This window comes from Euprymna scolopes, chromosome 30, assembly GCF_053919585.1.
Source record: "Euprymna scolopes isolate OS-2025 chromosome 30, ASM5391958v1, whole genome shotgun sequence".
NCBI classification, from domain to species: domain Eukaryota; kingdom Metazoa; phylum Mollusca; class Cephalopoda; order Sepiida; family Sepiolidae; genus Euprymna; species Euprymna scolopes.
This window is the reverse complement of record NC_136511.1, coordinates 27,097,892-27,169,980: the sequence shown is the minus strand read 5'-3', so window position 1 is coordinate 27,169,980 and position 72,089 is coordinate 27,097,892.

The following is a 72,089-nucleotide window of genomic DNA, read 5'->3' as shown; positions in this document are numbered from 1 at the left end:
ACAGCTGTTCAAAATGTTTGTCTACAACTGTTTCGATACGTCCACTTCAATCGTTTCCTGTTCGAACTGTTGCATAACTCTTACAATATACACAATATACGATCAATTACATTATAAGAGGTATAAACATACACATGTAAACATGAATACACAGCTAAAATATAAAACCTAACCATTCAACATATACCTCATTATGGAACATATTCATATACACTCACAACGCAACAATTTTGCTAAGGTTGCTTCAAATAAGCTAGGCTCTCTCCACCGTGCAACAAAATTACCCACATGTTACAACATTCCGCATCTTAATATAGCCAACATTCAACCATGCATCGAATATATATGCGATATCTGTGCTAGTACATCTACCACTAGTCGTCACCTCTTATAGAGTATAAAAAACTCTCCAAGCAAAGAGGCTCCGTACTGTAAACCAAAACCCACTCTTCGCCGCAACGTTGCGTCCCTTTTCCTGTTTTACAACTATTTTAATTACATCGGCTCTGACAGAGTATTAGCACTTATATCCTGTCGACGAAAACACTCTCTTCTAAACCGACACACAAAAAAAATGACCACTTAACTACAAAGACTTTTAGCCCGCTTTTTTAAAAATGGTTCTTTCTTGGGCTAATAAAATTTGGAATTTTATCGCACTCTCCTGCTAGTATGAAACTTCTGGGATGCAAAAGTTCATACAGAATGTTAATAGGCATCGCACTACACTCCTTCCCACAATCTGGAAATCTCGATTTTCTATCTCATTATCACTCACATAGATAGTAGTTGTCGTGCCGCGGTCCTTTCGTAAATTGATTTCTCATAGTAGGATGCGGTATTATCGTGATTGTTGGATAGCTGGTGGTTGATATATTATCTGTATATTCATGTACGTGCACCTGCATGTATATATATATATATATATATATATATATATATATGTATATATATATATATATATATATATATATATATATAACGGTTATATATATATGTATATTTCAAATAAACCGCCCGGAGACTTCTTGAATCTGCGCTTATAGCAATTCCAAGCACAATTAAACAACGTGGAGGTTTCTATAACATAGCGCCATAAATAAGTAAACTGTTATTAAAAGAACATTATTTAACTTTGGACACAGGTAAACTTTCTCACACCATTCAAACACCCCCTGTAATAATTAACACATAATCTCAATCAATAAATTACATAAAAATACTTATTTTATTTCTGTTACAAACTTATATTTGAATTTCAACAGATATATCTTTTTCCCAATAAGAATATAAACTTGCGTTCATAGTTTTAAAATTAAATTAACGACTATATGACGTCACTAAAATGTCCTTCTCTTTAACAGCGCCAGCCCCCCTTCCTTTTTGAATTTCCAACATCAATTTTCCGTTTCTCTGAAATAGAACTGCGTCACACTGTGCACGTGAAACATTTTCAAATATTTTGTACTGGTATATTTTTTGGTTTCTTAATCTCATTCATCAAGAGGAAGTCTCGAAATAAAGACGAAACGTTGGTGAACACATAATAGGGTTTGTTCCTTTCTATTTTCTCTATTTTGTCGGAATACTATTTCCATTATTTTTATCATATATATATATATATATATATATATATATATATGTATATTCATATAATATTTGAACTCATTCCCCTTTTCTTGTACCCATTTGTGTATTATTCTTGAGATTTTCGCCTATTCGATTTCTTTGGACCATCTTCCACTTACGCGATTTCCTTGGATTTTACTTGTGGAAATTAAAATTTAACCAATTTTTAGGGGTTTTGGATTTTGGATTTTACCTTTATTGGATATGGTACCCTTCAGCAGACAATCGATTCCCCTGAAATCACCCTTTTCTTCACCATATTCCCTCTTTATTCACCATATTCACTATTTGTTACCAAGTAAGCTCAATGACTTAATTGTAATGTCATTAAATACCTTTGCAAGACAAATCCGATCCCGCATTTAGCTAAATCCTTTCCTCTGATTAAAAGAATATTATTTCTTCGAAACTCCGCGGATTACGGGCTATCCACTTATTTTATGCTTCCTTTTTTTTAAAATTAACTATGTTTTTAACTCTTTTTTAAAGAGTTTTTAAGAGGTTTTATTAAATTTTTCTTTTATATATATATATATATATATATATATATATATGAATAAATATATATATATACATATATATATACATATAAATACATACATATGCATATATACATATATATATATATACACACACGCAACCCCCACACATATATATAGTCCATCATCCAGTGGATTATCTAGTGTGTGTATTTTACATTCCTGCAATAGTTCTAACATAAATGATTGACATGGACGTATCTAAACATGTGTAGAAAAATATTTTGTTTCAACAGTTGTAAAAAAACACAATATAAACCTGGTTTTTTATATAAAACAGTTATTCTTCCGATTCCGCCCGGCATATTCAGCGGTCATTACTGCTCTTAAAGTTTGTTTAGATGTTTTAAATACCCTATATAAGAATTAAACAAACGCCACAGAAAATCCGTTTTAAAGATCTCTTGTGAGTATTTGTGTGTGGTTTATCTTAATGCTAGCTTGTTTAGTGGAGATATGGAAGTACGCTTAAAGGAATTTCAGCGTGACGCATTTAAGTTTTCTAGCATCGGCGGTGTTCCGGTTGAGTGTCGAAGTAATCTTGTCGCAGTTTGATTTGGAAAACTTTGGATTTATATTTAGTGTTTTATAGGCTCTGTTTATTTAGGCATATTGAATTTGAAACGACTTTTATTGGTAGGAAGTACCTTCTGTTCACACTTATTGCGTTTGGTAGTATATCAGACTCGAAATAAACGGATAAATTAAACACTATAGCAATTAAATAGACTGAATCGAATTTCGGTATAGAAAATCTGACGTATTTCCATATGGAAATCCAACGTCAAAAATGCAATTGTAAAGAAAGAGAACAGCATAATCGGCCAAACGATCAAAGAAATATTAATAAATCGCTTATTATACTTATTCGTCTCGCACATCGATTTCTATTCTAACTCATGTTCAGTGGAAATAAAGCCATACGATTAAAGAAATGTCAGTATGACGCATTTCGTTCTTCTCGCATTGGCATTGTTCGTGTTCAGATTCCGAGCAAGAGCTGATGTGATTCTCTACCTATATAAGAGCCAGGTACGTCCAAGGATAAAGTATTTTTTCCACATCTAGGAAAGAGATGCTAGAAAGAGCTTATTCTGCGTTCTAAATAGACTTCGTAGCCCGTAAAGGATGCTTTTTTCTCTACCTGCAGCGTCTTTCTTACAAAAGAGACGTTGCGAGCATGTCTCTGCTTTATCGTCATTTTCCTGGCAAGTGCTTGTCTGAGTTATAATCTATGCTCCCCGATCGCCAAACATTCACGATAAAAACTCGCTTCGCTGAAAACACTATCAATATTTTTCCAACTCTTTATCTAAACCTAAACGTAGAGTCCATGAACAGAGATTCTTTATTAGAACTGCCCACCTGTGGAACTGTCTTCCGTTTGTTTGCTTTCCAGATGATTACAATATGGTCGTATTCAAGTCCAACGCAAAAAAAGTTGTTGATGAGCCATCCTCTTATGTAATCTAATTACCAAATTTACACTATGATCATGCCTCATTGACTACTGTAAACTCTTTTACCTATATCCTCGGGTGGCGTCTAGGTCTTTATACATGGTGAGATTTATGTAAAAAAAAAAACGCGTCGACGTATCACCTGGAAGAACTCAGAATTTCTGTTCACTAAGGCAGTGTTAATAGACGTGTTTAATTTTACACCGGATTATTACTTTTTGAGTTTATAACAAGTTTTATTGATTGGAAAATATGTTGAATCCACATGTTTCTGTGAAAACGTAGTTCTTTTGTAAGTGGCGAGTCTAAATAAAAAGGATTAATAAAAAGGGTAGCAATTAAAGTAAGTTTCCTTGTATAATACGCCTGAAAAATAGTTCGAAATAGAAATCCGACACTATAAATTATATGAAAACGGAGAAGTGAAAACGAGAAGAACGAATAAGTCAAACAATCAGTGTAACCTTCTAATTTACCTGGTGTGCAGAGGTTGCTCAAGTGGTAGTAACGCTGACTACTACATTAGCGTTAGTTTTGAATGTCGATCTTAAAGTGTTTAGCTCTACTAATGAGCAAATGATACGCAAAACAATTGTCTTCAAATAACACACACTTACGCACACACATACACGCACGCATGCACACGCGCGTACACACGCACATACACACACACACACACACACACACACACACACACACACATATATATATATATATATATATATATATTGATCGGTAGCCCAAATACTGGGAACTAATTGTGCATGTATTTAGGTGAACGAATTCATCTATGTATATATATCTCTCTAATATAAAGCTGAACGTCTGTGTGTGTGTGTGTGTGTGTGTGTGTGTGTGTGTGTGTGTGTCTGGTCACAAATAGGCTCCTATATGGTTGACTATTATAGAAAACTGATTACATATAATTTTAGAAGATGTATCGAGACACAGCAATGGGTATGTTTGATCTGGCATAATGATGACTCATTAAAATTGTGGGGTCGGTGTACGCGCCTGGTCCACAAAGTATGGAAAAAATAAATAAATAAAAAAATAAAACCTTTACAAGTGTTTTTGATATAGGAAAACCACAGCACTTGTATATTAAAAGAAAACACAGATTCTGTATTATAGAATTAAAATGTTTAAAAAATCACTTTTCCTAATAGAAAAAATAATATGAACCAAATGCAATCCAAAGCACATAAAAGGTATAAGATAGAAATATGTTTATTAAAGTCACACATTATAAAGATGCTCTGCGATAAATATCAAGAGTCGATAATATATAACATAAAATAGTGTAATATAAAACAAATACCATGAGAGTTCGAAAAGTAATGGCTATTTTTAATCATTATGAATGGATCGGAGAAGATTGGTCACTGACTTGTTAAAATAATTTAACTTATCGAATCATGATCCAAAATTTACATCTCTCTGCTGCAAATATTAATGCTGAGATACGCTAAGTTAGCGGCATTTGTCGTAGATGTACGCCAAAGAGTCACTTTAATGATAACACTCACTTTTGCTCAAATGCCGTCTATTGCTGGAAAAGTGCGTTGAAAATTGTGGTGACTTTCTAAAGAAAATTTTGGAGCACAGCTTATCGCTCGTTTTAATGTATTACTTCCGTCTTAGTAGCTGTTCAACGTTTTCAGATAAAATATAGGACGTTTCTAAATTTTGGAGATGAGTACCCGTGGCACAGTTGTTAGAGTGCAGCGAACAATCAATTGTAAAAGTGATATTCTCCTGAAGGTTGAAGGTTCAATCCTCAGTGTGGGCGACTGAAATATACATTTCCGAATTCCTTAGGACCTCTATCCAGACATGGCTGAGGGAACAAGAGTACGCTACCCCCCGTGAAATAAATAAAGTGTTCCGCTCGAAATTCCGTCCAAATTCCCGAGTTCGAGAGAAACATTCCCGAGTTCAACAAGATACATCTGAAGAAGGTCTGAGGTTATATGGACCGAAACGTTGCGAAAATTACACTTAAGATGAGAACAGTAGTCCGATGAATAATAGTACATATAAAATATAAGAGTCGTCATATTTGGAACGACTTTCGTATGACAAGGCTCTGCATTCGTATCTCGTCACGCTTAATCACCTAGAGAACGCCAGAGAATGAGTTGGCCGAAGCGTGGTGAAACAATGACAACTATGAAGCCGAGAATAAAATACCGCTTATAGATTTAATAAACCAATTAGAACTGACAAATCAATCGATTTTTATATGACGTTTAAAGCGAAAACAACAGCGCCTACTTGTAATGTTCAAAATAATAATATATACAAAAAATAAAAAAAAAAAAACATCAGGTAGAAAGTTATTTATTGTAAAAAATAATTTAATGTTATAATTTATTATATAAAAATAATCCGTGTGCCCATGCCCAAGCATCGTTTATTTCCAGAAAAAAAGTTTTTTGAGAATAGTAGTGAGTATGAAGAAAAAAGGGCACTCGTTTAAATTGTACCACTCGCGTTCTTATAGTTTTTCAATATATTAAGTTCAAAGAACGAGGCTTTGTGTTTGGAACGACATTCTGATGGCAAAGTCCATACAAATGCATAGTTTAACATTAGTAAAAAGTCCAATGCAAATTGTAGATACTATGTCGAAAAAGAAATGTGCGGGGTTGTTTTTTAATTGAACCTCGTAGGACAGTCGCGCTCCGGGCGCCCAAGCACAGACTTTGTTTATCGTTGATAAATGTACATGTATAGGTTGACTTTATTCGAAAAAAAAATCGGAGCACAAAATGTCGCTCGTTTTAATGTTACACTTACGCCTTTTGTAGCTGTTCACTTTTGTGGGTAAAAAATTCGAAATTAGGAGACTTTATTTGGGGAACGACTAAAGCACGCTCCGTTACCCAAAAGTAAATTATCTAATTATAGGTGCAATGATATAGTTTTCTGTTAACCTGTTATCAAAACATGTAAGACCTTGTAGAACTGGACCTGAAGATATCAACACAGTCGCAAGTTGACGTATTGTTTGTCACGTGTTCCGGTGTGCTGGACATATCGTTTCAGCTGGAAAGAAGACGCGGAGAAGAGGGCGATTACGCGTCTCAAAATAAGCACAGGAGAAACCCACATGCAGATATCCACTACCACTCCTCAGCGTTATGAGACCTTGCAAGTTGAATGAAATATGATAGAAAATCTAAGACACCTTGGCCATGTTCTTGCAGGGTTCTCCGATTATTAAAATCTTCAACTCCCCAAGATGTACGGGATCCTTCAGAGGGTTGACAGAAAAAAGGTTTGTCGAATACATCTTTGACATACATATATGGGGGTCGTTCGAAAAAGGGAATACAACATATGTCTGTATAGTGCCGTTCGAATAAGGCTATGTAATTACGTAAAAATCATGGTGCGGTTCGAATGAAATAATACAACGTACGCAGAAGGCAACATAGTATACGTTAATCTGGGTGCCGTTCCAATGATGTAATACAACATATGTCTGTTTAGTGGCGTTTAAAAAAGTAACGCAATATGCATTATTTGGGTGCTATTCGAATGAGGTAATTAAAATATATGTCTGTTTACTGCCGTCATAATTAGGCAAAGCAATATACGTTAATATGGGTGTCGTTCGAATTAAGTAATCTATATACATAAAGCGAAAATGTATGTATGTATTATGTTTGTGTATATGTTTGGATGTCTGCTAAAAACTTTCGAAGGACGCGACGAAAATTCACAAACTCGGTATCACATCGACGCTCCATCGTTTGCTCGAAAAATATCGAAAAATTGGGCAAAAACGTTAACTTTTTCGCCCGGAAATCGACAATTTTCGACAGGGGGGTCAACAAAAACGGTCCTCTCGTGACAATGACCGATTCTACGCATGCGTCAAATGACGTCGTGACCTGATTTACTTTAAATAATTGGAAAACCGAACAAATTACGTAAGTATCGTCTTAGCTCAGTTGCTTAAGGCCTTGGTTCATTATCTAAACATTTTGGGTTCGAATCGTGGTGTGAGATGTTTTTTTTTCGATTTTTTAAATTTTAATATCGAAACAGGCTTATTTAAGCCATATTTTACATGTTCGTTTTTATTGTTTTCATCGTTCGTTTGCATTACGTTAGTTTTTTTGCGTTTTGTCCCCGCTTAGTGCTAACGTTGTTTTCTTTTTTTACTTCGCTTATAATAAACAAAACTACGTCCGCGCACCTGTCAATTTAGTTCTTAAATAAATTCAAACATCTTTCACTAGCTAATTCTGGCTGGCCGATTTTATTTTCAAACTTCGCCCCAGGGCTTCGGGTTCGATCCCCCCGGGTTCTTTTTATTAAACACCACACACACCTCCAAACACCCAGGCATGGCCGCGTACCCCCCGCTAGTACAACACATTTCTATTTAGTGCTGTTTGAATAAGGTATTGTAATATACGTTATCTCGATTCCGTTCGAATGAGGTAATAAAACATATTTCTGTTTAGTGGCATTCGGATAAGTGAATTTAAATGAGTAAAACTGTGGTGTCTAACTCACTTCCTTTTATGGGTAAACGCATGGATATTTAGTTGCCGCATTCTCGGTAGCAATAGGTGGGGATGGGAGTTTCTAATCGATAGATATTCATAATAAAATTAAAGGGGATGGGGTGGACACTTCTGCCTTATGTTCTGTTTTCTTGTGACAATTATTATTATTATTATTATTATTATTATTATTATTATTATTATTATTATTATTATTATTATTAATTGATTCGAGCGACGGCGGGTCGCTAGCTCAATTATAATTATTAGAAAAATAACCAATCAAATTGGGGAAAAATGATTGACATATAATAATATCGTAAAAGGAATGTGAAAATAGAAAACATGAAAACATTGTTTGTGGTTTACATACACATACAACTAGATTGGGGGCTACTTCAGTTGTTGGTCTGAGACATAATTAGACACGTTATTAAATGTAGATTTGGTGAGATTCTAGGCAGTTGTTAGCTGGATATCAGAGAGAATGGGCATCTCAAAAAGGAGCGGCGTCATTTCAGAGAGGCAAAATGGAAAAAATGTGGAATCTCTGAAGATCCGACCGGATCATGATAATAAATGTTCGTAAATAAATCAGACCGGTGTTGTGTTATTTATATTTGTTAAAAGAAATGTTTGTCTACAACTGTTTTGATACGTCCACGTCAATCGTTTCCTACTAGAACTGTTGCATTAATGTTAAAATATACACACTAGACGATGAAGAGAACGATAGGATGTATATACATACATACATTTTCACGTATACAGAAAAATACAAAACGCCATCATTAACAGACACATTACACCACAGACCCCTTCTTAGAACCACATACCGTAACAATATGTCTGTTTATTCCAAGTCGAATAGAGTAAGTTTATATACTTAAAATTTGGGTGCGGTTCGAATCAGACAATAAAACATGTGCCTGTTTAGTGCGGGACGAATAAGGTAACGTAATATACGTTGAACGGGGTGCCTTTGGAATACAAGATATATCTGTTTACTTTCATTCGAATAAGGTAACATTATATACGTTCATCCGGATGCCGCTCGAATGAGGTAATAAAAAACATGTCTGTTTGATACCAACTAGATAGATTATGTAGAATAATACAATTTGAAACACAGACGGTCGCTCGTATTAATTGCATCACTCCTGTTCTTTAACTGTTCAAATTTTGAGTAAATAAATAGGGCCTTTACATGATTCCCTAGTAGAAATACATTGAGACTGGTGTTAAATATAAAGAAAAATATATTCTACATAAAAAGGTTGTTCGTTTTAATGGTACAAATTTCGTCTTCATAACTGTTTTACAGTTTGCCTTAAAATAGGGAATTTTTCATTTGGGATAACTCTTGTATAACAAAGCACTCTCCAGGCACACATTCCCAGCCATCGTTCATCGCTAGCAAGAGTGCATTGTGAATGGTGGTGACTATGTAGCAAAATAATTTCTGTAGCACAGAGGGTCGTTAGTTTTAACGCTGTTACTCCCGTCTTTGTAGTCTTATAGCTGTTTTAATTTTTATTTTATTAGGAACCTTTGCTTGTTGAACAGCGTTCGTAATTACTACAGAATACGTAATATAACTATTGCGTTGGTTTAAACAAGCACTTGTGGCATTATATAAATCTGGTAAAACTATTGGATTAAAACTTTTTAAATGATTTATGATATTTCTGATTCATAGTTTATTAGACTCACATCGAGTAAATAATGCCAGTAGCAAAAATCTTAAGTGCGTTTAGAAGTTTGGTGTGCGGCTCGTTGAAGATGTGAAAAAATTGTTTCTACTTAATATGACTGGAACCGTACATACTGCCAAAATGGGAAGCGTCGGAAGTCATTGGGTGCGAAACTACGCTTTAGGACAAATGTAAAAAGAAATGAACAGTTTTCGTGAACTTTTATTCTATATCTAACAACACAGCCTTTTTGGAATCTGCAGCAGATATAACAAAACATTCTTAACAAATTTTGGAAAATGCAAAAGTACAGAATAAAATATTTAATAAAATACATACTATTATCATTATTGAAACTTGCTGACAAATACAGAAAGAGAACGATTGCTTTCTTTTTGAGAAACCAGGAATATACTTCTCAAAAAATAAGCAGCACATGGTGTCAGATCATATTTGAGTGCTGATATTAAAGTATAGCCGTGCTTTACCATCCGAGGAGTATTTAAGTTTCTCAAATTTATTATATTATTAAAATACCTACATTATTTTTTGACAAGATCCTTAAGCTAGAGAAGGTTTTCAGACACCTATTATTTACATAAGGGGGATTTGTTGAATAGTCTATACGTTTACCTTGTATTTCATTCAATTGATTATTCTTATTATAAATCTTCCTAATGTCTGTCTGTGTGCGACGCAGTTTATCTTAGCCTACAGACTACCCACTCAGGCAAGTAAAGCACCGAAATAAGGCTTATGATCCAGCGGATGTTTTATTGATTTACTGAATATTTCCGGTATTCACCGGAAGTTATTTGCTTCCTTATTTAGTTCGATCTACTATCTGTCTGTCTATGTGTATGACGCGGTTTATCTCAGCCTTCAGGCAACCCACCCAGGCAAATAAGGTACCGAAATGAAGCTTATAACTCAGCAGATGTTTTAGCGATATTTATATCCATGTTTGGTGCAAGGAAATGCAAAAAAAAAATGCAAAATGCAAAAGAAATAATGATTTACTAAACAATGTTTTATTTACTGAATATTTTTCCGGTACCAGGACTCAAGTTTGCCCAGCTGGGCTAACCTGGGTTCTTGTAAATTAAAATTAGTACAAAAACGACCCATCTTTAATGTAAGCATTGAATCTTTACGAACACTTCTGACTCCTGACTTTGAGTCGGTTATTATATATTTTTTAATTGTTGATATTATTTTAATCTTTGAGATGAGGTCCGTGCCCCAGTGGATACAGTCATTGAATCGCTACGGTTCTAGGTGAGCATTTTCTGAAAATACCGGTTTCGATCGTTCTAAAAAATGCCAGAGGATTATTTGGCCAAAAGTAGTAAGAGACAACAACTATGGAATACAGTTATTACGAAGAGTAAGTTACAAAACTCTACATTCGTATCCCGCCACTGCCAATCACCTGGAGAATGCCAGACCATGAGTTGTTCGAAACGTGCTGAAACAATAACAACTATGAAAATGAAAATGACAGTTCGCAAATAGAATAAAAAACGAATTAGAGCTGACAAATAAATCAGTTTTTAAAATTTCATTTTAAGCAAAAACAACAGTACTTGATATCTCGAAAATAGTAATATATCCAAAAATTACGAAGAAATCATTGAGTATAAAAATATTTATAGTAAAAAAATATATTTTACGGAAAATTGGGGAAATTGCATTTTTTTATATGTTATAAAATAGACGAAAAAAAGTTCATACACAGGGGGCATAACTCGAAACGCATAATAGCTTATACTGTAAATTGCTGTGTACTACTTACAATTGGATTGCAGATAACATTATGTAAGTGTAATTTAGAGGTTATATCGTAATTAATCTTGGCAAATATTCGACACATAGTTGCCTTTTTGGGGACATCAGGCAATAATTACGAGGCGTGTGCAATACGTAATGCCCCTGACCCACTTCCCATAGGAGTAGAGCAACGAACCTTTACACAGTTATACGTCTTTCTCTACATAGGAACCACCCAGAGTTGTGCATTTCTCCCATCGTTTGATGCAGCTCTGGAGACCGTCTTTGTAGAACAACCAAGGTTAGTCCTCCAACCACGACCTGACTTCAGAAATCAAGGCTGCATAGTCTGTGAAACGCTTTCCTTTCAAAAACAACTTAATGGCTGGGAAGAGGTGAAACTCAGAGGGTGCAAGGTCAGAAGAGTAGGGAGGATGGGGAGGATTTCATAAACACACGCCCGTGCTTCTGATCTGTTGGCATGCGCGTTGTGGAACGGAGCGTTGTCTTGCAGGAGGAGGGTAATACTTGCCCCCTCTTGATTTTGATAGCTCCCCTTAATTTCCTCAAAAGTGAAGCATCTGTAGTTGTGGTACCTATTGCCAGGAAATCTGTCATCACAACTCGGTCCTGATGCCAGAAGACTGTGAGCATGACCTTGCCAGCGGAGGGCTGCTCGCTAGCCTACTTTGAGGGCGGTGAGTCTAAGAGCTTCCAATACTTTGACTGGGCTTTGGTCTTTGAATCATAGTGATTGACCCAGGTTTAATCCTGTGTAATCAGACTTTTGAAAAAATTTGACTCATCTTCCTGGCAGATCTCCAAATTCATCCTCGAGCACTCGACGCGTTCCCGCTTCTGGAATTGTGTGGGCAACCTGGGAATCCATCTGGCAGACACCGCATGCATATGTAAAATGGCATGAATGATAGTTTCCACAGATCCCGTACTAATCTTGACATCTGGAGCTATTTGGCGAATAGTAATGCGCCGACATTCCAAAATAGTAGCCTCAACTTGACGGACAGATTCTTCGTCAATGGCATAAGGGGGGCGACCAGGTCTTGGAGCTGTTTTCACAGACTTCCAACCATTTTTGTATTCACGATGTCAGCGTTTTACAAGATCATATGATGGGGCATTATGGCCATAAGTGTCTTTCATTTAATCAACAGTCTCCTGTGGTGTGCGTCCTTTCAAATTCAAAACCGGATCACTGCTCGGCATTAAACGGGATCCATTTCACACCTGACGCAGTTAAAACACCTGTAAAACAGAAACCACACATTGTTCAGAGCAGTAATTTACCACCTCACCCGTATAGATATAAATCATTGCACATGCAAAATTCCAGGAGAATCAAAGAAATGGTAATGTGCCAGGAGCACTATTTATTGCACTCCTCTTGCAAGTTCTATAACTCGAAAGGACCGTAATAACTTTATAGATGAAAAGCAGAGAGGTAAATTGTCTGTAAACTCTTTGACTGCCTAAAACGCCTATCGATTGGTTTGTTGATAAAGCGTACAATCTGTTCTGGAATCTAAATTAAATGCAAATAAAATTTGATCAACGACTTTTCATGTCATAAATATTCAAAAGTCTTTGTTTTATCGTTAAATATTGTTAAGATCAAAGCAGGAGTGTTTCTCTGACACACAACTGCTTTGCCACTTCCTATATTTGGGCTATGAACTTAATTTTAGACTTTAAGAACTCTGGATATTATATTTAACATAATCCTACGGATAACATCCCGGATCAAGTTCAGAATTTCCTGAACTGGGATCAAAAAGATTGTTGCCAATTCATAATTAAATTTTCGTTGATAAGACAGCAATAGATTGAATTTTTGGACAAATACGATTAGATTCATGAAAATCTATCAATGCTGTTGCTATTATTACAAGTAATTAAGATAGAAATCTAAATACTACAACTGTAACAAACCAAAACCACTTTCGAACCATTACCTAATCAAATCAACGTTACGACAATAATTATAATCGAGATATTTATATATATACATACATACATATATATATATATATATATATATATATATATATATATATATATATACAGATGTGTATTAGTGGAGGTTGCACTATTATTTTAATGGATGTTATATATTATATATAACTTGATAACTTGCATTTAAGTCTTACATTCTATATCTTTTACAATATAATCGAATTTAGCGAGTAATACATATATATAATCAATTCGTTTTAACATTTAATCCAGGTTTCATTGATACTCCTCTTTTAGTACTCTGGTTATTTATACTCCTTATACTATTACTACAAATATAATATCAATTATATTAATAACAATATAAAAATAAGGATGCCCGTAGTAGTAATAATAAAGAATATATTACTGAGACTGAAATTAATATTAACAAAAAATTATGTAGATAAAAATAAGGATGATAATAAATAAATGTAAAAAAGATAATGAAAAAGTAATGAAAATAATAAAATAATAATAATGATAATAATAATGATAAGAAGATAAAGATATGAATAATGATAATTATAAATGTAATAAAATAAAAATTAATATAAGGTGATTACTGGTAATAATGTAACAATAATTATTAAGATAATATTAACAATTTTAATAATAAAAAGATAAATTATAATAAGTTTATTTCTGTTGTTTATTTAATTTTTAGAAAGAAATTAAACGTTATATTTAATATCAAGCAGTACCAAGTGTTACATGATAAGGGCTGTCCCCTGTTCATGTAAGTATAAAAATAGAGAGATTAGTTAAAATGGAAATAAGAGAAAGCAGAAATCGAACCCTGGACATAAGTTTTAAAGAACAATAGGTTTAAATGGAATGTCCAGTAAATTGTTAATTCGGATGAAATAAATAATAAATAAACTATTCAATTGTTAAAAGAATGTGGATAATAAAATATGAGTTAAATAAATTAGATATGTAGGTTAAATTCCTTTGTGGAAACAAACAAGGAAAATAGGTTATTGGGAAATCAATGTCGAAAACGTGCAAAGTCGTGCATGTTGAGACACGTGAATTTTGCTCACGTGGCCGGGATGCATGGAGTTCTCAATATAGCAGGTGGGAGTTAGTTGGTCGGGGGAGGGTCGGAGAGAGTCGGAGAGAGAGAGAGTGTGGACAGAGTCAGAGACAGTCAGTGAGAAAACTCAGAGACAGGCGGACGTCTGAAGCGAGACGTCACTTCAGAAACTAAGATGTGAAACTTTGAGTTCTTAATGAGGAAGTCGACCGGTCGTCAGAAAATAAATTCACCATGTGTTTTGGATAAAGCTTATCTTTGTGTTGTGATTTCTACAAAAAGGTAAATTGTATTGTTATTATATGTCTGTGTATAAAATTTCATTACAACAACATCTCTCTCTCTAAGATACAACATCATATGTAATAAGACAAAAACTCTCACTAAGACACATATCATTACTAATAAGAACTCACGTAACATACGCGCACAAGTGGTATAGTCTAATACTAATAATAACTATATAACAAATTCAATTTGGTGTTCGTGAACCTTTTGCATCAGCGATGCAGAAACCGAACCTGGGGTCGATACCACGAAAAAAAAAAGAAAAAAAAAGAAACACAACGTTTTGAAGGGGTCCAACATAATTAAAAAAAATAAATAAATAATACCACGGAAAAAGAAAAAAATCACACGATCACAGAATTGGAAAAATAAAAAGAAACACAATGTTTTAAAAGGGTCCAACATAATTAAAAAAAATAATAATAAATAAATAATACCACGGAAAAAGAAAAAAAATTACACGATCATAGAAATGCGAAGAAAAAAAAATGAAAAAAAAAATTTGAACATACACGCACACAGAGAACAAAAGATACAAGAAATATTAAAAAGAAAAAGAAGAAAAGGCCGATATGCCGTAAAAAGAAATTCGTAGTAATGAAAAAAAATAGTAAACAAGTCACCAAACGTAATTCATTGATAAATGAATTGGCCTGTTAAAAAAAAAAACACACACACACACACATACACGCGAATGCAGAGATTGTGTAATCTATTATTGTTTTGAAATTTGTAGAAGTGCATTAGAAAATGTGTGTCAATATGAAATCGTTTGGACGAATTGTTGAATTTAATCTGTCAATCAAAACAGGAATTTCAAAGGTCGCATGTACTCTCTATGAAACGGCGTGTAAATTGTTTTGAAATGCATTTTGTGTTCATAGTGAACTTTTCGGCTTTTGCGTGTTCATTTATTTTGTTTTTGAAAAAAAAAAAAGGGACAATTGTTTTGGACAGACTGTTGAATTGTTCTTTGTTACAGATGATTTTTTTTTTTTTTTGTTAAAAAAAAAAAGTTATAACTGTTGCAAAATGTTTAAATGTATTAAGGTATTTTTTTTTTTAAATGTTTTTATGATGTTGAACAAATATTGTAAATTGTCTTATGTAATGTTATGATTTTCACAGCAAGAATTCAAAGTTATCCGTAAATATACATTAGATTAAAATGATCTAGTAGAAAATAAGTTAAGACGTATGGTTGGCTTACAGATTCAGTTAGAATTTTAGAAGGGGGACAAGAATTAAAATTACGTAAAAGGGCATTTGGAGAGATTTTAGATGTGATACGCCGTGAGAAAGATGTTTTGTTTTAGCATTTGGTTTTGTTGTTTTTTTTAGAGATCCTAAAATTTTTTCTCCAAGAAAAGTGACTTGGTAGGGATTGATAAGCACAAGAAGTGCCCCTATACGAAAAATTTGGGAACCTGGTTAATTAAGTGCTTAAAATAAGCTAGTTGCACGTAACGACTCCAAGCAAAGTAGTAAGTCTTGGCTTAGTTAATAAACAGGCGTTGGAAAGAATACGAAAATTCTTAAGGGGACCAGTAAACCGATGAGAGGTAGTCCCGAGGCAATCACATATAGCTTAATGAAGTAAGAGGCAGGCAAAAATATGCCGTAGATTACGTAAGAAAGATATAACCTTGTATTTTTTTTAGAGACGCATGAATGTGGGATATATCTGCTGGATCTTGGAGGCTCTGGTGAGAGGAAAGAAAAATCACAAAAAAAACGGGCAATTAGATAGAATTTAGGCGCAATTAAGTTGTTGGTCGCAGGAAACGTGTTAGTTAGTTAGGGGTGATATTTCTAAATCCTCGTCGAAGTTTCAAGAATCCAAGCAAGGAAATCCGAGTGAATCCGTATGAGAGAAAAAAAAGGTATATCTTAAACTTCTGAAGCCAACCACAAAGATTTAAGTATATGAGCTTTGGTATGTCCCGTATGAGATAGTTATAGAATAAAAAACAAAGCCATACTTGATAAGACTAACCATGCGGAAAGAGAGATCAGAGCACTCTTGAGACGAAGGAAGTCGTCCATTTCGAGAAAGGTGAAAACCTCTAGTCTGCGGCATATGGGTGGCTGGAAAATAGCTGATGTGGATTATAGGAATACCCTACACCCAAAAAGTAAATGCCACAAAGATCAGAAAGGTTCTGATCTTATAAAAATAAATAAATAATTGTGAAATCGGCCGTGAAGGGCTGACTAAAAGAGCTTTTTTTTTGTGTGTTTTTTAGCCTGATCTTTCTAGCCGTGTGGTTGTGTAGATGTAAAAATAAAAAAAAAATGTACTAAAGTTAAAAATGCATACATTTTTTTTGTGAAATATGGAAGGGAGGGATGTTACATGATAAGGGCTGTCCCCTGTTCATGTAAGTATAAAAATAGAGAGATTAGTTAAAATGGAAATAAGAGAAAGCAGAAATCGAACCCTGGACATAAGTTTTAAAGAACAATAGGTTTAAATGGAATGTCCAGTAAATTGTTAATTCGGATGAAATAAATAATAAATAAACTATTCAATTGTTAAAAGAATGTGGATAATAAAATATGAGTTAAATAAATTAGATATGTAGGTTAAATTCCTTTGTGGAAACAAACAAGGAAAATAGGTTATTGGGAAATCAATGTCGAAAACGTGCAAAGTCGTGCATGTTGAGACACGTGAATTTTGCTCACGTGGCCGGGATGCATGGAGTTCTCAATATAGCAGGTGGGAGTTAGTTGGTCGGGGGAGAGTCGGAGAGAGTCGGAGAGAGAGAGAGAGTGGAGAGAGTCAGAGACAGTCAGTGAGAAAACTCAGAGACAGGCGGACGTCTGAAGCGAGACGTCACTTCAGAAACTAAGATGTGAAACTTTGAGTTCTTAATGAGGAAGTCGACCGGTCGTCAGAAAATAAATTCACCATGTGTTTTGGATAAAGCTTATCTTTGTGTTGTGATTTCTACAAAAAGGTAAATTGTATTGTTATTATATGTCTGTGTATAAAATGTCATTACAACAACATCTCTCTCTCTAAGATACAACATCATATGTAATAAGACAAGAACTCTCACTAAGACACATATCATTACTAATAAGAACTCTCACAAGAAAAAGCATCACTTATAATAGTCTCTCTCTAAGACTCTTTAATGAAACAACTATATAACACAAGTATCTCTGCTTGCCGAAATATAAAAAAATAAGAGTATAGACGTATTAGGAATAGCAACAGCTTTCAGGTGAAAACATTATGATAAAAAAATTAAGTTTGTAAAAATTAGCTTCAACTTTAAAAAAAACTAAAAATCTGTTGGAAATTTTTAAACACTGAAAAACAATCCATAAAAAACGCTCCTCCGTTATCTAACTGGTATCACTATTTCCTCTAGCTGATAAATCAAGCAAGTGAAGCATTCATGGTCCCGCGTTAGTTCACTGTGTACGAGGCATACAAAATTGACTAAGTTCAGAATTTAAACTCTCTTCCATTAACTCCAAAAGTACTCAGCGAACGTAAAATCCTGGAGATAATTAACAAACAGAGAAGTTTTAGGCTTAACATCTATAAATTTGAGTTCTGCACCATGCAAAAAAGGAAATGACTGTCTATCATTATCCCCCCTATTTAGCCCAAAAAGTCCCCAAGGGTTTAGCATATTTATTTAAATTTGAGTTCAGCAGCATGCAAAACTGCTAAAAAGACATACACAGCAAATTTTGGAAAAATATGGTAAAATAGTCGCAAACCGGAGTCCCTGGGCACACTCAAGAGTTATCGCGAAGTATAGAGCACAATAGAGAAATCAGTTAGTTACAACTTTTCAGAAAGTTTTATAAAACTCCAAGGCATCAGTTTTTCTTAAATCCACAAAAATTGTCGATTTTTGCAATTTTCAGGTGTAAAGCATCCCTAGGCGGACAACCGGGGGTTCCCCAGAAAATTGGATCGGTTACTTTTTTACTCATATCATGTTTAATGTTTCTGCAACATTTCCAATAATTCCAAGGCGTAGTTTTTTTTTAGAAAAGTGGGAAGAGAAGAACGGAAGGACGGACAAGGGTGAATTTACAGGTCCACCATCCTTTTGTCGGGGGATAAAAAATTAGTTTATATTTCATTACGGTAATATCCTTTCCCGTGGAGAGAGTTGCTTGGTTGAAGAACGACCTGGGAACGGAACCAGCTACCCGGGGGAATAAACAATACAATAAAACATTAGCAGAAATGTATATATATATATATATATATATATATATATATATATATATATATATATATATATATATATATATATATATACTAGCATGGATATCTAGCGTTGCCAGGGTCGACATGAAGTTCAGTTTGGCCACACCTGCTATACAAAAAATATTGAGGAGTTTTTTATTATTATATGACGAATCGATCGTTACCCAACAAAAATTAAAAAAAAAAATAAAGAGTCGAATGAAAATACGAAAATGTAATCGCTCTTACTCTCGAAAAAACAAGTACGTGACCAACTGTCCACCAAATATTTCTGCAGAAGCGATACGAAGAGAAGTTATTCTCCGGATATTGAGTACCGTTTTATGACTATATTGCAGTTTAAGCGAATTTCTTTTATGCTACTCCAGTCTAGAAAGATTGTCTTTACGGTCTGTTGCAACGAAAACAAACTTTTAATAATTCATTTTCAAAAATACAAAAGTAAAACTTGTGTTTACCGAATGTTTATATTATAAAAATGATGTTAAAAGAAAAAAAATAGTTACGATGTCAATAAATGTGCAGAAACAAAACTTGAAAAAACGTAAATTTAAGTTTTTATGTTTTTGTCTTTAATAAAGAAGCGTACTTGAATTGAATTGTTTGTTTATTTTTAAATAAAAATTCACTGGACCACAACGTTTATTGCGAAATCACGGAAATTATTTTTATTCAATCTAATTCCAAAAATACTGCTTTAAAGTTTTAGTTTTAATATCCGACGAAAAAGAAAACAAAAAGAACAACGTTCGTGGACAAGGGAAATGACTAAAACCGATTCATAAAAAAAATCGATGTCGGTAAAATTAAATTAAATTAAATATGTTATCAATATAAATCAAATTTTAAAAAATAAACTTAAACTAGAACACTTAAAATAATTCTCTCACTATAAACAATAACTAATACACCGCTAATTAATAAAGTTGAGTTTCCTTAATGTAATATGCAAATGATGTCACTTCTTAAATCTTATATTTTGTGATAATCATAGTATATATAGTTAAGAATAATATGATAAAATAATGGATTTTGTATATATCAATCAAAGTATGAACAAACAAACAAACGGACGGAATACGAATATATATATATACATATATATATATATGTATATGTATACCGCTGAAGATAGCAACATTACATCTGGACAGGACAAAATAGGTGACCATTTGAACTTCTAGGTGTTATATGTGCTTTCCGCTTATATCGGCTTTGTTCTCATTCATCCTGAACTTCTCTTTACAACTTAACCCAAACAGTGCTGATTGATGATTGCGCAACCCTTCCCTAATAATTGCACGTGCAGCTGTCCCTACAGGGCTTATTCTTTGTCTTTCAAGACTTAACGTAGGTATCGATATATATGTATATATATATATATATATATATATATATATATATATATATATATATATATATGCATTATGTACTAAAATATAATTTAATATATGCTGGTGTCGTATCCATTATTATCAAGTCGATGTTCTATTTATTTATTTTACTCGATATATATATATATATATATATATATATATTAATACAAGTGTAAAACATTGTAATTGATTTACTCTGAGAGATTTTACTAATAAATGTTTTTGTAACCAAAAATCTGACCTACGATGAAACTATTTGGGCCGAATAAAATCGAGATAAAAACTGGACATTAACTTATGAGACAATTAATCTAAGGATAATACCGAATCTGATTGCATTCCAGAAAGAATTGGGATTTTTTAACAATTCCATGAGGAGCGTTTACGAAGGCTGTGTAGGTTTATAATAGACTAGCAACGCTGGAAAAAAGTTGGGATCCTTCTATCGATCAAGTAGATATCAAACTGCTGGTTCAATTTTTCTTTCTATATAAGAGCCAGGTACGTCAAAAGATGAAATATTGTTGCTACCTCTGGATAGGAGCTGTAAGAAATATTTTATTCTGCCTTGAGAGAGTTAAAAGAAAAATCGTAGCCTCGTAGGCGATGCCCTATTTATCCTCCTTGAATCCTCTTTCTTACAGAAAAGATGTTCCGAACCTGTCTCTGCTTTATCGTTGTTTTCACGGCAAGTGCTCGTCTTAGCTCCAATCTATGTTCTCCACTCGCTATACTTTTACGAAAAACACACTTCTAGTTAATTTCACTCATTCTTTATCTGTGCCTAAAACTAAACGTAGATTCCATGGAAAGATCTTTTTTTTAGAACGGTACACTTGTGAACTCTCTTCCGTTTCCCTGCTTTCCAGCCGACTACACTCTGGTCGTCTTCAAGTCCAAAGTAAACAAGTTCTTGATGAGTCGTTTCCCTTAAGTAATCCAATTTCCCAAATTTACACTATTAACGATTACTATGATATTTTCCCTTGATTACTGTACAATGTTTAACCCTCATCTTCGAGTGGTCCATGGCCCTTGATAAGTCGTGACTCCTATGCAAAAAAGCAGGGCGCTAGGATGTGACCGTTCGTTAAATACACTTAGATATATTTTAATTATTTCAAAAGTTGAAAGATTTGAAAAGCTAAAAAAAAAAAAAAACATGATTTGGGTGGTATTAGCTGGAATCGAACACAAAACATTCACCGTTCCGGCCGTGTTCCCTAGTATTTCTGCTGATCCAACAGACAGATATAATTTTTTAAATTAAACCACTTTAGCTAGAATTAGTTTTGTGTATACGCAAACTAATACAACTATGTTCACAATAAAAATTAACATTTTAATATCAGCTTAGCGAAATCTGTACGCGTTATTCATCAATCCAAACGGTTATTTTACCCGTTATAGATCACCTTTGGTGTATGATTTCTTTTATTGTTTATTTCAGTTTTATACAACCATTGATTTAAGAGTATAGCGGTTACATATTTAACCACACAGACATACATATATTCACTATTTGGTATATGATAGGCTCTCCGATCGATTCTGACCTATAAATTCTGCCACTACAACTAAGTTGTTCGGAAAAAAACACAATCAATTTATGTGAAGGCTTTTTGCAGAACAAACCACACGTTTTTGTAAAACTGCTTATCTTCATCGGTGCAATAACTTGCGCAAGACAAGGTATGCAGTAGATTTCAGGTTTTGACATTTACTTATCCTAGATGGATGTATTTACAAAAATTGAAGGTGCAACTTTCTTAGTAACTGAAAAGCGCCCCCAGATAGCAACCTACATTTTTTACATACAGTCTCTGACCTTCGCAAATGTTCAACTATTTCGTATTGGCCAGGCTCATTGTTGCTCAACTTCATTGATCTGGCGAAAACAGGTGTTTACGTGGCATAAACCTAACTCTAACATAAATGACGCCATCAAAGTATACTATAAAAACAAAAAACAAACTAACTACAAAACAGATGAAAAATAATAACACACCTAATTAAAAGATCCACCAGATCCACCAACCGAAACAAAAAGATCAAATCAATAATATCTTATACTAAATTTAAAATTTCTAAGTTAATAATTAAAAACAATAACAATACTAGAACTAAATTAAGCAAAACTAATGCACTGTGTGGATTTATTTGCCCCTTCGAAGAATGTCTCCGAATCCACTCTAAAAACTCAAACAACGCATACATAGGCCACATAAAAACAACACTTTCCTGACGACTGACGTATCATTTAGCTGACAATAGCGCCTTTAAATAACACCTAACATCCGACTATTAGAACTATCTTAACTAAAAAATAGTTAATTTGCTATGTTAACCACTGCACACGACGACTAAAATTACTAGAAGCCATACTTATATAAAAAAAAAAACTACAGACCTTTAAAACCGGATTTCCTTCAAAACCAAGACAAATATACTTACAGTATTTAAGAACTAACTTGAAAGTAAATAATAAACACTAAAACAGGAAACTTTTTAACTAAAAATAAAATAAAATAAAAATAATTCACCCTACCACTCCTGCACCCAGTTTTATAGCCAATTAAAAAAAATTATAACACCAAGCCTCAAAGAAAAAGAAAAGGAAAAGAACACTACAACAATTGCTCCTGGCGATATCGGATGCTCATATAGAAAGCGCTTGAAAAAATGTGGCTGAAAAACAACCTTTGGGCGCCCTTCCTTATGACATGCCTGCCGAAATGAAAAATACCACTCGGCAAATGGAAAAGATTCCCAGAAATATCGGAAAAAGGAATAACGCTGTCGTGTTCAATCAGATGTGTTTAAATATATATTGTGTTCTATCACCCGTTCTCTATCGCTCTTTCGCTATAACTATAACGTTCTCCCTCACTTACGTTGTTTTTAGTGTTCTTTCTATTAGTTGACGATCGCTGTTCTGGCAACCAAGCAACGAGAAATAAGAATATACAGGAAAACAAAACAAATGCTATCTACAGAAACGGTTGAGAAGTTATTTCCCCAAGTCATAACGAGAAACATCCATTGGCATTATTGGACATTATGCGTCTCTCCTTCTATTGCTTCTACCCGCCTCTCCTCTCCATCTTATGTGCCCTCTCTGGTCTCTTACCGACAGTTGAGAAATGTAGAATTTTAGGACTTATCTTGTCAATGACATTTCGACATTGAGATTTCCGACGTAACTTTCGTTAATTAACCGTGCAGCTTCCACGGGGCATGCCATTTGCGTACCGTTCAGACTGATTGTCTAGACATCCTAACCTTCTAGGAATCGATATTTACACAGAAAGCTTAGGTTTCCTAGTGTATTGCCATAGCTATATTGTATGGCGATCGATATACGAAAACAGCTGAAGTGATTGAAAGTTGGTATGATTATGAATAATTTGAACAAATAACACATGAATACTGTTTATACAGGAATAATTACTGACCTATACTAGAATTAATTATCGAACAGAATGATTTTGCACTATTTTTTATGATCAAGTTATAATTATACCAATGTTTTTGTCTAGAGTCTTTATTTTAAACTTTTAAACTATTATTAAAACATATATGATATTTTATGTGGAGAAAAATATTAAAGTTTCCACTTAAGCTTAAGAAAATATAAAACTAAAGGGGATCTAAATGAATAGTTGTCTAATGACAGTAGATCAAATTTAAGGGGAATGAAATATTTCAATCTTTAATCAAGTATTTTATTTTATATTATGCTATTTTTATCTTTAACTATAATTCATTAATTCACGCATTGTACTTATTGATTACATTTCCTCCGAGTTAGCAGTTTTAGAAATTTTACGAAACATTCTCTACGCTGATCATCTTCATTAAATTACAGGAATTTAGGGATCTAAGCAAGCCCGCCTAAAGGAGGGACACTCTTGCAATTACAAAAAATGTCTGAGTATCCCCGTCGGCATTCGCCGGTCAGTGTACCTCAGGCTACAAGCAATAAACTTGCCCAACTGAAAAGGCCTGGAAGGGTGGACCTCCTGAGTAATACCTAGGCGGTGTACCTGTGTCCGACAGGTACAGGGCCGGTTCTCGGCCCCGCATATATGGAGCTAGTGTCGGGAATGGATCCTTGACGAGTACTCTACCCAGTCTTCAAGAAGACGAAGCCGCTAGGAAACTCATGCCATCACGAACGAGCCATAATAGGGTGTACTTCCTAAAAGTTGGGAGATTCTATTTATAAACACTTCCGATGAGAACTGACGAATCAAATTAATTCACGGTCTGTTATAAACAAATCAGAAACCAGGATTGCTCCATATAAATATAATCTTTTTAGCATTCCAGCACATATTTTTTTAGTGTCAACACGAGATGATCTTTTGCTCTTTGGTTGCAACATATTTAGTCCAGAATTGTATAGAACAACTGTCCACCAAGATTTCTTCATCTCCAGGACTTGTATAAACATGGTTTCCAATTCAAGAAAAAGAATGTTCGGTTTTGTATATTATGATGATAATCTTAAATATTATTGTCCGTACGTTTCGGCTGCATACTCTAACTTTCTTCAGCTGCATCAGGTGCATCAGGTCAAATTCGGAAATGTCCATGCAAAACTTAACAAGTTTCACGGAATTTAGAATGGAGCACTTTATGCAATCCACTCGAAAAAACTCGTCCCCCATTCAATCAGTAATTCGTGGTCCAAAGTTCTTGCAATTTTGCACTTTAAAATTAAACTGGACATATCTCGGCTTTAACAAAATGTATTGAACAAAATAAGTACCATCAGAATCAACCAAGGTTTGTCAACATAATAAAACAACATTTGTATTTATGACAGCAACGAACAAACTTGCGTTCTTGTTACGATAAAGTCGCGGAAGGCGTTTTTTTTGTATTGCTTAGTTATTTGAAGCATTTGTTACGCAGAAAGTTTTCAAAATGATTGAAAAGTGGCAGTCAGTAAGTGAGAATCTTTGAAAGTATTGCAGATAAGGAAATGTTTCGTAGTCCAATTCCTTCAACGTGTGCAGGGTGTTACGCAACGTGCTGTCGGGCATTGTTGCGGTGGAAAAATGTGTCTATTTAGTTGACTAATGCTGGGTGTTTTTGTCGAAGCTTGTTATGGATTTCGTTCCTTTGTATTCAGTACTTCTCCTTTGTAATAGTCTCACCTGAATTCCCAAATCTTAATGGATGAGACCAGTTGCAGATTACCAAACAGTCAGCATGATCTTATTTTGGCGCAATTCTGTCTTGGGAAAATTTTCAGCAACTGTTCGGCTTATCTTGAATTGAAATCAGAAATTAATCGAATTTGCTTTTTTATTTAAATGTTGTATTCAACATTCTAGAAAGAAAGCCATAATTATGTTAAAACGATTGCGATTCAAACGATTAGATAGAGCGACAGACACTCTTTAAAATGAATGAATAAAGGTATCACCACGAAAACCTATTTAAAAATACACCATTTGAAATCAAAACAATTCGCAAGGAATTTCTGCTTAACTTAATAATATCGCCAAACCTTAGGATTTCACTGCACATCACTTCAAGATTGGCATTTAAAACTGATTATAATTCATCAGGTTTACCCGATATCTCACTGGCCATTCTATAACTAAACAATATATTAAAAAGCTTCATGGTAAACATTTCGATTGACTCACAGTTGGTATAAAATAGATTTAGGAAACACAATGAAAAATATAAAAAAAATACTTGTCAAATATACCCGGTGATGCAAGTTAAAAAATTCACTTAGACGATTTCACATAAAGGAACGTTTAGATTATTATAAAAATCATTTGATAAAATTCATGAATGGATGATGAATGTTTGACCCATCCCCGGCTAAAACAAAATGATAGCAAGTGCAGCATACATGGCTCCCGTGAGTGCACAGGGTACGAGGCATATTATATTTACTAAGTTCAGCATTGTACATCCCATTTAGCTTAGAAAGTTCCCAGGGGACGTCAAATCCTGGTGAAAATGAACAAACGGTACAGTTTTAGACATGTAAATTTTGGTTCTGCACATGCAAAAAAATAAAAAAAGAAATGACTAATCCATCATTTGCCCCCTCCCACTTTAGTCCCGAAAGTTCCCAAGGCTTAAACGATTTAAATTTGAGTTCAGCACCATGCAAAAATGTTAAATAGACATACACAGAAGATTTTGGATAAATATGGTAAAACCGTACCGAAAATAGATTGTTTTTATTAACCCTAAAAGAGCCCCATTTGCACACCCAAGAACTATCGCGAAGTATAGACAAACGATATGATATAGAAATCAGTTAATTACAACTTTCCAGAAAGTTTATACAAAATCCAATGATTAATAAACACAAAAAATACCATTTTAGCAATTCATACCCGAAAGAAACCCATGGGGTTAACCGGAGTTTTCAAGGAAAATCCGGTCCGTTACATTTTTACTCATATCATCTTTAATGTTTGTTCAAAATTTCTAAAATTTCAAGACGTAGTTATTGAGAAAAGTGCGAACAGAGGAACGGACGAACGGACAAATGTGAATTTACAGGTTTACCATCCTTTTGTCGGGGACCAATAAGAATAAGAAAATATTATAATAGAATGTCAAAGCTATTTCATTTTCTTCAATTAACTCAATGATTATAGACGCGCAAAAGTAATAGTCATTATTAGCAATTGTTACATTCATCCCAGAATAATTGGCAATTCTAGCTTATAAAGCCCAAATGTATCATAATGTTTTAATATTGCCTTAAAACTTTGTTAAATGATAGCAATTGTGCTAGAACGCACAAATTTGAATAGAAACGGTTATTTTTAAGCGAGTTGAAGACTGTCTTGTAAACAGAAAACTGGATGTATTTGATAAATAAGGAGGCTATACATTTGTTTACATTTAATCACCAAACCAAGGCCCGAAATCTACTTGGGGTTAAGGGTTATTGCGTGTAGAGTAATCAAGGGGATAATGTCGTAGTAATGGAGATTTGATAAACTGTCTTTCTTAAGGAGGCAGTTTATCAGTAATGTGTTTATTTTAGATTTGAAGACATCCAAGTTGCAGTCAGGTGGGAAACAAGCAAATGGAAGAGAGTTCCACAGGCATGCACTTCTAAGAAAGAAGCTTCGTTAATGGAATCCACGTTTTGATTTAGGCACAGATAACGTGTGGGGAAAATTATGATATATGAGAACAACATTTATGAGAAAATGCATGCATTCTCACAAGGAAAAATGCAGGCCACAAAAATACTTTTTCCATTTCTGTAAATAAATTAGTGACTTGCTATAGTTCGTTCATACAAATATCAAATAAATAGAATTTAAGCAAATTACGTAAGAATTTATAATAAATTTCACACATTTGGTGTGAAGTTTACTAATATAGAGGAATTAATCCTTTATTCGGCGTAATTATTGAGTAAGCCAGAGTATTATATATTAGCTGTAGACATTGCATCGAATGAGAAATGTATTAAATAAATAATATGCTTTGATAAAACTACTGTTTTTCTGGATTGTGCGAAACAGTTATTTTAAAACCGAGAACTTAATAATATGCAACAAATAGAAGTTGATTAACATACATTAATTCAAATGAGATAAATTAATGAGTATTAGTAAATACAAGTAAAATAATATTGTGCGGTATAATTCAATACAACTATTAAAATCGCCTTGTAAGAGACAATCTTTAATTTAACCTGTCAATGAAGAATCGTTTAGCAGACAAAAGTCTTCTATTTTTGCCCTATTTCTTTCGAATGTTCCTTTTTAATGGAGGTTTCTCTGACTTATTTCATTAATGAAGAATCTCTTTACATCTAAATTACTCCCATTCCTTTTCTCACACTCTTACAAAAGTGGCATTGTATTATTATTATTATTATTATTATTATTATTATTATTATTATTATTATTATTATTATTATTGTAACAATATTGTTCATGGTTGCCAGATTAGCTTTTTCATAGCCCAAAAATTGACATTTTTTAAAACTCTTCAACTTAAAAAAAATTGTATTCAAAAGAATAACCTACGAATTAACTGAACTGATAAACGAATACACTCTATATTACATAGCTTATTTCATAGATGTTACAAATACCTTATCTAGAGTTCTAAGCCACGATTAGTTTCAGTACAATTTCCGATGGTTGGGCGTTCTACAAAAGTATTTGACGTGACTGGTTCTCAGTAGACAGAACAGTTTCCTATGGTTAGTTACTCTACACAAGTCCTGGAGGGATTGCTTTTCAGAAGACAGAACAAAAGTTTATTCGCAATTTGTAGCGAAGGAAACACCTGCGATGTTACTACAGAAAAATGCTTAATATTTATGAAGCAATTCTGGTGTCTGATTGATTGGTAGCAGAACATTAATTAATTTGATTCGTCAGTTCTTAGCAGCATCGTTTATAAAAAAGAATCCCCCGACTGTGCGAGATAATACCCCCTAGGCAAAGATCAACCTGTAGTATCTGTTCTGGCAGATGCTGCATTTTGAAACAATTGCCTCATGGTAATTTATTTTGGTCCCTGTAGGAGCAACCCTATATACCATCCCCCCTTCACTATTTTCTGGGTACATAGCTATTACGATTCCATAGTCATGTTCGATAGTAAATGACTTTTTTCAAATATTTTTTTTGTATATGTTATCAGGCTTTGCTATTGCATTCGATATTAGTTTTTTCACAGATCGTCCAGTGGAGATACTTATACAATCTTGTGTATCGCCTTCTATAATATCCGCCCACTGTCAGAATCTAACAAGTGGATGGCAGGTTTTTTTCTCTTTAGTTCTATTATCATTGCTGAGACTACTCATATTCATAAAAGAATTTGTCATCAAGCCTTGATCTCGGGCAACCAGTATAATCATCTCCTGATGATATTGACGATACCCTTTTTTAGTTAGTTTATAGTCCTCCTCTTCCGTATATATATATATATATATATATATATATATATATATATATATATATATATATATGTGTGTGTGTGTGTGTGTGTAAATTTATCCAGAAAATATATAGTACATTGTTCTAGATTTTTTTTTTCGATGAATGTTTTTGGTGTGTTTTTTTAAACCCTGTTGACCTAATTATATTTTTCTATATTCTAGCATTAATACCAACTAAATGCGACATATGTCAAAATTACTTCAGCTTAGAATGTCGAACATGTAATGCTTCGCGGTTTAGTGGAGAATACTACGAAAACGATAGAAATATAACGGTGTGTAAGGTAGACATTTCGTTTATATTAAGTATTTTTGTAACTTCTGCTTAACTTAGATTGTCCTTTAGGTCGTATGTTCCATGAGCGAGTAAGAGGTAATAATGTCTTTACCTATATGTCCATATCTATTCGTATACTACGGACGTTTAAAATATTTTTAATTACAACTTATTTCCACAACGTTTTGCTCGATGTAAGCTTCGATCGTCCCCCTGTGTATCTTGTCGAAGTTCTAAATCCATTGGAATTTTGAAGGGACTACTTTTTATTTAATCAATGAGCTGGCAGCGTCAATCAGGACTGATTCGAATTCTTAAGTAATTCGTAATTGTATTTTTTATTTTCTCTACACCGAGAATTAAAACTTCAACCTGCAAAATAGAGTCGTATTAAAAGTGTCGTCCGCACTGAGGATTAAACCTTCCATCCCCAAATGAGTGTAACTTACAACTGAATTTCATTAAGACTTTTGTTAACTATTTTCCCATGGTGCTACCAAGTCAGGCTGTCGGAAGATATTGGATTCCTGAGACGAAATGCATCTAAGTTTGACGTATTTTTTCTTCTTCCTTCGGCAAAACTTTATTATGTTCTCAAAAACAGAAACAAAAAACAACAACCCACATTTTCCTGTTTTCCTTCTTCGAATTTCCCCTTTCCCTTTCTATCTCCCCCGCTTCCTGGCTAGTGAACCAAACATAATTACTGTAACCTTTTCCTTCTTCCATTGCAAAACTCATTTATGTTCTACATGGCAAAAACATACAACGATCAAATCCACTATAAAACAACCAAGCAAATACTACAAACTAGCAATTGAAGATACAAAGAATTTGAAGAAACAAAACCTTCTACAAAATAAGGCAATGTAGCATGAATACTCGTTTCAAAATAAATTGATCCAGCTTTAAATAACCCGAAAAGGGGTGTTTTAATTTATTTATTGCGGACTATTACCCTCATATTTCTTTAGTTTTGTTTCACGACGTTTTGGCCAACTATTATTCTGGCCTTCGTCAGGTGGTAACCGCGACGGGATAGGAACACCGAATCTCCTAACTGCATTCACAGCAATTACTCCTATCCATTGCTGTTCTCGTATCACCACATTTTTGGCCTAGTAAGCCTTTGGCGGGCTTTGTGGTAGGATTGAAACCGTTATCTTCAGGCTATTATCACCTGGAACCGTAGATATCAATGCCCCTATCCACTGCGCCACGTGACCCCTAGAGCGATCAAGGTTGGATTATTTTTTTCTTATAAATGTACGTCTATTGATTATCTGATATTCCATGATCGGGTCCGTACCGCATGGTATATATATATATATATATATATATATATATATATATATATATATATATATATATATATATATATATATGTATATATACATACACACAAACACACACCTATATATATATATATATATATATATATATATATATAATTTAATTGGAAGTCATTATTGAAATGAGCATTATTGTGACGAAGGCCAGAGGGACAGTTACCCGAAAAGTCGTAAAACACCAACTACGAAAGATGAGGATAATAATCTGCAATAAATAAATTCACAAAAATACTCATCTCCATAATCAATTCCTATTAAATAATATATATACCGGAAAGGGTTGATATGCCGTAAAACAAACAAACAAACAAACAAAACTCCACAAATGAAGATTTAAAGATATAAAAAGTTGCAGAATAGAAAACATGTTTTTCCAACAAAACGAAGTTGGTATTAAATAACCTTTAACAGGTTCAAATGCTGTAAAACAAAATAACCATACCAAAGCAAACACTACTTTCCCAATATACCCATGAAGAAAGCCGGAAATAACATTGATTGAAACGAATTGCGAATAACACTGAAGGTGAGAACAGTAATCAGAATATACAAAAATACAAATCATTAATCCTCATTTCAAAAATTCAGTATTATATCTTGTATTTCTTCTTTTTTGCCGTAGAATATTTGACAAACGATGGAAATATAGTAACTGCAATCGGTATCTTGTTATTTATTATATCGGAGAAAATAATTAGTGTAAGCAATCTGCCCTTTCCTCTCATTGAAACGGCTCGATTGTGGTTTGACTGACCACTTATCACGGTTCGCTACATTAGGGTATAACTTTACTTCCAATCTAATACAAGCCTGTTACTCATAATTAAATCCACTGAACCACTTGAACGTTCCTAATTGTCACGGATTACGACGAACGCACATATATGATCTAATCAAGATGCCGTGTCATCCAAGTCGTTTCAAATCATAGACGCACAATAGAAAATAATTGATTATATGACCAGCCTTTGCTAGTTGATACGGAGCAGGCAGACATACAGTTTGAGGGCAGTAGTAAATGAGTTTTCATGATTGTAAATTGCAAACTCTTCAGGTCGGAGTCGATACCATTCGAGTGTCCGTTCTTCTGAAAATGCAATGATAAATAAGGATATAAAAGACGATCGAAACAACAGAAATTCACGTGAGAACATTTTTGTATAAAGTTTTATTGTTGGAATATAAATTTATAATTTTGATGCAAAAGCATAGTCTATAATTCTTACTCACTTTGTATGAGTTTGTGTTAGTGTGTGAGTGAGTTCTTATGGACTGAAAAACTGCTGAGACAACTGCTTTAAAATTTCACGTCATGTAATCTATATAACTGTTCATATATAGGTTTTGTATCGAGGAGTATCGTAAATCAATAACCGATTAAGATAAGAACATTCTAGTTTGACCAATGATAACGCCCATTTATAACCTAGTTTTGCAAATGCTTTTTAGATATTTCACCACTGATCAAAGAGAGGGGATGTAGTGTATACAACACACATTAGATTCTTTGGAAAGATAAAAGCGACTTAGAAGTCAACATTTCTGTTTAGAGAACAATTGAACCATGATAAGTGACATATGCATTTTAACTGAAATTCCTAACATTATAAAATAAACTATATAAAATAAACAGTAAAAATCTAGTTGGTGCATGGAAGCATGGGAAGATTTCTCCGGGTGCATTGCGGTAGGTCCTCGTCTAGAGCATTTAATGAATATATTTAATGGAAAAATGGGTGATTTTATCGATTTCGATAGTAATAAAATTATCAGAATTATTAAATATGTATTATGGAACCTCGTTCTATCCGGGCAGTCTCGGGCATTCTTCCTAATGTACAATATACTATATAGAACATTTATTATTTAGTTTTACAATATCCACTCGACAGAGAGACATAGAATTGATTAGTTATGCACCGAGATGCGGGGTAAGATTAGTATACACTATAAGGAGTTATTAAGCTAGAACACTTACCACATTTTATAACCATGGGAGTTTTGCAACCATTACATTGGTTCTTTTTTAGCGAGAACTCAATGATCATATAGTATATGGAGAAAAAAAAAGTAGTCACTTCGTATGCTAACAGTATAAGCGCTTGTTTCTGTCACACCATTGACAGAAAGGGTGTATTTGCTGCAGAGCTACAAAAAGACTGCAGACGCTGTTGCAGTTTATTAAAACATTGTATTAGTAACGTTTCTTACTCACGGAGTTACTGATGAATTCATGCAGGTGGCCCGAAATTTACGACCAGTCGCAATTGCTAATTCCTGCATTGATGATTGCGAAAGTATTAAACAGTAGTGTATGTAGGTATACTAAAATTATATATATATATACATATATATATATATATATATATATATATATATATATATATATATATATATATATAAAATGTGTGGATGTCTGTATATTCTGAATTTAGGCAGCATGTTTTTATTCGCACAGATATCGTTAAATAGCCCAGAGTGTTTTTGTTGTAATGATGTTTTTTTTTTGTAATTCTTCCATCTTTCGAATGGTCATTTTCTTTTTGTCTCGATAGAATTTCTCCAGGAAAGTACCGTTGTCGTTTTCGTCTATCTGTGACTTTTTTACTAGTACTTTCAACTGATTTTTAGTCGTCTTCAGACAGTTGTAGATTACTGTATCCTTTAAGATCTAGATGGTTGTATATGCTTCTGTTCAAATTACATTTAAATTATATGATTTGTGGAGGATATTTTGTGAAAAAATACGCTTTCACGTGGCTAAAATATATGTACGATGGGTTAAATGACAATGAAATGAACAAAGCATGAATTCTCGAAAATAAAGGTAATTAGTGGAATTCGAAGAATTGTAATGTTTCAATCCACACAATGTTATTATTTATATCTATAAATATATTAACGTGAGTATGCGTGTATGAGGACACTTCACAACCTATATACTCAAGGATTTTTATCTGCAGACTTTATATTTTGCATATAGGATATTCAGACATAGAGAGATGTATTAATATGTTTCCATCGGAAAAATGGGCTGCTAATAGATACAAAATTGAAAAAAATTGCTACGTGGAAGTCTTCGGATTTTGATTAGCTTGCCCACTGTTTCATACATGTGAATGAGTTACTTATGTAAAGCATTATTATTTTAAAAAAACACTTTTCGATAATCGAGCCATGCTGGGCTAATATTTATCATATTTGACTCACTGTTTTTAGGTTTTAGTTTCGATTTCAGTTCGAGTATGTTTTTTTAATCACAAGACGGTAACAGTAATTGTCTGCACGTTTGATATGAGGTGTTTTCATTGATTGAGATTGTCGGCCTGACTTCCTCATCTTGGTTGTTATAGACAAAACGTTTCGGCCGTTTTTCCCTCCGGCCTTCATCAGGTGATTTGTATCGAACAGAGGAACCGTTTATTAGGAGTTTCGAACCCAACCGTTTTATTATCATTCGATAGAAAACACCTGATGATGGCCAGAGGGCAAAACGGCTGAAACGTAGTGTCTATAACAACCAAGATGAGGAAGTCAGTCCGACAATCTTAATAAATGAAGACGGTAACAGTTCAGAAAAAAAATAATAATACTCGTATGTCCATGTCTCAGTTCTGTATTAATATACTATTTATGAACATATAAGAGCCTGGCCGTTTGCGAGTTTGAATATGAAAATTTAGTATAGTAGACAAAAAGTAAATATCAGAGTATTTTCAAAAGTCTTGGTCAGCAAAATTATCCCCCAAACTGACGAAATCATGTTCTTGTAAAATAATATCCAACAAGGAACATCCATAAGAAGAACGAAGGTTGGGCACATCCAAAATACAAATATCCAGATTTCAAACTCGATATAAGAGAAACATCTAAAAACATGTATATGCCAGAGAAATTTCCCCCCAAAGAGAGAGGAATACATGTAAGAAACTCATATATGTTGATATATATCCAGAATTCTTGAAACGAACGATATAAAATTCAGCTTTCCAATTTAAATGCTGATTAAATAAAAAAAAACATACATGGAGGTGAAAAATTCAAACAAACAACTTAAAAGGAGGAACAAAAGAAGAAGCGCGAAAAAAAGGATAAACACCAACAGAGAAAATAGATGAAACCAAAAAGCCAATAAGTAATCAAAATAGATTAAACAGATGAGAAGCATTTTGTTTCGAAATGCCATAACTTAAATATGTTTTCCCAAGAAACAGTTTCATATTGCTCGAATAATATAAAAATGCCATACACAATTTTCCTCATCTTTCATTTGACACACACACTCACACATGAACATATATATATATATATATATATATATATATATATATATATATATATATATATATATATATATGTGTGTGTGTGTGTGTGCACACGCGTGTGTAAACTGAATAATATTATCTAATTTAGTATTGAGCATTAACACATATATATATATATATATAATTATTAATGGATAATATTTTTCCATGAAGTGTTCACGATGTTTATATATATATATATATATATATATATATATATATATATATATATATATATATATATATATATATATATATATATAAATAAAATGAACTCATTTTTCCCCTCCGACTTTGACCTTTATAGGACTTCACCTGCTTACATTTGGTGCAGCCGTATCGTTCCCAAACTGAATCACGACATCTGTCGTATGTTATAGGCTTATTACATATGCAGTATCTCGCTGATCGGAGTTTCCTATTATCTGTCTGGTGAGAGTCCACTGTAAAAATCGGTTATATTTAATGGAAGTAGTAAAGTAAACTCTCTCTACAAAATTCATCCTTCCACCGCCACTCACTTACACCGTTCCTGGCCGTTCACAGGAGACATTTAAAACCGAACACCGGTTAGAATTTATCTAAAAACTGGACTGGACTTACGCTGAAACGAACCACGCTTACTTTGCCATTGGTTAGCATAAAACATAAACACAACTTATAAAGCATTTATTTTATTAAAATTAGATTAAAACAGAACACAATCCGTTACCTGGAATTGACTTCACAATTACATTACTTCGTTTTCGTTATAACCCGCGTGGTTAGAGTTTTATGAAAACCTGAATTGACATTTACGTGAAACGCACCAAACTTACTTACACAAACACAACTTTCGTTTTGCTCTTTCCTTTCCTTCTTTTTTTCTTTCTTTCTTTCTTTCTTACCTTTCGTTGTCTTTTTCGCTTTTTGGGTGATGGAGGTGGGGGGTACTTCCCTATGTTTCTCTTTCTTTCCATAAACATAAACACAAACTAAACGCTATACGTTATCTTGAATTGTATTACCGAACACATTACTTCGCTTACTCGACTTACATTAACTTTACACTCGCGTTGGGGGGACTACTTTCCTATGTTTTCAGTCTACACGATATTTCACTTTTGTAAAGCTAATTCTTAACAAACTTCCTTTATAATCTTTCCTTTCGGTCTTTACTTCTTTCTTTCTTTTTTTCATTTTTCTGCTCTTTCCATTGTTAAAACGAAACGAAACGACACAACCTGATATTCCAGGTTTTAATTCAACTCTATCACTCTACGACTCTTACTTGTGTATCCAACTCTATTTTTCTCACGTTCCTTTACTTTTTCACCGTACCAGTTACCAGACGACATTCAGGTAAATAGAGTTTTATATGCGGCGATATTCACGTACATGGACTTCCCTTTGTGTTCTTTTTTTTGGGGGCCGGTTTACGTTACTACACGTTAGCCATGGATCGGGCGATCGCTGTCAGACGATAATACGACTTCTTCTTTTTTATTTTTTACTTTTATATTATGCTATCTTTCCACTAATTTCGGAATTCATACTCAGGGGACGGGTGACTTATTACATCAGTGGTTATTTATTTATTATTTTTTTGCAATTTATTACTTTTTTTCCCTGGGTGGAAGTTTCATTAAACCATTGATATGTCAGCAGACGACATTCGAATGGGAAGAAACCGACTACGACGACGACGACGACGACGACGACGACGACGACGACGACGACGACGACGACGACGACGACGACGACCACGACTACGACGACTACGACGACTACGACGACCATGCAGACAAACAGGTTTAATTCAAAAACACATCGTCTGCAGCGGATCGCTTACACAAAATAAAATATACCAAAATAATAAAACAACAGCAACAACAACAACAACAACAACCAATAAACCAAAACAAATACACAATTACTTAGGAAACAAAAAAATATATAATTACTTTACTTTACCAAACTACATAAAAACACACTATTAATTTTTTACACATACTTACATTTTTCAGCGTACGATTCTTGCGGTTATTCAATATTGTTGCATTTTTATTCTTTCCGGTTTCAGTAGAACCTCTCTTTCTCCACTTTTTATTTCGTTCTTTATTTACTTCCTTTTTTTGGGAGGGGACATCTACCAATGATTTTAACACACATTTTCCATTGCGTCATGTACGAAATTTTACTTTGTTGTTTTTTGTGAACGCCAATATCATTCGGTTTGGCTCTATTTAATTCATGTTTTGTACTAACAAGGTGTTTTTTTTTTACAATGTCTTAGCACTTCATTTTACTAATTAACACGGAAATACACCCAGAAAACTTTATTTTTCACGTGTACAAATACTTTTTTCCCCTTTGGCACATTAAGTTTACTCCTTACTCTTTCGAATACAATAGAAAACTCATAGGAAACCTACAAAAAATTTAGGATAAATCGGCTTGCACAACTAAGTCCTTCATTTTTGCCCGCCCAGTTTTTCACAGTTTACATATTTGGGTCCTTCTGTTTGCCGGGGGGGGGGGGCGATTATAACTTCCCCAAAACCGGGGTATTGGAAACATCCACAGCAATGTTTTTTTTTTTCCACAAAAATTGGCCACTACAAGAACTATGCTTTTTTTCTATTTTTTCCGCAATAAATGACAAATAAATATACATCATTACCGGTTTATTTCGTTTGCAAAATACAGTCCGATGTTTGCATTTACATAAACTTTACTCCCCTCATATATTAAAACATTGCGTGATCTCAAGTCACGTGATGTTGTCATGGGTGGCATCACACTTTTATTATCTGGTGACTTCCGACAAACGCTTCCTATTGTTCCACGTGGAAGTCCTGCTGATGAGCTCGATGCTTGCATTAAATTGTCATATTTGTGGAAGTACATCAAGACTGTAACTTTATCTACAAACATGCGTGTCAATCTTAATAGTGACCCATTGGCTGATAAATTTGCTTCCATACTTCTACAAATTGGAGATGGAAAAATTCCAACAGACAAACATGGTAAAATTGTAATTACTTCAAGTATTGGATCAATTGTTTCCTCACTCGCAGAACTTTGTAACAAAGTTTACCCAAATATAGCTGCAAATTATACTAATCCTCAATGGCTAACAGAAAGAGCAATTTTAGCTCCAAAAAATGATATGTTACACATCATCAATGACCAACTGCTTGTTGAAATTCCAGGTGAGGAACAAATTTACACTTCTCTAGATTCTACTGTAGATAATGGCCATGCTGTACAGTACCCTACAGAATTTTTAAATTCCTTGCAATTACCTGGTATGCCACCACACAAATTAAAACTGAAATCTGGATGTCCAATTGTGTTACTCAGAAACCTTGATGCTCCACGACTATGCAATGGAACAAGATTATGTGTAACACGAATGCAACCTCATGTGATAAAAGCAGTCATATTGACTGGTGTAGATCCAGGCGAATTGACATTTCTTCCTAGAATACCGATTATTCCATCAGATTCAACAATTCCATTAAAAAGGCTTCAGTTCCCAATAAAATTATGTTTTGCCATGACAATAAATAAGTCGCAAGGACAAACCTTGGCAGTGGTTGGTCTGAACTTAGCTTCTTCTTGCTTTAGTCACGGACAGTTTTATGTAGGATGTTCACGGGTAGGTTCCCCACACAATCTATATATATTAGCACCAGAGGGAAGAACATCAAACATTGTGTATCCAAGAGCTTTATACAAATAGGAAAGCCAATTCTCCCTTCTATTATTATTTATAGTTATTTTCTGCTGTGAATTATCAGCATGGCAGTCTCGTAAGTATTGTCCACACTCCACCCATATTCCTGTCAGGTCAATGTTTTAAAACTCTGATAGGAAATTCTTATGGGAAGTTTCTAATCTTTTTCATTATAGAATGTGTACCTTTTTCTATTCAAAATTTAATTTAATACAACCGTTCACTTCTTTCATGTTAAGTTACTTAAAATCACTAAACTCAGTTGCAGTGCTCCGTGGCATAGTGGTTAGCATGCCGGACAATTCACATTATATTTTCACATTCGCGCTGACCTACCGTAGTCTTTTTTTTTTTTTCATAAACACCTAAAATGGATTTTTTTTTCACACTTAATTTTCCAACTTTGCCCCAATACTCCGGGTTTGATCCTTCCTACTTACCTAACAGCACTTTTTATTTATTAAACAATCCCCACCCCGGAAACAAACACCCGGGCAGGGCAACGATTTTTTTTATTCTTTTGTTTTGATTTACTCAAATCCGCACACACCTCGAAACATCCGAGCAACGCCGGGTACCACTGCTAGTATATATATATATATATATATATATATATATATAGTAATTTATAAAATATATACGGCGATTAATCTACGCCTCTCTGGCCTAAGCATTTGCTTATATTTGAAAGTAATGCATTATGGTAGGCTGTTCCCCAGACCAATCACCGCTGAGTAATTCAATCCGGGAAATCCCCGGCTTTTTGCGTGTATGAAAACCTGCAACCCTACATAGGCCCGCGAATCTTGGACCACAACTCAAATTCACACGCCTAGAAAGGTTTACACTTTAACCTCTCGTACTCAAGAAACCAGGCGTCCTTGAGCTGGGGTTCGTCAGGCAAAGAATTAAATTATATTTCTTTCTAACTTTACAAATGACACCTCTTGTCATGATTCTCAAACAATAAAATAATGTTTGCTTTACAAAAAACACAATAAATTCATTCTTTCAGCTAGGTTACCCGCCGCTGCCCGGGCGCCCAATAATGCTTAACGGGCCATATCAGCATATTTACTCAGCCTTACTCATTGTTTAGAGGGTCTCAATCACCCCCAATGAGGAGCTAAATTCCTCCCTGAGGGGGTCCCACCAGATATATATATATATATATATATATATATATATATATATATATATATATATATATAGCCGTTAGAATTGAAAGTTGGCGTAACTAACACAAACACAATTGCCAATACTCTTCTGATTTTTGAATATTTTAAGCATGCCCATATTTCTTTCATTTTCTTTTAAAGTTTGTGATTCCTTATTCTTTCGATGAGTAAGGTCATTAATTTTAAGTGAAAACTTCTTTCATATATTCTTATAAGCTCTGTAGTTACATCGAGTTTATTAAATCAAAGGATGCGTGTAAATAAAATATTAAATATACTTGAATAATTGTATTTTCCCAATATATATATATTTTCCCAATATATATATATATATATATAAAATTTGAGGTTGCTAAACATGCTCAGGACTCTGTAGCAACAAAGTACTCCTTATGTAAAGACAAATATATATATATATATATATATATATATATATATATATATATATATATATATATATATATATATTTATCCATTGTTTTTCTCTTACCTAATATCAGTTACATTCTACCTATTTATATAAATAAATGTTAAAAATCTGCATTCATTTATGAATTTTTGCCTCATTATAACTCTACAATTTCCGTAGATTATGGATCTCATTCTATGGAAACATAAATTATTTTCTGTTTCTTATTAAGCAAATACCCCCCCCCCCAATATTACGATATGAGAGGACTGTAAAGTGCGTAAATTATATTTTTCTCCGCTATAAAATATATTTATTAGTGAACTAAAAATTGGCAATTTAATTTCATAATTAATTTTACATATACAGTTCTACATTTCGATCATTTTTTTTTGTATTTCTATAGACATACTAGAACGAGTGTTGGAAGATCTGGCATAAGCATTGATTTCATTTGCACTCATTACTTTTTTAAGTATATACTGCTTCATTTATAGTTAACTAGTTTCGGATTAATAGATTATAAATTAAGATGTATAATAATTTGTTTTTCAAGTATACTATTTGTATAAATGGGTTAATGTTATAATTGTGACTAGCATGCCTTTAATATTGTAGTGTTATCGTATCCAATTATAAGTGCAGCTAATTTTTGGGTAATGGTAATTTTATAATATTCTATTAAAGAGTTTATCTAATTGACTATTCTTATTATTACTACTACTTCTGCAGAAGCCCCTATCAATGGTAATAGAGGAAGGTGTTGTTGCTTTATGTTGCATTATAGCATATCATCTTTTTTGCGGTTTTTTTTTGTTAGTCCTACAAATTCTATGGTTTCCTTTTCTATATTATCTATTACTTATATGATGATATGCAACCGCTTTCTGTGGGGTTCCTAGGTTTCTTAAACGATATATTAAAACTAATCTCTCTTTATATCTTTATCAAAAGAAACTGTTCATTTTTATATAATTTATTAATTCTTAAAGGAACAGAATTAAACTTATGATCTTTAGGTTTTGACTTTATTTTGGCTGACTTCTATCTTTTGTTTTTTTCTCCCAGTGAGTTTCATTTCTTTAGTTTCAGATCAGTGATTATATTAAAAATTCAATTTGGAGTATTTATCTAGGTTATGAGTTATTTGTGTCTAATAATCATTTTTTTATTTCTTTATCCTGGTGATTATTTTTGTTTCTAATTTGCTATTCATATATATATTAAATACTATATACTATATTATTAAATTTAAATTATTTATCTAGATCATGAGTTCCGTAGTTTGAAGTGTTATCTATGCCAATAAATGATAGGCTCCTTTATGATGAGAGCAGATGTGATTGTAACTAAATTCAGTGAAAGACAATATAATTAATTTTCTGGAATTTATTCAAGAAAATGAACTATATTGTGTTTCCAGTACATATTCAAATACCTACTTTCCGAAATAATATTTTAGTTTCTGTTCACTTTTTTCCAAGCTCCTTAGGTTGGAAAACGTAAAAAAAAAAAAGTGTAAAAAAATCGTCTCTCCTCGACTGACTGCGTTAAACTGAGTAACTCTACGCACATATCAAAATATATTTCATCTTATTATATCATCAACTCACCTAACCTAAGACTCAAATTACCTAATAATTTTTCACGTTATTTGCTATTATTTTTCATTTTTATTTTCCCATTTATATTAAACTAGCAAGCCGCTCTGCGTTGCCTTGTCGTAAAATACGCATACATATATTTTTATTTATAAACAAACAAGGATATATACATAAAAATATTTTTTTTGCTAAATTGTTACTTCTTGCAAGTGAAAAAATACTCGAGCTGAGATCGAAACCAAAACCTTAAGAAAGCGAGTCAAATGCAATAACTATCCGATCAGCATGGCACGCTCTTCAAAAAGTGAATTCAAACCACCTCCTACGTAACATAAGGACTTTTTATTATGATTCATTCACGCATGTGCAATTTTACATTTAGCAAACAAAGAATATATGTCGACTCCCACGTAACAACTTTTTTGAATTTTCACCTCTAAGAATCCTTTTTTTCCGGATCCAAACCTATTACAAATATTCTATATATTGGGATAATCTATATACCATATCTAAGCCTGTACATTAATTTATTTAAGTGTAAATTTTGAGAAGTTCCTCACACACATTCTCACTTATATAGATATGTACATTTCGACATTAATCATTTTTCTTGCTATCCAAACATTTTTCCGTATTGAATTTTTCATATTATCCATCTACTCCTCATCATCCTTAATAATAATAATAATAATAATAATAATAATAATAATAATAATAATAATAATAATAATAATAATAATAATAAGCCTGTACATTAATTTATTTAAGTGTAAATTTTGAGAAGTTCCTCACACACATTCTCTCTTATATAGATATGTACATTTCGACATTAATCATTTTTCTTGCTATCCAAACATTTTTCCGTATTGAATTTTTCATATTATCCATCTACTCCTCATCATCCTTAATAATAATAATAATAATAATAATAATAATAATAATAATAATAATAATAATAAAAATAATAATAATAATAATGACAATAACAATAATAATAACAATAATAACAATAATAACAATAATAATAATAATAATAATAATAATAACAATAATAATAATAATAATAATAATAATAATAATAATTTCTTTGGTCATCCGGTGCTGCTTGACACTGCCTAATACAGCACTCCGTGATTAGACATTTTTTTAAAGTGTTCGTACATTTTTCTACAGTTTATTATCGTATTTTCCTTTACAACAACCTATAAATATCAAACCTTCCATTGGACTGAGAAACAAGAGCCATTCTCATTATTATTTTCTTTGGTCAGTTTATATTTACTGACTTCTTTATTTTATTTAGATCCGATCTCCTTTCGAGTGTCATAACATTCCATTATAGATTACGCTCTGTAATAACAGTGTGGAGAACATTAGTAATAAGTGCCAATTGTTGGCGAGTGCCCTCTCTAGGATAGCGCAGCCATTCGGAACTGAAAGTCAGGCGATACGAAAAATAAGATAAATGCAAATTTAGACGCAAATGTGATAAAGATGACAGTATAAAACGATGATGTTTTGGTTCGGGGACAGTGACATTTTATCTTGTGCACGTCAGGTTACTGTTGGGACGAGTGCGAACAAACAATTACGACGGCTAGTTGGAGAAAAATAGAACGCAAATCGTTAAGTACAATTATGAATCCGACTCTTTTTCTCTTCTTTTTTTTGAGACCAAGAAAAGGTTACTTCGACCTGTACTTCGGACGAATACACATGACTAAAATAGGGATTAATTCCCGGTGAAAAATCAATATACGCCCTCACCTTAGCCAAACCTTCAGGAAAAACACTCGTCTAGCTGAAACCACCTTGAATAATTTCCTCCTCTAATTATCTTTGCCTAAATCTTAACATAGATTACATGAACACATTTCTTTCTAAGAACTGCATGGCTGTGGAACCCTTTTCCTTTTTCCTGACTTTCAGCTGATTACAACATGATCGTCTTCAAGACCAACGTAAACACCTAGTTGATGAGACGCCCCTAAAGTCATTCAATTTACCAAATGTTCACTATGGACTATTACTAGGATATTGTCCAAAGTACTACCGTATACTCATTAATCCTTATCGTCAAGTGGCGTCCTGGTCTTTATATGTGTTATCTTTTGTACAAAAATGCAGTTATACTATAAATTACGCTTGAGACAACATATCACCTACTAACTTGTTGCATATTGGCAGTCATTATATTTTTATGATCTTTTTACTTCTCTTTTATGCTGAGAGATTCGCAACATAATGCCCCTCTTTGGCATCATACTCCTCGACTCTGGCACGCTGTATTGTAGAAGTATTTCTCTTTCTTCCTTGTAGTTGATCATTGCAAATAGACTAGGCTTAATGTGTCAGCAGCGCCCGATTCCTCGCTATGTGGGTAGTATCTTTGTGTTCTCTAAAATCGTCAATAAAAAACACCTTATCCTAGCTCGTTGCTTTGAAGAACACCGGGTTTTCATGAGTGAATCTCCCTACATTTTCTCTAACGTTGATGATCATCGAGATAGGGAAATCCTGGACAACAACAACAAAAAAAAAAGTTTCGCGAACAACTCCTGAAACAATAAAATACTTTACCGGTATGTAACACATCCAGCGTATTTTATCACTCTTAACATCTAATCTATTACGGCATAATCGCGTTGACACACCGTTTCTGTTCGGATCACCAAAGTTAAGCAACATTTAGCCTGGTTAGTACCAGATGGGTGAACATTTGGGAATTCTTGGCGCTGTATATGTTCTCCGTTTATCTCGACATTAGTTTGTCTCCTCGTACATATACTTCACTTGGCACTGGTATTTAATGATGTCAACTGAGAAGAGGGATGGTTGGAGATATCGCACCTCCTGCCAGAAACATTTCACACGCAGGCACCCTGCGTGGGTATCAATAGTCTGTTAAAGACTAAAGAAACCCCAACATATAATCTATTGCTGGCAATCAGATTATATAACTATATATTACTCCGTAATCTGTTTTATCCCTCAATTTGATTACTTTACGCGTGCAATGTTTAGACCAACAACACAAGAAAAATAAATGTCAAAGAAAATCACATATACAAACTTCATCTATATTATGGTCCTGGATATGACCTTAAACTATATCCAGTGGTGAGGTCCTAGTTTGTGGGGTTTGGGGAGTGTGGAGCCACCCTTTAATTGCCATTGCTCCCAGGTCCACTCTAACCTGGAGTGGTAGTACCTGTTAGGGACCCAACTATGGGTTAAATAGAAACCGACTTTAAAACAACAAATGTATTCGTTTAAAATTTTTTTCTTCAACATCTTTGGATTCGGCATTAAATAACCCAAAAATGGTTGGTATGCCGTAAAAAAAACAAGCAACCAACCAACACTCCATTTTACATGCAGTGAAACAATTAACAATGTAATATGTTCTGTTCTTTGGCAAAATAATATTTAAACGATGAAACTAAAAACAAATTTAAACACTTATCAAGTCCATACATCAACATAGAAAAACGTTTTTTTCAGTCCCTCATTGAGTAAACAAAGATCAGTTCGAAAGTTTGTGTTATCAGTCGTGAAGAGAACCGAAAAACGGTCGGCATATGTTGGGGAAGAAGCGAGCGAGTTGTGAAAAAGACGAAAGCCGAGGTAAGTGAAATTCCGACCGTCTTTGTTTTTTTTTTCTTTTTAGGCCAACCTTTACTCGTGAGAGATATACGACTACACTTTCGATGTCGTTTGTCCACAACTCGAAAGAATTTACGTGACTTAAAAAGGAATCAATTACGGGTGGTTCTTTGGGGGGCGACAGAGAGTGAGACGATATATTAGGTTAGTGCAAAAATACTATTTTTTGAACGTTCAACGTATAAAACGACATTATTTTTGCACCAACTTAATACTTTTTTCACAAGATTAGTGTGTATCGGAAGATTGTCAAGAAAGAAAACCTGACCTCACTGGCAACTGCAGCTGTTAGTGAAGAATCAGGATGATCGCAATGTATTCAATGATTATGTTGACACCGACCTACGACTGAGAATGACTGAGAAGCAAAGTAAGTCCAGGAAAATATTGTTTCTGACGTTTCTCTCATTTTATTATGCATTATACAATTCGAGAGTCGGACTTATTTTTTTATCCTCTATTTAATTTTTGTACGCGTGTTAGACTTTCACTTTTACCTGGGAATAACTTTCCAGCGAGTTTTCCATGCATAAAATAATTGTTTTATAGGCTTTAATTAAGGTCTCATAATCAGAGAGAATAAAACGCCATATATAGACGGAAGGGGAGTTGTGCTTATCAGCTTGTTTCCCATAATCTCCTCTACACAGAGCCCAGCTCGGAGGTGCAAAATGCATCTCACACCACATTTAAAATCAAATTCTTAACTTTCGTTTCGATAGCAACCCATTCATGGATTATAATGGCACAAATATAAATGTAGAAGCAACATAAGTACAGTAAGATATTGTCTTTTTTTAAATTATGTAACATAGTTTATATATGTATATGTTTTTTTCTAATTTTGTAACATAGTATATATGAATACGGCGCAAACACCATAACACAACAATTCTCGCCAGATCAACGAAGTTAAGTAACGTTCAGCCTGGCCAGTACCAGGTGGGTAACCATCTGGGGAGGCGAGGTAAAATGCCAGGTTAAGAAACTGGCGCTGTCTATTCTTCTCTAGAGGGTAGATGGGACTCTCTTAAGCCGTTGTTGTCACCCCGTCTAATAGTGGCGTCACGATAATAAATTCCCTTGATAGAGCTGGCGAAGTGTCAAGTATTCCGCTGCGGACAAGATTTTAAGTACACTACAAACTCGTGTAGTGAGTTCAATCTCGGCTGTGGCCGCGCTGGATGGATAAAGTGTATATGAGAGCGTGGGGAAATATAAGCAACAGGGAGGGATAGCTGACTACAAAATCATTGGCAGCAGCAGCTGAAAAATTCATACACCAATTAGGAAGTGTGCGTGAGTAGTAAGTAAAAATAGAGAAAATACATCACGTACTCGGAGAGAAACAAAGCCGGCATCGAAATACATGGACGTGTAATGACGCAGGCGAGGTATGGCTGGCTACAGCCGACGTAAGATAGGGAGAGGAAAAGTCGACGTCGAGGAAAATTATGTAAACTTGAGGACAAGAATGTGCCGACTGTGAGCGGTATGCAGTCGGAGGAAAGAGAAACGCGACCAGATAAAATAAGCATGTTGCTGCGAGAGACTTTTTTTAAGTTGTGGCGAAAGTAACTCTAATAAAATTTGGTTTAAAAAGACAAAATTCCAACCCGGATTTTATTTATTCCTTCCTTTTATTATATGTTTACGGAACAATCACGTTTAAACATCGGTTCTCGCCGGATCACCGAAGTAAAGCATCGTTGAGCCTGTCCCGTACCAGAGGGACGACCATTTGGGAAGGCTAAGCGCTGTCTGTACCTTCTGGGAAGGTTGGCTGTAGGGAAAGCACCCTCATACTGAAAAAATAACACCTCGCTACAAAATTTCGTGTGGCCTATGCCCCTCCAGGAGCTAAAGGCTATGGGTGTTATTATATGTAACGCTTACCATATAATAAAAAATAAATTATTCTGTTCATATAAAATAATAACACAGTTCATTCTCATTGTTCTTGTAAAAATAATTACATTGCCACTATAATGAATGTTGAAATGGATATTAGATGATGTAATAGCGTTAATTTTACACTTCATTTTAAGACTAACCCGATCGATTAAGTCGCAAAATAATGAACTTGTTCTTTGATTTTTTTTTAAGTTTCACTGAGTACCGTATAATTTGGGGTGGGTTTCTCAAGTAATTTTAATGGTTCACGAAAAGTACGGATTACTTATTCGTGTTTTTAAAGCTCTGTCGAGTAATTATCATGACGATAACGATAAAGTATAAGAATGTTGGTAACAATTCTCGTGTTAAATTTGTTCTAAAGATGAGAAGAGATCATCCCATTACAAGTTCATTTTCTACTGTCATGATGAAGAAAAGATTCTCTAAGAGAGAGAGATAACCTTATATGATATCGGTACAAAGGACAAATATGTTAATTACGAGATGAAAAGACACTACAATCTTAGTAAGATCTTTATCATTCCAGTAAGTATAGGAACAACTGGGCTCTTGGAAGAATTCAAAAACTACTTGGCAAATATATCCGGTGAACCAAGTGCAATCGTAATTAAAAGAGCGGTTAGTAGTTTGAAAATATCCGTGTTGAAATATCTCACATGTCTGCCATACTGTAGGATGACTCATCCATAGTTTCAACAAATAATAAGATTTTTTAAGTCCTTATTTTAATTCCTCCTATATATCGTCATTAGCTGCGTTGACTTCCTGTGTATATGAGTGTATCATAGACCCTTACATGGGGATACTGTAATTTGGAAGGTAGTAAAATCGAAAAGCAAACATAGCGGACTTAGTGATTAGTGAGTTATGTTTTGGAGCGAGAGAATTGTCTTACCATTTCTTTTTTACCAGCCGAATTAAACAAACTATTTGATGTAATTGGCACTGTTAATTTCTGCTGTAAAAGTCATAGACATCTATTAACGAAAAACCTACCTTTTTGAGAGAACGCTGAGAAAATGTGAAGAGTACCTTTTTCTTTATTTATTTAAAATATTATAGGGTAAACGAAATGTTTCAAGTTTATGAAATGCAAATCAAGTTATATTGCGATTTCACCCTAAACAAGCAACTTGTATATAGCAGCTAGGGTTGGATCAAATACAATTGTATTTGTATTTCAATTGTATTTAAATACAATTTTAATGTAATTGTATTTGTATTTGTATTTTTAGATTTAAGAATAAATGTATTTGTATTTGTATTTGTATTTTTAGACTTAGGAGTAAAAGTATTTGTATTTGTATTTGTATTTCTGGTAACCTAAACGAAAGTATTTGCATTTCAATTGTTAAAAGTCAGTATTTGATCCAACCCTGTTCACATACATGTTGCGTACGTGCAGCAGTCTACCAGCCCTGTCCACTTCCAGCCACACACGCTGCTGCTAGTTGAGTGACGATAAGTCTGTGAGTCAAGTAGCTTCAATTCAGGGTTGCCAGCTTGGCTTTTTAAGGCCAAATTTCGCGAATTTGGCTTTTTTTGAAGCAGTTTGGCTTTCAAAATTTTTGTTTGTTTTTTTTTCAAATTTATGCTTCAAATTTGGCCTTTTTCGGATAATTTTATATAAATATTTATTAAATATGGATTATTAAAGAAAAAGTTATAATAAAGTAATTTACACAGTTGTTTGGATGTCTAAACTTGTAGATTTAAAAAAAACAACTTTTGACCTCCCACTCCCATTCATGGATTTACACCCTCTCGCACTAAGCGAATCTCACACCTAAATGCTTAATCCGGTTTCACAGTTACTTACTAAATGTCTATATGGACCCTTTCAAAGAGTTCACAGTTGAGTATGAAACCATTTTGGGGATATTTTTTAGTGCTGGGGCCTTGTCCCTGCCAATTAGGGCACTGAGTATATTTCCTCTGAAATAATTAATTCTTGTATTTTTCGTTTGAAATTCTTTAAAAGTAGTGTTTTGAAATTAATTGAATTAATTTATTTTCAATTTATAGAAATTTGAAAACTTATAACTATAGCTATTTAAAGTTGTATTTAAAATGAATATTTTTAAGTATTCATATACTTTTTCCTGAGTAGTCCCAAAAGTTTAATTAAAAGTCAATAATTATAGATTTTCTAACTATCTTGGATTAATAGACACATTTGCCTTAATAATGACGCATAGATTGTTCTTGGAAACAAAGTCTAGTTTTAGAGTTATGACTAAAATTAAATTTATCAATATTTTAGAGATATTTTAAGTTGATACCTCCAATCCCCTGAGTAAATTTGGTCTTCTGACGACTGACATAATTCTTTTAAGAATATGATTGACAAATAGAAACTTATTTACAAATTGTACCAATAAATATGGTATGGAAAAAATGGCACTAGTAAAAATGGTAAGTAGATGTGGAGTCTAAGATAATAACCAACTACTTTTCAATTATGCTGTCATCTTAGAAATCTGTCGATTATACTCGCATGTTTACTCATTGTAAGTGTTTTCTTCAGATTTCATGTGTAATACTAAATAGATTGTAACTCCAAATGGTTACTAATATAATAATCGTAAAAAAACATTTATAAATATCTCTTTTATGTAATCTGTCCCCGTTGTCAATCAATGCTTACATTAAAGTGTAGTACCTACTCTGATGATCTAACTTTATCTAGTCTGTCCTTGGTCGATGAAAGAAAAATTCTTCTAAATTGGGGTATATATTTTTGGCTATGGGAGATAAATTCTGTGCCTTTTACTTTTTAAGGCAATTTCATTTGTTTTTACAATTTTGCCAGTCAGACTTAGAGAAAGAAAACAGGAAAATGGAGACATAGATAACATTGATATTTTGGAAGAAGAACTTGATATTTTGGAAGAAGAACTTGATCTGAATGAAGTCCTTGCCCTTCTTCCACCGGATCGGTCCAGTTGCTTTGCACACACACAACAAATCTGCATACGAGATGCCTTCAATGATCCCAGTGTCAGATGCAGCGCAATTGCAACTGTGATACACAAGTGCTGTAGTATTGTAGCTGCAATACGGCGATCTACTGTGGCAGCACCGTTCTTGGAAAATATTGGGATTTCACTGCAGGCTGCTAATGCTACTAGATGGAACTCTCAACTGACTATGCTTAAGTCAGTTCTCAAAGATGTCAATGGCGTCAACTCAGCTATTTGTCTCCTAGGATCGTGCAAGAACATACGAGAATTGAACGTAGTGGAAATAGCAATGCTAAAAGAAGTGGTGCAAATTTTGGACCAATTCCAAGAGGCAATGTCGCAAGTGGAAGGAGAAACCATGGTGACACTTTCTTGCGTTGCACCAGTTGTATTTGGCCTTGAACACAGCCTCAAACTATTCATGGAAAGTAAACCAACCTACTGCTTAAACTTGGCTAATGCACTACAGTCTTCTATCAAAAAGAGATTGCATCCGTTTCTTGATAGGACTGATGTCATTGCTGCAGCTGTCATGGACCCCAGGTTTAAGCTGTCATGGCTGTCATGTGAAAAAATGAAAAATAAAAATATTTCGAAGATTGTGGACCTAATTATTTCGCAGTCAACTCGGTTGTCTTTGAAGAACACAGTTCAAGAGAGGAAGTTTTTCATGACCGTGAACACAAATCAAGACGAGGCTGACATGAATGCAAAACGCCCTCGTCTTTTTTCCTACATGCCACCAGCTGGGAAGCTAAATGTAAGTCCATCAATAAGCGACACTACAGCGGTAAAGGCAGAACTCGATTCCTACTTAGAAGAATGTGTTCTGGCTTTTGACGACAACCCACTGAGGTACTGGCGGGAAAACAAGAGCTTCAAGATTTTGAAGCCTTTCGCCAGAAATATTCTAGAGTGCTGTGCAACATCGGCACCATCTGAAAGAGTTTTCAGCAAGGCTGGTAATTTTTATACCCCAGAGCGAGCCAAACTTGGCCCGGAAACTTTCAGAGCTCTAATGATGATAAAATGCAATGAGGACATGATATAGAGTGTAATGTAGATGTCAAATTTGGAAGGAAATATTTCTTCTTTTTTCTTCTTTTCTTCGCATATTTTCAGATTGTTTAAATCAGTTATTGTATTTTTATTTGTATTTTGAGATTGAGGAATAAAAGTATTTGTATTTGTATTTGTATTTTTAGCGTTAGTATTTGTATTTGTATTTGTATTTTTAGAGTTAGGAATAAAAGTATTTGTATTTGTATTTGTATTTCTGGTAACCTTAACGAAAGTATTTGTATTTGTATTTCAATTGTTAAAAGTCAGTATTTGATCCAACCCTGATAGCAGCTTCTATTACGGACATAATTTGCAGAGACATTTTATAGGGAGGGGGCGGCAAAATGTTTGTTTACATTACACTTGAACCTATGCATTTCCATATAGTCAGGCAAGCAGACACCCGGGGAAGAATTCAACAGCATCGCAGTTTGATAGAAGAGACTATTAGAAGGATGCAATATTTCGTCGATTGGAAAGGGGGCTGCAGTTTGATTGATGGGTCGGGGCCTATCAGATGGCGATATTTTCCAAACCATATCTACAAAGGAAATGCTTGTAACGGATGCACCAGAACAAATGTGGTAACTGTACTCTATACATGGGCTGATTTTGGATTTGTAGAAGTACAAGATATCTCAGGTGTGATTAACTCTCTAACATAATAGATAGAACTAACATTCTTCGCAGAAGACTTAGCAATGCAGTCAGTGTATATGTTCCAATTCATGACCTCTGTAAACGTTAAGTCGAGGAGTTTGAATGAATGGCTTTCAAGTAGTATATCATTCGCCATGGCTGTCAGTGCTTGAGAAGGTGTATAGTAATTATTTAAAGAAAACAGCTTAGTCTTGGTAACATTGAATCTTCCCATCCGATTTTGTCCCCATTTTATTACTGACTACATGTCTCCCTCTATTGTTTCAACTATTTTTAGATATAGGCTGCTACTAATAAGCTAGGCTCTCTCTACTGTGTTAGAACGTCACATACACCTGAAAGTATCAGTTACCTCTATAAGGCCACCATTCGCCAATGTATGGAGTATTGTTCTCACATTTGTTGTAGTGCGTCTGCTTCTAGTTTTTCACTCCTGGACAGGGTCAAAAGCGAGTCACCAACCTGATAGGTACCGAACTCTAATCACAGCTTCAACTTCTGTTCAATCTAGGAAATGTTGCATCCATCTCCCTGCTCTACAAGTATTTTAATGCTGAATGTTCCGACGAACTACAGCCACTTGTACCCCATCGACGTGAATAACCCCGACACGCACGAAAAAAGCTAAACCCCATCCCTACACAGTAGAGGTCCGTAGGTGTAAGAAAACATTCTACCCCAATAGATTCTTCCTCAAAACTGCTAGAACTTGGAACGTCCTTCTGGGTGTCTGCTTTCCAACTGCACTATCATGCAGAAGTTCAGGTGTAATGTGAACAAGCATCTTGCTACTCATCCCTCTTCATAATATCCATGCAACTTATGTCGCTAATAGTAGCCCCCATTTTTGGGGCGAAAATTGAATAATTAATAAAAAAGGTGTGCGTTTATTCGTGTCATCCTTATGTCATTTATAGAGCGTTGTGTCCTCAACACATATACCATATCGGTGACAATTTTATGAGGAGTGATTTTATGAATCAAGGATCTATCGCCGAGAAACACGCGAATTTATACACTGTAGTTTTTGACACATGGCTATACAATTCTAAAGACGTGAGAAGTTTTAACGGCACTAGATATATAGTTATATAAATACAATCACATCCTGAGACTAGCAGTTGCGATTGTGCTAAATGTAAACTTGGTCTCGTCCTAATGTTATAAATTTTGTCAGATCTATACACTTTAATTGCAAAGACAAAAACAGCTTTAACGGTAACACAGGAATAAACTTTCAGGAGAGGTTCGATGGTAAAGGGGACGAAATTGGTCTTGTCAATTTCAGGAATAAGACTGTAATAAATGAACATAATATCTACCTTTGACGTCCTCTATATATTGGAAATGAAGTCTTGATTACCGTTTTCAGCAGCTCTGATTTATAGGATTACAGAAGCCCCGAAACATGTCTACATATCCAATTGTAATTACACATTACTATTGGTGTTTGCTGCATACATATTCGTGTACAGGTAGATTTACAACATACATGGCTATGACAACCTATATACGACAGTATCGAGGCATGTACACGAAGTTCAGTAGCACCTGCATTTATCTATGAATTTATTCAACTATATTTACATTTGGTTGGTTTATATATATATATATATATATATATATATATATATATATATATATATATAAGTGAACGTGTCTCTGTGTATCTGTGTGTGTTTGTGCGTATAATAACTCTGTGAATTTTTAGTCTACAGACTCGAAATTTAAATATATAGAGTACTGAAATTTGGGAAAATCGATGTGATCGGGTTTTGGTCAGAAATTTGGCGATTAAGGGTTCAAAGTTCAACGACTTGACCTTTGAGAAACTTACCAAACTCCTCCACAATTTTGGGTCTACGCACTTGAAATTTTAGATATAGGTACCTTGGACATGGATCTCGTTGAATAACTTGATTTGATCCCAAAACAATAAATTTTAAAGGGTCATAATAGGGGTCAAAGTTTTAAAAAATGACCTCCGCGGTGTCTTCCAAATTACTCAGACAAATTTTGGTCTAAATATTTGAAATTTTACAAAAAAGGTATTCAGAGATAGGGATACCTTTTTAATCAGTTTGGGTCGAAAATTTTTTCTTACCAATACATAAACGTACGTATGTATCTCTGTTTCCATATCTGCCTTAAATTTTATATAGAGACGAGAGGATTTTACCAACATTCGAATCGTTTGAAAGTTCGACATTTCATACGACAAATATAAAAAAAAAAACTGGCTAAAAACATTGATATCTTCCCCTTAAAATAGACACTTTTCTACAGGTGGAGGTCACTTTTTTCGCCGATATTTTTTAAAGTTATCCGCTCCTTTAGATTGTCTAGCCTTAATTTTAAAATATGACGCCTTCGGTTTGGCAGCGGTCGTAACAGCATAAACGTTAGGTTTTACCCCGTCCTTTTTCTCCTTAGCGGTACGGGTTCGAGCCTGCCTTCCTACTACCACTTTTTTTTTGTTCAACATACAAATCAAAACACCCGGGTAACGCCAGGCTAAAATGTTAATACATATATATATATATATATATATATATATATATATATATATATATACATATATATATATATATAATAAAACAAATTACGATTAAATTTACCAAAATGATCCAAGATAGTAAAACTATAGTATATTATAAATATTAAAGAATTAATATTAATAAAGTAATCGCAACCAGGTGGACAGAAGATAGGCCTTATAATGTATAATTACAATAACACATTTTAAAAAAAAAAACCCAAACACTTTTAACTCTTTTTCAAAGTATTTTGTAAAATGTTTTAATTATTTGCTCTTATATATATATATATATATATATATATATATATATATATATATATATATATATATATATATATATATATATATATAGTCAACCATATAGGAGCCTATTCGTGACTAGACACACACACACACACACACACACATACACACATTCAGCTTTATATTATAGACATATATATATACTTATATATATATAAGTATATATATATATGTCTATAATATAAAGCTGAATGTGTGTGTATGTGTATGTGTGTGTGTGTGTCTAGTCACGAATAGGCTCCTATATGGTTGCCTATTTTAAACTGATTACATATCATGATAAAAGATGTATCGAGCCAAAGGAATGGAAATGTTGTTCTGGCAGAACGGTGGTTCATAAAAATTGTGGGGTCTGCGGTCGCGCCAGGCCCACAAATTATGGAAATAAAAAAAAATTTAAGTTAAAAATAAAAAAATGTACAAGTGTTTTTGATATAGATGTTAATAAGAAAACTTTGATAAGTATTTTTTAACTTAAATAGGGATGGTATAATAAAATAGTGGGGGGTGCATTCGCGCCTGCCCTCCATGGAATGGAAATAGGCACACACTTTAATAAAGACTTTTCATATCTATCTGCGTAAGTATACTTTTGTAATTATGTTTCAGTTTGAAGAAATATGGTATAATAAAATTATGGCGTGTTCGTTCGCACCTTACTTCCATAGAATGGAAATATGTCACAAAGTTTAACAAGGTTTTTTTTTATATAGATACAAAGAATATTGTGATAAGTGTTTCAGTGTGAACAGGTATGACATAATAATATATGGGGGCTATATATATATTTTTTTAACTTTCATCATATTTTGCTTTGGTTTTGATACTCCCAAACTCGAAAAATCTCTTTACAACCCTTCCTTTTTATAACCTACCATACTTTCATAAATCAGAGTCTATTTTCTGTAGGTTGTTTTTGAACCCAGTCAACGACGGGTACTTTTGCTAATATATATATATATATATATATATATATATATATATATATATATATTTATATATATACATTTATATATATATATATTTATACTTGTTTATTGTTATATAAAACTGTTTATATCCCGCTGCTACAAACAGCCAATTTGTTTCAATCAAGTAACAGATATCATCAGGCAGCGACTTGACTATTCAAATGTTTAATGAATAAGATTATTTATTGAACATTTGAATAGTCGCTGCCTGATAGTATCTGTTGCTTGATTGAAACAAATTGGCTGTTTGTAGCAGCGGCATGTAAACATGTTTATATAACAATAAACAAGTATTATCAGCTCTTTTTATTGAGCACTATCTAACAACCTCGTTGAATTCACTAGTCTATTACTTTTGAATAAAAACACCCGAGTGTATATATATATATATATATATATATATATATATATATATATATATATATATATGTGTGTGTGAACCATTTGAAGTGTCAAGTGGAACGAAGCAAGGATGTGTCCTTGCTCTGATCCTATTTGCTCTTTTCTTTTCGGTGATGCTTGAGACAGCTTTCAGGAACACCTCAGGAGGCATAGGTGTTGGGTATCGATCAAGTGGAGGATTATTTAACCAGCAACGATTCAAGGCCAAAACTAAGACTTCTGTGCAGACTGTTCTTGACCTCCTTGATGCTGATGACTGTGCTCTTGTCACCCATAAGCTTGATGACATGCAGAACATCCTCAACAGCTTTTCTGGTGCATGTATGGCCTTCGGTCTTACAATCAGCATAAAGACTGAACTTATTCACCAGCCAAAACCAAGCACTACGCCCTCTTCAAAGCCAGTGGTACATGTTGATGGTAAAGCTTTGAAAACAGTATCTTCTTTTACATACCTCGGCTCTATTGTGTCTGATGATGCTAAATTTCAAAAAGACATCCAATGTAGAATTAATAAAGCAAGTGAGGCATTTGGTAGGTTGCGACACAGATTCTGCAACAGCCAGGATGTGGCTTTAAAAGTAAAGGTGGCAGTCTACAAATCTGTTGTTCTGCCTACTCTTCTGTATGGTGCCGAAACGTGGACCTTGTACCGCAAGCATATAAATCAGCTTGACTCCTTCCATATGAGATTCTGCGTTTTATCTGCAAGGTTGGATGGCAGGATTGTGTTCCGAATAGTAAATTACTGGAGAGATGTGAAAGAACTGGTATTAAATCATTTTTGATCAGGATACGAATGCGGTGGTCGGGTCATCTTGTAAGAATGGATGACTCAAGGGTTCCTAAGAAACTTTTTTATGGGCAACTGACAAATTCTGTCCGTCCAATAGGGCGTCCATTGCTTCGTTACAAAGATAAACTAAAGGACAGCTTGAAACGTTGTGGAATTTCTCTAAGTTCCTGGGAGAGTGCAGCAGAGGATCGCAGAAAATGGAGGAAGACGTGTTTCCTGGGGACCAAGGAATTTGAACATAACCGCCTTTGTCATATGGACACCCTTCGTGCTAATATGAAGGCAAAACACAAGGAACATCCACCTAAAAATGAATATGTATGCCATTGTGGTTTAAGATCACGCAACAAAGCAGGGTTATCTGTTCATTCGAGAAGGCATCTTTGACCTACGAGCATATAAAAGTTCACCATCTGCGGAGGAGTGTGCCGGACGACTACAGGATTGCAATTACGCACGTGGTATCATAAATCTTGGGAGCTGCTGAAGATTGCATATTGAACCCTCATTCATCGTCTTCGATGAGAGAATCAACCATATATATACATATGTATATATATATGTATATATATATATATATATATATATATATATATATGGATATATATCTAAAGTATGATAGGTTATGAAAAGGAAGGGTTGTAAATTGGGGTTGAATTTGTGGGTATGAAAACCAAAGCAAAATAATGAAAGTAAAAATAAAATAGATAAAGCCCATAATTTATTATACCATACCTGTACACAGTGACACACTAATAAAAATATTTTGTGGATCTATATTAAAAAAAAAAACTTGTTAAACTTTGTTATATATTTCCATTCTATGGAGGTCAGGTGCGAACGAACACTCCATAATTTAATTATACCATATTTCTTGGAACTGAAACATAATTATCAAAGTATACTTACACAGATAGATATGAAAAGTTTTTATTAAAGTATGTGCCTATTTCCATTCTATGGAGGTCAGGCGCGAATGCAGACCCCACAATTTTATTATTCCATAATTATTTGAGTTAAAACATACTTATCAAAGTTTTCTTATGTACATCTATATCAAAAACACGTGTAAACGTTTTTTTTTACCTTTTAATTTTTTTATTTCCATATTGTGGACCAGGTGCGAATGAAGATCCCACAGTTTTTATGAACCACTGTCCTGCCAGATCTAACATACCCATTCCTGTGTCTCGATACATCTTCTATCATTATATGTAACCAGTATTTGTTTAAATAGTCAACGATGTAGGAGCCTATTCGTTACCAGACACACTCACACACACAGACAATCAGCTTTATTCTCTCTCTCTCTCTCTCTCTCTCTCTCTCTCTCTCTCTCTATATATATATATATATATATATATATATATATATATATACATATATATATATATGCATGTGGATTTGTGAATATATAAATTTATACATGTGGATATGTGAAGATATATATATACACACATGCGCATACTTGGATATATATATATATATATATATATATATATATATATATATATATATATATACATCTGGGTATTTGTATATACGTGTATGTGTATTATATATATATATATATATTATACAACTATAGCTTAGATAAGTATATTAGTGACTTTCATCAACATTATACGATGTTTTCAGATTTTCCGCGTTAAGAATACTGGTGTATCCCCCGACATTTTTAATGAAAAATCACTTACTGATTACGCTCTCATCTTGATAAAATGTTTATTTTTAAAACGATCTTAACAATTTTAATCAAAATTGAGAAATATTATTAAATTTAAACAGCAATGGTCAACTATTGGCATGCTTTTGCGACGGAAACCTGACTATTAGGAACACTTAAGTCTTTTATCATCTACCTTGGCAACTCTTATTTTTTGCTGAAGTGCACTAAAATAGATGATTAAATATATATATATATATATATCTACACATTTACACACACACAAACATATATATATATATATATATATATATATATATATATATATATATATAGTTAGTTAGTTAGTTTTTTTGTTGTTGTTTAAATCCAATTCATAAAAAAAAAACATATTTTTTCGGAAAGGAAATTTATTGTTTCAATAAAGAATCAAGTTCTTATTTATTTTCCTTAAGCAATAGGGTGTCTCTCACGACACCCGGATCCAATGAACCAATATCCGTTCATTATATCTGCTTTTGTTTAATGTATAATCTTAATTAATACCCCCTAAAATGTGTTTGAAGTATTTTTCATTTCTGTGTGCAAAACAGGAAAATTATATCGCATAAGATCTAATATTTGCTATTGATTTTTCCTCTGGGGCGATGAGCCTCCGTCAAAAATCTATGGGCAAGGAAAAAATGTGAACCGTATTCTTTATTCAAATAATAAATTTCTGTTCGGAAAATTGTGTTTTTCTGTATTAAACAAAACAAAAAAAATACATTACTTTGCTTTATCCAATATTCTTTTGGGGGCTGGGATTGACCAGTATTATTTTGGAGATTAGGATTGTCTTATCTAATATTATATCCTAAAAATATTTTGTAAGACCCGATACCACACGGTTCATTAATCTGTGTTCCTATTTGCCTCAGGGTACTGATTACACTGTTGATAGAGATGTTCTCTGGTTTATCTTAGAGAAAGCAGGGTGTCCGTCAACCTTCATTAGAATATTCAAGGAACTGCACACCGACATGAAAGCTCGAGTCTCGTTTAACGGAAAATTCCCTGATGAAATCCCAGTGGAAAATTGTGTCAAAATTAGGGATATTCCTGTCCCTACTTTTTTCTATATATGTTGCTGCTCTACTTGTTCATGCGTTTCGAGACTGCGATAGAGATGTCATGTTAAAGTTTCGAACCACAGGTTGTATTTTTAATCTTAGAAGATTTAATGTCAGAACCGAGCTGCTTCATGTCTTGGTCAAGGTGTTACTGTATGCAGACGATACTGTTTCTTTTGTCGCACACTGGGACCGATATGCAGCATATAATGGATAGCCTTGCTGACTCCTACACTGCCTTTGGTCTGAGAATCAGTTTGTCTAAAACAAAGGTAATGCTCACTCGTGCACCGGGCCAACCATACGTAGAGAAGGACATCATGGTCCGTGGTGCTAGACTAGGAGTAGTTGATTCATTTGTGTACCTTGGTAGTTCTCTGTAGTAGGCGAATTCAGAAGACATATGTAGTTTTTCGAAGGTTGGAGAAGAAAGTGTGGCCGGATCGTGGCATCACAGACAAGAATAAGATCTCTATTTACAAGACCTGTATGCAAACCACACTGTTGTATTCATCGGAGACATGGATTTCACTAAAAATGCTTGGGACGTATCTTAAACATCAAGTAGCAAGCACAAGTACCCGATACCGAAGTCTTTGTGAGAGCATGTTGCTCTACTCTTGAGACCCTTGTAATCAGATCTCACGTGCGTTGGGTGAGCCATTTGGTTCGAATGAAAGCTTGTAGGCTGCCAAAATACTTTTTACGGGGAGCTGGAAAATGGCAAGCGCCCTCAACACAAGCCTAGAAAGAGGTTCGCGGACTCTACAAAGAATAATTTTAAAGTCTTACAAATCGACATCGACACATGAGAAGAACTTATTCTGTAAAGACCGAAGTGACGAAAGCTTGTACGTGAAAGTTGTGATGCTCTAGAGAAAAGAAAGCTAGCCCACAGCATTCTGAAACGAGAGCTTCACAAAGGTTTAATTGAAGGCCGTAACCATGACACACAGAGCTGGAAATGCGACACTTGTGAACGAGTGCTTATGTCAAAAGCTGGCTATGTCAACCTACTTTAGTCGCACAAAACTCTTCAGGTCGACTTTGCACCAATCAGGCCTAACCAAACCATCTGTTTAACATGCAACAAAAACAAGTCCTAACCAAACCATCTGTTTAACATGCAACAAAAATAAGTGAGAAAGTTAACCTGTGTCCACAGTTAAATAATGTTCTTTTAATAACAGTTTACTTAGCGCCATTAATAAGTAAACTGTTATTAAAAGAACATTATTTAACTGTGGACGCAGGTTAACTTTCTCACACCATTCAAACACCCCCTGTAATAATTAACACATAATCTTAATCAATAAATTACATAAAAAACACTCATTTCATTTCTGTTACAAACTTATATTTAAATTTCAACAGATATATCTTTTTCCCAATAAGAATATAAACTTGCGTTCATAGTTTTAAAATTAAATTAACGACTATATGACGTCACTAAAATGTCCTTCTCTTTAACAGCGCCAGCCCCCCCTCTTCCTTTTTGAATTTCCAACATCAATTTTCCGTTTCTCTCAAATAGAACTGCGTCACACTGTGCACGTGAAACATTTTCAAATATTTTGTACTGGTATATTTTTTGGTTTCTTAATCTCATTCACCCGAGGAAGTCTCGAAATAAAGACGAAACGTTGGTGAACACATAATACGGTTTGTTCTTTTTTATTTTCTCTCTCTCTATATATATATCTATATATATATATATATATAATAAAAATTACAATAAGTTTACCAAGGTAATCAAAACTTAAAATATATTATAAATATTAAAGAGTTAATATTTACAAGTAAAATAAACTCATATATATATATATATATATATATATATATATATATATATATATATATATCGATTTAAGCATGACTGAGTGAACACGAGAGAATAATTATTTTTCAGATTTTTCTAGATATCTTTTGCAAGTAACTGAGCAGTCTTTTTTATTTCAGCTAGGATTCTGTATAAAATGACACCCAAAAATTGTTCAGCCATATTCTTCTCAAGCACTTTCTATCGGTGCATCCGATTAGCATCAGCCGTCCTTGTTTTTGTTATGGCTTTCGTGTTTTTTGTGGCTTAGTGTATTCATAGTTTTTTTTCCGTTGGTTATAAAGGTGGGTGCAGGATGTTTAGGGGTGAATTAGTATTTTTTTAACTTTTAATTTCGATTTTCTTATTTTATAATATTGTTATTTAGTTTCTTGTTAGTTATTAAATAGCGTTAGTACGTTTGTCCGGGTGATTAATAACATTCGGTTAAAAACGGGCTCTAGTTCTTTTATAAGTATGGTTTCTAGTAATTGGAATGCCCGTGTTCAATTGTTAAGGTAAGAAGCGCTGGAGAAGAATATGGCTGAACAACAACTTTTGGCGCCATTCTATACAACATGACAACTGAAATAAAAAAAGGCTGCTTTGCATATGGAAAGAATATCCAGAAAAATCGAAAAAAAAAACCTCTGTCGTGTTCAATCAGACGTGCTTGAATAATGAATTGCTACCAAAATACTCACGCACGTACACTTCCAACAAACAGACACACACACGCACACACACACACACACACACACATATATATATATATATATATATATATATATATATAATCCAGGTAAATTAAATTATCGGTGAGAGTATACACAATATAATGAGAAGATTCCGAACGATAGGTAAAACGGACATAATTGGATTACTTAAGACAGTTCGACGCAAGTTTGTTGACTTTTGGCTTAAAATCGGTCCTGTTGTATTCAGCTAGTAAACAACATAGCGGTATTGTGTTCTCAATTGGGACGTCATGGAAAGAAGTTATTTCCAAGTTTATCAGCAAGATTATTTTAAAAGAAATCCCAGAGATCTTGAACAGAGGATGAAAAATCGGCAGCCGATGCGGTAACATTACAGAACTTAGGTGTTCAAGTATGAAAAACAAAAGGGGATACGATGCGCTTAGTAAATACTAGCCTATGGGTGAAAATGTATACCGGGGGTGCTTATAATCGTAGCAAAAGAACTGAACACGCGAAAGATCGGGTTATTGTAAATTAGGCCTTCCTCAGATCAGAAATTGAATAAAAAATACAAAAAAAAAATTCTATCGAAATCTTTGGCTTTAAGAAAGAAAGTAATAGTTTCAAACAACGTTCTCCAAGCGTATTGTTCAATGTGCCTTTGTAATGTTTCTGTTTACTTGCATCCCTATGAGGGCAGATTTTTTATGTGGGGAAAATCCAGGTACCTAAAACATTGAATTCTCGATAGGAAAATAAAAATATATCGCAGTCATGAATGATTTTTCCTCCACTAACCGAGGTTTGAAAAATTGAAATCTAGCATCAGAACAGATACTACACTGTTACCTGGACCTGAAGGTCAACATAATTTAAGTATAATTATTAGAGTGCTTCATTAAATAAATGAGCAAAATATAAACAACGTATTCACCCTCTCTCTCTCTCTCTATATATATATATATATATATATATATATATAAATATATATATATATAAATATATATAAATATATATATATATATATATATATATAGAGAGAGAGAGAGAGAGAGAGAGAGAGAGAGAGAGATTTCTGTGAAAATATAATTTTTCAATAATATTTCACCTTTTCTTAATACCAATATTTAATTTACGAACCTCAATGTAATTGCAGAGAATATCACATAATATAACAGACGCCTATATTAATAATTTCATGTTGTTGAGCATCTTAAAATGTAGTCTTTAAGTGCGCTGACATTAAGAATTCTTGTAAGCATATGTTTCGAAGCGCTAATATCATTAACTTAATTACTCGATTCTGCCCTTATATCTTAGGAAATAGCAATTATTAATTCAGTAAAAGTAAATAAAATGCGTATGGGCATGATTACAAAGTACTTACATTAGAAGAGAAGTTGCAATTATCTTTTCTTTGTTCTTGCATTACGCCATTTTGAATTTTCATTATACTTTATGTTTTTAATTATTTCTACAGAAGCAGTAAGGTATCACAGCATATCCATAACGATGGTTGTACCAACTAGAGACCGGAAGTATATATATATATATATATATATATATATATATATATATTATTTATTTGTTTTTACATAAACAGTAAAATATAGCTACACAGTCATGAGCATGTTTTGGTCAGGTTGTAACTAGCAACTAACGGTCTCTTTATGCGATACAGTTCATACTAAAGCAAAGTTTGGAATCTTTATGTAAATATGTAATAACAAATAATGAGTATACCTTGCTCTACCATGGTATTGAGCACTCTTATATTAACCCTGCTAAACTTCCTTAATTGCTTAATCTCTGGCAAACAATAACCTCAGAGTATATATATATATATATATATATATATATATATATATATATATATATATGTATATTAAGTAATGTGATTGATAATTTAAAATTTAAAAATCCAATTATAATTAAATTAAAAATCCGTTTCATAAGAAGGAACCAAAACAAAATCAACTATCTGTACGATCGTTTCAGAAAACAATGCTTTTTATTGTGGTAGACATCACGAGGAGACCTTGCTTATAAAAAAACCTACGTAATTATAGTACGTAACTTGATGTCTACCACAATAAAAAGCATTGTTTTCCGAAACGATCGTACAGATAATTGATTTTGTTGTTGTTCCTTCTTATGAAACGGATTTTTAATTTAATTATAATTTAATTTTTAAATTTTAAATTATCAATCACATTACTTCGTATTGAATTAGCTCTAGGATATTTACCTATCGAGCTTATTATATATCTAAATTACAACGAGCACTTTCTATTTCCTGTATTTTAATTAAACTAGTAATTTCACTGTTACATTGAAATACACTCAGCTCTGTAGACTATTGTTCTAATCTCCTTTAAATATATATATATATGTGTGCGTGTGTTTGTGTGTGTACGTGTGCGCGTGCGCGTGAGTGTGTGTGTGTGTGTGTGTGTGTGTGTGTGTGTGTGTGTGTGTGTGTGTGTGTGTGTGTGTGTGTGTGTGTGAAAGATCCATGTCGGTTTAAAACGTGAGCACTTTGGCGAATTTCTCTACTATCTTGCGCAAAGTGCGAAAAAGTTAAACAACCTTGTTATAAAATAGATGAAAAAAAAAGAATATGCAGTTCTTAGCGATGATATTCAACCAGCCCTATATATATATATATATATATATATATATATAGAGAGAGAGAGAGAGAGAGCTTAGTGAGTTAAAAGAAGAGAGTGAATTCAATTCTATAAGAGGAAACTTATCGCAGTTCTATCGACTTGTTGGGATTTATCTTGGTCCCTGTAATTCATCCGTACTGAGCGAGCGCCTCCAACACGATCTCGATGTATCGGAAGCTCAACACAAAGACCGTAACATAATCGGCAAACGCGGATACCTTAGCAGCTGAGCACCCGAGTATTGCAATTCCGCGCAGGGCAAAATTTGTCTCCCCACGTCTCGGCTTGCAGAGCAGGGACTCCAAAACCAGGACATAGAGCGGGGGTGACCGCGGACAAACCTGACAAACCGGCCGAGAGATAACAAAGGGTTTCGAGTTCTTTCCGTTGACTTGCACCATGGCTGTTGCTTGTCGATACATCACGGAGATCCACTTGCAGAAGTCTTATTTAAAACCGGCTGCCTCTAAGACAGATGACAAGACACGATGTTCGACCCTATTGAAAGCTTTGGACTGATCTAAGTTGATCAGCGCGACTTGCGAGTCGTCATCTATTTCTCCCTCTAGCATCGTGGGGATCAGATGCAAGTTGTTCTGAATCGATCTCCCCTTCACAGCATAGTTCTGTTCCGGTTCAACCAACTCGCCGATAACAACCTGAAGCCGGTTCGGCAGGACCTTGGCTAAAATCTTCAACTCTGTGTTTAGCAGAGTTATTGGCCTGTAATCGTCTAACTCTTCCCCACCATGCCCGTCACCTTTACTCAGCAATGTGGGCACTCCCTTGGTGACATGCCCCGGGATGGATCTCCGAGAAAACCAATGATTGATCACATCCGTCAGAAGAGGCAGAAACATGGGCGAGAGCCTCAAATACAGTTCGTATGGCAGACCATCGAGTCCCGGCGATCTGTCACAGCTGACCTGCTTCAGTGCAGTAAAGACCTCCCGCTCCGTCACCTGCCCCTCGTAACTAGTCGCTCTAGCCACCTCGAGGCGGGGAGAGTCATCCAAATATTCGCTAAACTCAAGGACCGGAAGATCGGGATGCTGCGTAAAACGCTCCTCGAAATGAAATCCCTCGCAGTTCTTCCGAGTCGATTCCAGGGTGCGTCCATCCGGATGTCCTACCCTTGCAATGTACTTGTCCGAGCCATGCCTAGAAATTTTACGACGCGCGTCAGTGTTAGAGTTTACTGTTTCATTGCCTACCTTTCTAAGCCTAGTTCAGACTACTTGACCTTCATAACGCTCGCTATTCTCACGCAGAAGGTCCTGCTTAGCTACTTCCTGACAAACCCTATCCCCCTCTACCGTAGCCCGGGCTAGTTTCTGCTCTAGCTTCTTCTTCGTCTTGGCCGTATCTAGTGCAAGGCGCTGGGCATACTTGACGGAGAAGGTTCTAATTTTGGCTTCTGGACCTACCCACACTCCCGGTAACCGCCGCCACTAGTGCTTTTCGAAATTAATTCTATTAGCTTCTCTTGAAAGTCTTGTATCTCAAGAAGGGAGGTGTTTAACTTCCAGTGAGCCACTAAGTTAGACCTATTTACTAGCTTCAGCCGGGCCATAACCGGTTTATGGTCCGTCTGGCCTAACCAAGTGAATGTGGGACAAGATAAGAAGTCTATGTCGCCTCTCCTAATAAACATCCTGTCAAAATAAGTGTTTCGATAGGAGGAAACACTATTAATCCACATGTACATCTCCCGCCCCGGATGTTCGACCCGAAACCTGCCGACCAGACCCCATCTAGCGATCAGATCAGCCAGGCTGGACTTGCACCTCTCCGATCCTCTAGCATCGCCTCATGCTTTATCTATCTCGGAGTCTAAGATGACATTCCAATCTCCCATTAGCACTACCAGCTTCCAACAATCTACAAACGCCTCAAGCTGACTGAAGAATGAGACCCTCCCACGAGCGGTGCTGAGCGCATGAACCGCGATCACCCAAAACACAACCTTTTACGGCAACATCGGCCACAACAAGCCTGCCCACCGCATCCATATGAACAACGTCGACCGTCGCCAACAGGGTACGTTTAACCAGCACGGAAACTCCCTTCCCAGCTAGCTGCCATATGCTGAGAAAACCTCAAAATCTCGGGCCAGAACATGACAGTCTACAGGGGAAACGAAATGCGTCTCCTGAATCGCAGCCACATCCACTCCTAGGGACAATAGGTCGTGCCGGAGGCGAGCCACCCGGCCCGATGATCTCAAACACCTGCATTCAAACTAGCCAAATTCAAAGCCATGGTACCTACCTTAGGGTGTGTCAAACTCAGCTTCGAAGTCAGCCAGGTAGAGGACACTGACGGCATGCGGCATGCTCAAAGTGAACAGGTTTTTCATATCCTGACCTTCTCTCGCAATGCCGTTGACGTCCAAAGGATAAATTAATTTTATGGCCCTGTAGAGTGACGGATGGACCAACACTGGGACCCTTCCCTTGCATTGTTTTGACAGTTCGTCAAGAAAAGGGTAATTTTTATTCACCAGTCCGATTGCCGGAAACACCCCTTCAGCGGCCTGCAGCCTTGTCCACAAGTTGGTCTCGCAGGCCTCTAGAGTTCTGAAAAAAAGTTATTAGGAGCAGGGTGTCCAGGAAATTTGAGAGGATGTTTACATCTTTCCCCTCTATCTCTTTGTAATCGAGCAGAGGTTTTAAGTTTTTCCTCTGCCGATGGGAAATGTCTTGCCACAGATAGAGGGTCTACATAACATAGTTCCTCGGGGGACAAGGGCTTTTAATTTTGTTGGTCTGCGAGAAGCAGAGGAGTCTCTTTCCTCCCTCGGTTCATTCTTTTCTTTTTCTTTTTGGGGTGGTGGTTCAGTTTGCATTAGTGTGGGGACTGGTGTTTGTGTGGTGTCTGGTGTTGGTGCTGGTGTAGTCTCTGGTATTGGTGTGGTGTCTGGTGTTTGTGCGATGTCTTGTGTTGGTGCAGTGTCTGGTGTTGGTGTGGTGTCTCGTGTTGGTGCCATGTTTGTTGTTGGTGCGGTGTCTGGTGTTGATGTGCTATCTGGTGTTGGTGCGGTGTCTGGTGTTGATGCAGTGTCTAGTTTTGTGGTGAAGTGGATTTTGTTGTTAGGGGTGGTGTATATTCACAGGGAGTGGGGTCCACCTTTTCTCACCCTTTTCTGTTTTTTTTTTCTTTTTTATTCTTTCCAATGAACCGGGAAGAGGTGAGGTTGAGTTCTTCTCCCTATTACTTGCGGATTCATCCTCAGAGGAGCAGTCATTTCTCCATCTGATCCCCGCCTCGATTGGTGTGGGGACCGTTCGTTGTGTCTGCTCCTCTAGTTGCTGCTGCGGCTGTTTTTGTTGCTGCTTTTCTCGCTGGTGTTGTTGCTCTGCGGTTTCTGCTGCTGCTTCTGCAGCACTTGCTGTTCTTGCTTCTTTTGCTGCTGCGGTATTTGTTATTGCTACAGCTGTTTCCGCGGCATCGGCTGCGGTGGCTGTTATTGTTGCTGCATTTGCAGAGGCTACTGCCTCGATGTTTGGGCTGGTGGTGAGACGGTGGCGGAAGTGATTATGTGCTTCCGTTTTTGTACCACTACCATGCTCTAATCCTCCCCCTTGCCCTGCTGTGTTGTTTGGGTTTTCTTTGGAGCTGGGGTTGCAGTGGTTGCTGCCGCCTGTTTTGGCGCAGGCGCTTTCTCAGGGGTCGTGACCGCCTTTTGGGTCGTTTGATTAGGGGTAGCCTTTGGAGGTAGCTCTAAGCCACGTGGCCCTGCTTTTGGCAGAACCAGCAGTGCTGACGACGGGCCTCTACCACTTCTGTTATGCTGACGCCCTTGTATGTAAGCAGCTCTGGTATCGCACAAACACCCTCCTTCTTCAGTCTCATTGCTATTGTGTAGCAGTCCAGCTGAGTCCCGGTTTTTGACCGTACTGGGGTCACCTGTTCCACCTCACCATACTGGCTGAAGAGGCATCCTGACAGTTCCGCAGGTATTTGGTTTGGCACATTAAATACCTGCACCCGAGTCCTTCACTTGCCCTGGTATTAGGGTATTAGTTTGACTACCAAATGCTTTATTTCTTGGAGGTAGAGTCTCTCCAGAATCGTCCTTGATGGGTAGGAGGATGCCTCACAAGGCGAAGCTCCTCTGGTACAGGTAGAGTACCGCGATGTTAAATTTGTGGAGGAGCCCCGCCATGTCTTCGTTCTTCATCCCAAGAAGGCAATTTTCCGGTATATCGGAAATGGTGAAGGACAGGACTCTGTCCTAAATCGCCTCCCAGGCACCCGGTATGGGTTTTATATCTGCATCCTCTATGTATTCTCTGTACTTTGTCAGGTACAGTTCTTTATACTTTTGAGGAGACAGTTGTTTTTCTATGATCTTCCCCCACGCTGACCCTCTTGGTGGTGTTGGTGTTGGTATGAGGTCTTTGGTGGGGTTAGACCGTTTTTTGGTCTTTTATGGAGTTCGCTCCTGCCTGTTTATTGGCGACGCTCCTGCCTTCCCAGATTTCTTAGTCTGCCTTTTTGTGGGAGTGTCGCATTTTTGGGGGACAATTCCCTTTTCAGTGTTTTGGGGGCTGACTCTCCTTGGTTAGAGTCTTTTTCGGGAACAGTTTCCCTATTGGGAAGTAGGCCTCTTGGGGAGCATGACCTTTTTGTTTACTTTGAGACAATCTGCCCATTCCTCCTTTGTGAGGTCCAGGCGGTATGCCCCCTCATTTTCTTGACCAGCTTCCCTTTTGGGGGAGCAGCACTTCTAGGGAGCGCCGTCCCCTTTATTGACCCTTTGGCCTGGCACCTCCTCATTTTTATAGTCGGAGTGAAATGCTACAACCGATTTTGGTGTTGCTTCCCTTTGGGGAAGTCGCCCTCGGGAGGAGCTGTTGGTAAATTTTCCCCTTACTAGGGAGCGTCCAATGTTGTCATATCCGGGTGGTACGCCCCGTCAGTGTTAATGTTTGCTCTTCCTCTTTGGGAGTCGTCCTCTTGGGGAGTAGTGCCCCCTAGCTGGCTGGGGGTATCCATATTGGTGGTCCCCTGGCTGAGGGTATCCATATTGTTTGCTCCCGGCTGGGGGTGTCCGTTTTTGTTCGTCTTAGCCAAGAGGGGGGAAATAGAACTAAGAGAGGGAGTGGGAAGTTAGAAGACGGAAGAGAGAAGATGTGTCCGACAATTCCTCGCGGAATGATCGTAAATTATCAGCTCGGATCCCAACGTGAGGGGGGAGAGCAGAGAACGACATACAAAGTCGGGGTGCGGACAGAACGCTACGCAACATGCTCGTCAGGTGTTCCAGGCTCGAGCGGTGTACGTATCAGAGAACACATAATATAAAAGGCCAAGAAAAAGCGTATTTATTAGCTCCCCCACCGAGCAAATAAGGCACGACCGATTTTAAATATGAGGAGTGAAGGGGAAATAGGGACCAACTCACCAGGGAGTAGCGGAGCTGGATAGTGACAATTGGTATGAAGGGTTGCCCCTACATTGACCAAGGTCTTATATGTGGAGCTGCCCCCACATATGCTCTTTGCTTGCAGTATCTGCCGGAACAGATAGTATTTATTTGCTCCCCCACCGAGCAAATTAGGCACAAGGCCGATTTTTAAATATGAGGAGTGAAGGGGAAATGGGGACAAACTCCCCGGGGAGTAGAGGAGCTGGATAGTGACAATTGGCATGAAGGGTTGCCCCTACACTGACCAAGGTCTTATTTGTGAGGTTGCCCCCACATATGGTCTTTGCTTGCAGTATCTGCCGGAACAGATTGTATTTATTTGCTCCCCCACCGAGCAAATTAGGCACAAGGCCGATTTTTAATAGGAGGAGTGAAGGGAGGGGGGAGGGAAAAAGGGGACCAGCTCCCGAGAGGTGGGAAATGGGAGCTGGTTAAAGGTCAGGCATGTGGGGTTGCCCCCACATCTGGTCTTTGCTAGTCATAGCTGGTCATAGCTTGCAGCATCTGCCGGAACAGATACTACACCTTGATCCCGGCCAAAAGGACAAGAAAAGCTTACAAAGTAAAGAACAAGACCTATTAACAACATACCTTTGATCTTAACCAAAAAGGGCCGCTCAAAAGTGTTACGGACAGACCGACAGACCGACCGACGGACAGACAGAGTGACTTAGAGAGTCGCTTGCACGCGACTAAAAGGAAACCGGTTTGCATACAACGGAACGCAATCATGATGACTTTTCTAGGCGAACATTTTATTGTTACCCCTTTATATATATATATATATATATATATATATATATATATATATATATATACGTATATATATATACGTATATATACATATATATATATATACATACATATATATACATACATATATATACATACATATATATGCATATACATATACATATATATATATACATATATATATATACATATATATATACATACATATATATATGCATACATATATATATACACACATATATACATACATATATATATATATATATATATAT